Raw genomic sequence first — 60,661 nt, 5'->3', positions numbered from 1 at the left:
AAAGCTACATATCAAGATGTTTATGTAATTTCGATACATTCAAGAATTATTGCGACACTCCTTACACATTTAGTGTTCAAAATGATTATTTACTATTTTAAATTTTCTCCAATTCTTTCTTTTTGGAGATACTGGTTATCATGGAACCCCTTATGGCATTGTATATCATACTATTATGTATGCAGTTTTTTGAGTGAATTTGAAGAAGAAAGTCTCATTGTTTTGTCATCAAATATATCATGTGGTTGGTTTGTTCTTACTTGGAATTTTGGCTGTACTCTTTGTAGTTTCCATCTTGTAATATTCAGTTTTTTAAGTACACTATGATATGATGTTCTATGGCAAAAAGAGGTGTAATTTAGTTTTAGTTTATGTAATTTAAAATCACTATTCACATGTATACACATGTTTTCAGCAATTTGATTAGGCATATAATGTGGTGAAAGATATATAGAATCAATCTAAGCCATGTTATGGCTATGCTAGGATTCAGAGTGTGTGCACTCGGACATTGTAGTCGGTCATATATAAATCGTTTAATTAAGATCATATTTAAAAACAATTAAAATTTGGTTTTAATATTTAAATTGTCTGATATTAATCAGAAGATCTAAATGTACACTTGACTATATGTAGTCACACTGCACCGAATCCAATTCTAGCTATGCTATCGTGCCATATGCAACTTAAATATTATAACCAACTTAGTATTTTAATTTCCTCTTAGGTGTGTCTTTTATCATATGGAACCTTTTGTGGCATTGTATGCTTTTGGAGAGAGTGGAAATTGGAGAAGAAAGTCTAAGTTGTAATCATATATCATGTGATTTGTTTTACTTGGAATTTTAGATGTATTCTTTGTAGCTTCTATCTTGTAATGTTCCATGGCAAAGAGATGTAATTTTATTATAATTTGTGTAATTTAAATCACTATTCACATGCATACACATGTTTTCAGCAATTTAGTCACACACAATGTGGTGGAAGATAATAGAATCAATCTAGCTAGGCCATGTTATAGCTATGCAATGTTACATTACTATGCAACTTAATTATAAGCAATTAAGAAGTAGTTGATTTTTTTCCCTTTATGTGGTTGATATTATTCTATTATATTCATGAATAATACTAGTAGTAATATTTTGAGGCAAGTTGTTAATTAATTAATTTATTTATAATAAATGGTTACTAGTACTTAATAGTCAAAGAGTCAAATAGAAGAACATGGTTGGAGAGTGAGTTAAAGTGGTCCCCTAGATTGCATTCACCAACAAGATCTTGCATTCATTCACTGTTCCCTTATTGTAACATTTTTTGTAGGCTTTAGCATGCAACTGTTGACAGGCCTATTAATATTATTTTAGACATTTTGTCTTGACTGTTCCACATGCACAATTCACAGCTGTATATTCAAACCAATAAAAGATCTAGTTTATTGTGTTCTTAATTGTGTTTGTTTACAGGTTCAGTGTTAATTGATACTTCTATGAAGAAAAGACATTTTTCGGATTAGACGTTTTTTAATGTCGAATATGTTCGGTATTTGATATCGAAATTTATAATTACTTTAAATTATGTTATTTTTATTTAATTATTATCGACATCGATGTATGTATCAGTGTTTGTGTTGTGTCTGGTGTCCATGTCTATTTTCATTGCTTTATAGGTTAATTATGTTAACACGCAGTTACGGTATCTGATTTCAATCAATGGTTAAGATTATTTTAATGTAAAATTGATGTCTGAGATCGATTAAAGTGTACAACCACGTGCTTTTTCTACCGCAGCAAATCCATCTCTCATATGAGTATTGTTATATGGGAATCCAATACACTCAACCTGCAAGTTTTTGCTGGCAAATTACTTGAAATGGTTTCTGTTTTAATTATTAATTTTTTTTTTTGTCTTGGTCAGTGGTATAAGTTGGATCCAAGGAGTGTCATTTTTTCCATTCCCAAACCCAAAGTATAGAACTAGAAACTTTATTGAAAATCTTCATATGTACTCTTCTTGTCCCTTTTTATAAGCTGAGCATCACTCGATTAGGGATTTTAAAATAAAAAGTATGATGCATATTTTTGTTCTTTTATGTGATTGTATGAATATGTATGTATGCCCATGATACATGCTGGCCTAATGGTGCGGAGTGTTAAGGAGTTACATCTCTTGTGCTTGCTTCAGTTATAGGCAAATGCTGCAACTTACAGGTTTAATAATAATAGAGAAAATCAAAGTCAAGCAACAATAAATTGATCGAAGTGGTAGAGATTTTAGGGATCAGGATTCCATGTATTCGATTTTTGGGTGTAGTCATTTCATTTATAGTCGTCTGATCAAGATCGAACGGTTATGATTTAAAACTATATTTGCTAACTGAATTTATTTAAACCGTGCGATTGTGATCGGACGGCTATAAATCAGCTGCATTAAAATTTTGACTGCATATGATCCATTTCCAGATTTTAGGCCTTTTAAATAGATAGTTAGATGTTCAATTTCTAACTGTGTATGAAAAGTTCTGGTAGGAAGAAGAAAATTCAACTTATGAAGCCATCGTTAATATTAATAGTAGTGAAAACTTCGTACTTATATTTTGGTTAAAAAAAATCAAAATATTAAAAAAGATAAAATGTTTTGACGAAGGTTTGTATTTTTGATAAATACTTTTTTATTTTCTTAATAATATTTAATTATAAAGAAAGTTAAGAAACTGATGAAGATTGAGTATAGTGAAATGGGTTTGAGCACTCGCAATATGGTGAATCAATATTCAAATTCTGACTAAAATAGGTGATCATATTTAGTAAACCGATATATAGTAGGGATCAACTTACTTTTGGAGGAATTTTTTTTAAGCAAGAAACAAAATAATAGTGTAAAAGTATCACATGATATAGATGACATCTCAACTGTGTTGTCATCTCCGCAACCACCGCATATCATTTGCAGCACCCAAAAAAAAAAAGGAAGACCATTTTTGTTGCAAGTAAAGTCCTTAGAGATGAACGTTGGCAAAAAATCCCACCACATCAAACTAATGACCTGAAAATCGTGAGCAGCCAATTAATCCACACAAAGAGAGATTGCTAAAAGCTTAAATAATCAAAGAGGAGTCACATTCGAGCCAACAATGTCTTCATCCTTTACTATAGACAAATTCTATAGCACGCATAACACCTTTAATTTCAACTTGAAAAACATTTGAAATTTCCAATGACTCATGAAAACTACAAATCTTTTTCGATCATCATGATCTCTAAAAATTCCTCCGCAAGCTGAAAGCCCAAGAGAACCTCTCGAAGCTCCATCAATGTTGCTTTTCATCCATGGTAAGTAAAGTGGGATAAAGCCAGTTAACTTGAATTATCTCTTGGATATCCAAAATTGATGCACAAATATTAAATACATCATGTACTACAATGTCCCAATAGGCCTGATAAAAACACCCCCAAGCATCAATTTTTATCTTGGTAAGAAGCTTTATCAAGCTCAATTTGAGCCTGCCTCTCTTATAAAGCTAAAGCATCCGAATAATTACTATCAAGCCTTTGTTAGATAAAGTCCATGACCTCAATGGCTCACTTAACATTTTGATGAATATCACCAATACAACTTTGTTCCAAACTTTTGATTTGGGTTTAAGGGATTTAAGTTTATTACATAACATTATGCTTCAAATGATTAGAGATAACTCTTCTGCAATCAGTATGATTAGTCCATATGCTTTGTCATAAGACTCATAATCATTATTAAATCCATATAAGAGGGTTAATTCTACGATGGACCTTAGTGATCCACAATATGTTAGTATTTGAATATTGTCGAAAATATTAACATTGAGTGGCGTTTTTATAAAGTAGAAGTTTTTAATCTTCTTCGTCTTGCCACTAAAACAATGACCAGATCAATGTCAATTTAATTAAACCAGAAAAATAAATACGCGTTGAGTTTTGATATACACATATAGGTTTCTTATTACTTTTACCATAATGTCTTCAACCATAAATAGTCTCAAGTGCTACAAAAAAAAAAAAAAAAACACACACTACATCAATTTTAAGTTTCAAGTAGTACAATAGAAAATAAGAAAAAACAGGAGGATATGGATTTATTTAATTATAATATTTTATAATATCCTCTAATTATAATGGATTAATTAATTAACCTAAGTTAAGGGAATGAAATGAAATCCTGAAGGTGCAATATTGGCAAGAGTTTGAGTCCCAATATGACTGATTCCAACATATTTGAGAGTTGAAATTAGGCCACCAGCAGAAGGAAGTTTAGTGTTGCAATTAGAGAGTGGTGTAGGAACCATTAGATTGCAACTAGTGAGTAGTGATGAAAGATCATAGAGTAGAGGATTATCCATCATCATTGAAAATTTTCCATTATTATCAGTTGTTGCATTAGAGAGCATGTTTCCTCCACATTGTAGTTGTACTTGAGCATCTGAAATATTGTATAGACATAACAATATAGTTACTCAGTTGCGGAATTAGAAAAATAATTTGGATGAACCATTAAAAAATTTATAATATACATATAAATTAAATACGAAAATTATATTGTATATAAAATTATATGTCAGTAAAAATTACAAAGACTTTATTGTCATTAATTTATGGAAAATTCTTTATGTTGATTGTAAATTTGTAATGAAGTTTTATATAGATGTCATATTTTTATATATATTTTTTAGAATGAGTGAATTCTCTTGCAATTTAAACCGGAGAATAGTTTAGAGTTTAGATCCGTCAAAAAAAAAAGTTTAGAGTTTAGAGAATATATACAAAAAAAAATTACATCTACCTCCCACTAAAGATACCAACTGAGGGCTTGAACACAACACACGTATATAATATTTTTTTTTTTTTATCATTAGACTAATCTCTTGGAGTTTATATCACTATTTAGATGTGTTATAATATTTTTTTTTATAATACTATGTTTTACAATACTAACATAAATATCTAAAATTTTGAAAATGTGATTGAATACATGTGTAAAATCATGTACGAATTATCTTTTAAAATCAATACATTAGATATAGAAGAATAAAAATACACTTTTCTAGGATTCGTGTGTCAATTTCAGAACGACAGTAAAATTACTTTAATTAATAGTAATTTAACTTTTCTCTAATGTTTTAAAACAAATATTATCTACATCTCAATTATTACTGTTTTTTATTGATGTGTCATTCTTAGTTAAATAAAAATTTATTAGAAGTCATAACATAGCAAGATGAATGTTTTTTTTTTTCTTTTTTTTTTTTTGAAATTTATAGCAAGATGAATGTTAAGTGAAGAAGTATGGTCTTACTTGAAAAACCAGGGGTTGCAGCACCAACATTATCCTTAGAAGTGCAAAGTACAGTTCCTTTAATATTAGCAGAACCCAATAGATCATTGAGAATACCAAGCTGAGCTTTGGTTTGTGGAATTGCCATTGCAACAATTAAGTAAAATGTAATGAAATATTTCATAGTCATGGCTCTAATAAAATCAAATGTATTGATTAAATGTAACAACTTAGCTATGCACCTTAATTATTTATACTACAATGAAGCACCATATTGAATTATTTCCAACATAATTACCATGACTAAATTGGAATTATTTAGTGCGTATGGTATGGTATGTGACATAGTACTAATTTGATAATATATTCTTTTTTACTCATTTTGAACATTAATTTTTAGAGTTATCATCTTTAATTATTTGCATATGTAGCATAGGTTGATACCTTATAAGTCCATTTTATAGGCACTATTTGCATATCAAAATAAGTAACTCGTTCTCTTGTGTTCATAAAAGATTGACACATCATCATGCATTTGAATCAACACCGTCCATCACTTTGGTTTGTTCATCATTATTTTTTAGTGGAGAGGTAAAGCAAAAGATTTACACTGCACGTTTAGTTTTGGTCCGTTCATTCTTAGTGTGTTTGATTTAGAAGAGAAGACCTTGCACTGTCTTTTCGGATTTAGGCGCACAGCGTGCCATTTGTAATGATTCTACTACGGTGCCACAAAGCTGGATTTTTTTTTATTTATAATTCTTATTATTCTAATGTGCTATTCGTTCCTGTTCCTAACTCTTTCCCATGTAGTTCCCAATGTTTGGTATTTTCTATATTTTGTGGGTGCAACATCAACAAATTCGTTCATGATCAAGTTATAACCTAAAATCTGTGAGATATCCATTCGAGGTGGTCCGGTACAAATCTCCACCATTCAAATTGCTTTTGATTACTTTGACCCTCAAGCAGTAAACATTATTAATGGTTGAGATCTCACTGCAGAGTAATATCACAAACAATTAACCATATAAAAATTAATCGTACGCACACAAAACTATCTAACGTCACTGCAGATACTTCTCTTTCATCATTTTTTCTTCATTTCTTTATTTCTATTTCTCTCTCCTAACGCACACAAAACTATCTAACGTCAGTGTTGCTGCAAGAAGTGATCGACTTCCGCAATCAATTTTAGCCCATTAAAAAAAAAACATACACTTTATCTTCAAACAAACTCAAGCTTAATATTACTCTCCACAAATTATGCAAATTGAGGTCAAACTTTTGTAGACCGAAAGTTATGCTAATTACAAATTTAAGGTGAGAGGATGATGTCATGATTTAAAGTAAGGAAAATGGTAGGACTTCAAAATATTTAATAAACTCAACCTTAACTACTTTCAAGGTATAGGGATAACCTTAGTTGAACTAAAATATACAAATAATAGAAATATAATTCAGTTTTCCCTCATGTTCTAACATATATTTATGCACTACAAGCCCGATTTAACGTTGTTAACTATGAATTTGGATTCTCTCAAACCCTTTCTTTTATAGTTCCTCCTGTATCTTAGCCATTCACTTATCTTTTTCTCTTTCTTCTACACTTTTTTTTTTCTTTGTGGATCAACAAGTGTTGAACTAGAAAAAAGAGAAAAGGCTAAACACAAAAAACAAGAGAGGATGAATTCCAATTGACCATGGTATGAATGTACATAGGAAAAAACAATTTCATCAGTTTAGTTTTTCAGAATAAGGATAAAACAAAAGGTAATTTTACACATGATGTATAATTAATATTAGGCTTAATTAGTTTTTTGGTCCCTTAGAGCATCCACAATGGAGATACTCATTTTTGAGTACTTAACTGGACCCCACATGTATACATCATTTATTTATAATTTTTTAATGATAATACCTAATAAGTACTCAATCCCTCCAACACAAATCTCTTAAAAAGTTCTAAACAAGACCCACCAATAACACATTCCACCAATAACTATACATCATTATAAATGGGACCCACAAAAACAAAATAGGTACCACTTCTTATTTTAGAACCAGTACCTATTAGGTACTCTTTGTGTTTTGCTCCAATGGGAGTACCTATTAGGTACTAGAACTTAAAAAAATAAGTACCCACCATTGGAGATGGTCTTAAAGATATTTTAAGTTTCACAATGGTCCCTTAAAGAAAAAAATGTCTGTATTGGTCCCTTAAAGACACATTTGTTTCTCAATTGGTCATTTCCGTCAATTTTTTACAAAAAACGTTAGTTTTAGTTGACTGAATTGTGGATGTCATTAAGTGTAAGTGGTCCACCAAAAACCTTATTAATTTTTAAAATTTTAACCATTGGAATTTTTTGTTATATTTGAAGTTAAAATTTAACGGAAATGACCAATATAACAAACATATATGTCTTTAAGGGACCAATCCGGACCTTTTTTTTTTCTTTAAGGGGCCAATCTGGATTTTTTTTTAAGGGGTCATTATGAAACCTAAAATATTTTTAAGGGGCCAATAGACTAATTAAGCCTTATTATTATTAGCTAGATATGAGATTTTTTATTGCATAGTTACAGAAATACAAACATATTGTAGTTCTATTGAAGTAGACTCTCAAACCATCGTGCAATATTTTCATATTTGTTTCTTGCCTACTAATACTCTCTAGCAAACTCTATTAGAGATTTTTCATCTCTTTACAGACTTCTTATTGTTTGAACTTGTGATGTCTATTATGAATCGAATAATTTTCTGACCAACCTATAAAAAATCTATGAAGTTTCACTTGAACTAATGTGAATGTCCCTTATTTCTTATTGATGGAGGAAGAACACGGTCTATTGAAATTGAAGCACTATACTAAAAACACATGAATGGATTTATGAATCCTAAGCATATTTTGGATTTGAATGAGGGAGTGGTTTATGGTGCATAAGTCATGTTTACGCACTATGCATAAATCCTAGTCCATTTAGTGGTAGACCAACATAATTGCTTCATACACCCTAGTCCATTTTGTCATACACCCCCTCCACTAACATAATTGCTTTATGCACTCCAGCCCATTTCGTCATACACCCCCCCAAACATAATTGTTACGAACACCCGAGCCCATTTCGTCATACACCACCCCCCAACATAATTGCTTCGTACACCCTATCCCATTTCGTCATACACCCCCCAAGCCCATCTCCAAACTAATTGCAACTAACGGTTATCATTTATAATTCACTTTTTTGTCCAAAACCAAACCAACGCCAACAACAACACGAAATCATCATTCATCACCATCATAGAAATCATCATCATCACCGTAACCGAAATCATCATTCATCGCCATCACAGAGCTCATCACCATCTCCGCCACACCACGACATCACAGGAATCATCATTCATCACCAAGTTTGAGATTAGTGATTGAAAATTGTTTCTTAATAGTATATCAATTCTTAATAATAATTTCATCGTTCTTTTATTTATTAGAAACCATTACACAATTATTTTGGTTTCACATACAAGACTATCAAAACCTTTCAACCACAATTATTTTGGTTTCAAAGTGATTTTGAAAAAGCTAGGCAAAAGCAGAAATTCGTTTTACAATGGAAGAAACAAAAGAGAGGTGATGAGCCTTTACAAAAAAAGTGGTCACTGATTGATTGATTTACATTTGTTAATTGTTTTTATGTTATAAGTGTGTACTATAGTTTGTGAATAATGATTTAAATATTTATCACATTTGGTCTTTTGTTTTATTACAAAATCACTATACAATTATTTTGGTTTCACATAGAAGACTATCAAAATCATTAAACCATACTTATGGTTTCAGTAATAATCATTATTTAAAACCATTTTACAATAATAATGATTTCAGTGTATAACATCTTAAAACCGTTTAACCAATATTAAGGATTTCAAAAATATATTTTACCCTCGTAGTCAATATTAATGATTTAACAATACTAATAATTTTAGTGTATAACATCTTGAAACTATTTAACAATATTAATGGTTTCAGTAACAGAACACACTTCATAATCATTCCAAATACACAATATAAATCTGAAGGTACAAACTCATAACAACATGAAAGCCATATATTATTGGTTACCATGGCAACATGCTATTATTGTTAAACTTTTGGGGAAGAAACTTGGATACATTACTATGAGAGATCGATTGAGAGCTATATGGAAGCTAACATGAGATATGGATATGATAGATATCGGAAATGGTTTTTTCATGGTTAAATTTGATTTGGAAGTGGATCGAGAGAAGGTCATCAGTGGTGGTCCATGGATGATATACGATCGCTGTGTTGCTATTAGGCCATGGACAACAGATTTCATTTCATCACAAGTGCAGATCAATAAAACACTAGTATGGATTCGTTTCCCAAGCCTGGGTATGGAGTATTACGATGAAAGTCTGCTGCTAGCATTGGCAACTGCTGTTGGAAGACCAATCAAGGTGGATTTGCACACACTGGATGCGTCACGGGGAAAGTTCGCACGAGTTTGTATTGAGATAGATCTTGATAAATGATCACTGTCGTTTCGTGATCAAAATAAGTTTTAATTAAGAAAAGTAGTAACAAGGTAATTTAACCTTGGTCGTCTCACAAGGACCTCTGATTTAATAATTAGGAAAAATAAGAATGATAATAACACAATGAAATTATGGGGTTTTAATTGTTGGTTTCTGGAAACAGTTGAGAGAGAAACGAAAATCAATTAATAGAAAAGTGATTAATTAAGGATGATTGATCCACTGGTTAGGCAACTACGTTTGTTATATCCATCACAGGTTACTAAATTATATTCATTCAAATGTTTCTTGCTTGACTGGTGCAAAACTGATTATACAAGCGATTACCAGGTTTACAAAATTCGTTCGATTAAGCAAAGAACGTGTTCAACCAATCGAGGGCAGTGAACAAGCGTCACTAACAATGCGACTGATATCCTAACAAAATCTGGCCAGCCCTATTGCTAAGCGCCATAGATTATATCAGTTTCTATTCCAATAAATTCAAACAAGCGTTGAATTGATTCGAATAATTATGAAAACATAAACTCGAGAAGATTAAGCATCAAACGAATTCATGCATAGAATAATCAAAGAAACATGAAACTGACATAAAGAAGCAATAAACATATGAATGAAATTATTATTAGAATCCGAACCTCAGGAATATGTAAACGAGTTTTCGTCACCAATGAACCAACCTAGGGTTTCTAGGCTTCCATTAGAGCAAAGCAGCCCCTGTTCTTATCTATTTCGTGAATTCAGAATTTTTGACCTAGGTTGTGTTTTTCTATTTATATTACATAGAAAAATTGGGCTCTTAAAGAATCGGGCCGAAAAACAATGTTTAACCCGATATTAATTATTATTATAAGTCTGGAATAAAAACGTAAATAAATGACTCCTTTGCGCTCCGAAATGGCTTCTGACCTCAACATAAAAGTTGTAGCTCTTTCTCTTATCTTTCTAACGCATATTCGCACACTTCAATCCGATACTCGTAGCTCAAGTTATGACCTGTAGAGTGAGCAAGATCAATATGCAATTAAATCCGAAAATTAATCAACGAAATACATTAGAGCTCAATTATGACCCAAAGTTTAGAAACATGGTAAAAAGTTAATATTAGGCTAGAAAAGCTTCCAATATGTCAAAGTACAAAGCCAAAAAATATGTGCCAAAATGCACTGATCAAATTCCCCCACACTTATTCTTTTGCTCTCCTGAGCAAAACTCAAGTTTAAAGACTCAAGTAAAACCTTTTTTTTTAAGAGATACCAAAGCATGATACAACGTCATAAGCAATCAACACATTCTAAGATTCAAGTTCAAACCATGGATTGTATTTCAAAGATTGGCATAACTCATGTATATCAACCGTCAATGATAATCAAGCGTGTGTGTGTACTGCCTATTACTGTCAACCAGAGTCATGACATGATCCTTCTCAAAAACTACACAGTCAAGATACTAAGCTACCCTTTCTTTCCTACAACTCAGAGTTTGAGTTTAGATTTCAGCTTGAGGGGGAGCTATTCTTTTCTTGTTCTCACAGGCTTTTTGATTTTTTGTACGTAGGGATACTACTTAAGTTCATTTTAGTTATGCTTTAGGTGCTACTCTACATTTTCACCTGACGGGATCTCACTTGTAATGAGTGCAACCTGTTACTCCGAATAGAGCACCCTACACAACATTTGTTCCTCTAGTTTTAGGCACAGGAACTCAACATATTCATTATTGTTCCTCCAGTTTCGGGCACAGGAACTTATTCTATTTTTATTTTATTTTTTAAAATTTTTTATTGTGTAGTATCCTATCATTTAATCTAGCCATGATCCTACAATCAAGTAATTCCAAGGTTGTCAGAACCGGACCGGTCATCAAACCGGCAAGCTCACCGGTTCAAGGTTCAATTGGTCGGACCGGGTTCAACCGGGGTCGAACCGTTTTTAATTAAATATATAATTTAATTAATATATAAATAAAAATATATGAATAATTGTTCAATATTTCATAATTTCACACATTAAAAAGATAAAATATCAAAGGTCAAAATAAAATAAAATTTATAATTCAAACCAAATTAGAAATTATATAATAAACTAAGTTCAATAACACAAAATAGCACCATAACATCAATTGACAACATACTGTTTTCAAAAAAAATCAATTGGCAACATACTACCAAAACCAATAATCAATTCACTAACATATGCTAGAACTTTATCAGTTTTGCACTCTATTAGCAGTTTTTAAACAATATTTTTTTAATCACTAACATATGCTTAGAACTTTTGCACTCTATTAGATAAGTAACAAAAAGTTATGGAAAAGATTTTGAAGAGTCCTATAATCAATTCATGATCACATCAGTTTGAATAGTCCTATAATGTTTAATTATTGGTTGATTGAGCAAGTTTTAGTAGCAAGTATGTCAATCAGTATCAACATTAACCCTAGAAAAAGCAAGTAAATTAAATCTAGAAAAAAAAAAAACTAATAATAATAACAACTAGATAGAAGCAAACAAGAACAACAACAAAGATCAAAACAAGAATAGAAAAAAGAAAAAAATAAAGCAAAAAGAAAAAAAGAACGCAAAAAGAAAAAAGAATTTAATAAATAAACACTCACTTGAGGAATAGAAGACATTGATGGACTTGGAAGAAGAAACTGGCTGCAAAAGAGGTAGTAGTAGTACCGCCGGCGCCGGAGCAAGAGGAGGAAGGGGAAGGGTTTGTGGCAAGGTTGAAGAGGGTGGAGGAGATGTTAAGTGTTTTTACGTGATGACTGATGAGAGAAGAGAAAAAAGATGAAAAACAACTTTTCCTATTCCTACGTTGTTTCAGATTTTTTTTTTTAAAAAAAAAAAGAAAAGATTTTGCCTTGTTTTTTTTTAAAAAAAAAAAAAATTGCAAAACCGTTTGGACCGGCCGGCCGGTTCGCCACGCTTTTTTTCCGGTTGGTTTCATGTCCGGTTTTTTATCATAACCGAGCCGGTTTCATGGCCGGTTCACGGTCCGACCGGCCGGTCCGGTCCGGTTCTGACAACCTTGAGTAATTCAGTTTTCCCCCAAACATAGTCTTAATCATACCTCTTTATCGTATTCTATACTCAGACAACTTAGCTGATGACTGTGTATTTTAATGATTTATCAAACCACTATTAAGTTTGCAAGTTTTTCAGCAATTGTGCATTAAGGTGCAAAGATCATCATATCAAGTATGAAAACGAGAATTTCCAAAAATTTCACCAATCCTACAGCTATATTGCTCTAGTCCTAAAACATGTAACAATTGCATGCATGCTAAATTTTTTTTATTATTATTATTATATTTGTTTTTAATTGACAGAAAAATAAAATAAATAATTGTTCCCCCCACACTTAAAACAGACATTGTCCGCAATGTATAACAATAAGCATAAAGTGAGAAAAGGAAGGGACACACCCGAGGAGCTAAGCTGTAGCAACTAGAAAGTCTATGTCCGGCGGTTTTGGTGGAGGCCTTTCTGCACTACGAACACATGAAACAAGAAAAAGCAAATAGCACGTGAACTTGTATAATAGTACAAAATCTGGTGGCTTAGGAGGAATATCCAGCACATATAGTGAACCTGCATTAACAAAAGCATGGAAATCACAAAATCCACAGTTAACTGGTGAGTCAGGTAAAATAGGTGGAAGAGATGCATAAATGATGAAGGATGACTGCTTTTTGTGCGGCTTAATCAGAGGTTCCATCAACAATTTTTCCTCTATGGGCAATGGTTGCTTGCGGCTAACATCCACACTTGTAGTGTCAAATTCAATTGTTATTGAATTCTTTTGAATTTCTACACAAGTGGTTGTCGGCATCAAAATTTCTTCACTTACAATGGCTGCATTGATCTCACAACAAACATTACAGACATCACATTTAGAAGCAAAAATTTCAAAAGACTTATCTACATCAAGCGAAGTATATAATTCATCTATATCAGATTCGAAGGAATTTTGTGGTGTGATCTCTTCCAGGCATTCACTTGAATTTATGTTGCTTATTTTGTGTTCATCAACAGAAACAAGTATTGTTTCAATGGGCTCACCTGGAGTTTCATCAACACTTGTATCACATTGCATTACCTCTAAGAGTGCAGCAGGTTGTACATCATAATGCAACATATTCTTCTCTTGAATTAGATGGGCATTGGAGACTATTTTCTCAACTTTGACTGCTAAACTTTGAAGAGAGGATTGCATCCATTCATCCATTTGCTTATTATGTTCAGCCATCTGCTTTATCAATTCTTCCAAACTAGGTTGTGGCTCAACCACCAATGAATCAATTTGCTGAAACTGTGGATGTGACCAAATAGGCTGCTCAGCAGGATATGAATTTTGTTCTTGATAGTATTGTCCTTGAAAATTACCTACAAATTGCGTCTCACCACAAAAAGTATCTAAAAATATAGGACAATCATCACTAATATGAAAACTCGAAGAACAAATATTACACATCACAGTTGGAATATAATTTTGATAGCAAGATTGTTGTTTTCTTGCATCCAAGCAATTTATGATATAAGCCAACTGGTCCGATGAATCTCCCATTTTTTATTGGTTTTTTTTTGTCTAAATAAAATGAAGAGAAAAATAAAAACCGAGTCAAATAAAATCTAAAAAAAATTAAAAATAACACCTAAAATCTCTAAAAATCAAACAAATCTAAATATAATTTTTTGGGAATTTTTTTTAAATGTATGGAAAATTCAAAAAAAATAAAAAGTGGTCTAAACGAAGGAATTTCGCAATTTCAGCCTCAATTTTCGTATCAAAGATAAGAAAGTGTTGTTCCTTGATTTTTTTTCGGATTTGTGGACCAAATTTCGGATCAATCTGAGATATCAACCGAAAATTAATTATTTTTTCAGCTTCACAGCAAAATTCAACGTCAGAACCTGAAACACAACAAAAATTCACAAAACAAAAAGTGTTAGTAACGTTAGTTTGTTCTAAATTTTACTAATCCTAATCAGAGATCCCCGGCAACGGTGCCAATTTGATCACTGTCGTTTCGTGATCAAAATAAGTTTTAATTAAGAAAAGTAGTAACAAGGTAATTTAACCTTGGTCGTCTCACAAGGACCTCTGATTTAATAATTAGGAAAAATAAGAATGATAAATAACACAATGAAATTATGGGGTTTTAATTGTTGGTTTCTGGAAACAGTTGAGAGAGAAACGAAAATCAATTAATAGAAAAGTGATTAATTAAGGATGATTGATCCACTGGTTAGGCAACTACGTTTGTTATATCCATCACAGGTTACTAAATTATATTCATTCAAATGTTTCTTGCTTGACTGGTGCAAAACTGATTATACAAGCGATTACCAGGTTTACAAAATTCGTTCGATTAAGCAAAGAACGTGTTCAACCAATCGAGGGCAGTGAACAAGCGTCACTAACAATGCGACTGATATCCTAACAAAATCTGGCCAGCCCTATTGCTAAGCGCCATAGATTATATCAGTTTCTATTCCAATAAATTCAAACAAGCGTTGAATTGATTCGAATAATTATGAAAACATAAACTCGAGAAGATTAAGCATCAAACGAATTCATGCATAGAATAATCAAAGAAACATGAAACTGACATAAAGAAGCAATAAACATATGAATGAAATTATTATTAGAATCCGAACCTCAGGAATATGCAAACGAGTTTTCGTCACCAATGAACCAACCTAGGGTTTCTAGGCTTCCATTAGAGCAAAGCAGCCCCTGTTCTTATCTATTTCGTGAATTCAGAATTTTTGACCTAGGTTGTGTTTTTCTATTTATATTACATAGAAAAATTGGGCTCTTAAAGAATCGGGCCGAAAAACAATGTTTAACCCGATATTAATTATTATTATAAGTCTGGAATAAAAACGTAAATAATTGACTCCTTTGCGCTCCGAACTGGCTTCTGACCTCAACATGAAAGTTGTAGCTCTTTCTCTTATCTTTCTAACGCATATTCGCACACTTCAATCCGATACTCGTAGCTCAAGTTATGACCTGTAGAGTGAGCAAGATCAATATGCAATTAAATCCGAAAATTAATCAACGAAATACATTAGAGCTCAATTATGACCCAAAGTTTAGAAACATGGTAAAAAGTTAATATTAGGCTAGAAAAGCTTCCAATATGTCAAAGTACAAAGCCATAAAATATGTGCCAAAATGCACTGATCAAATTCCCCCACACTTATTCTTTTGCTCTCCTGAGCAAAACTCAAGTTTAAAGACTCAAGTAAAACCGTTTTTTTTTTTTGAGATACCAAAACATGATACAACGTCATAAGCAATCATGTTGTGAATTCGGATTGAAAACCACACCAATAATACTTTTGATGTGTGGGACAAATGAATTGAAGCAACCAAAACAAAATGGATGAGCAATAATTAATAAATCAACAATAAACGATGAAAGCGATAAAGAACACGATGAAATTGTTTACACAGTTCGGTTCAATAATGACCTAGTCTGGGGGAGAGAGAGCTCTCCGTTCCACTATGAATGATTCAACTTGATTACAAAGATTCAACCACAAAGAGTTACAAGATTTAGAGTTTTCCTAAATCTACCCTTTTCCCGAATCTCTTCCCGTGACCAAGAGATTCAATCAATAAGTGTTTCTAAGGTGTTACAATCACTTCCCCAACCCTAGAGATTACCCAAGAGAAACCCTCTAATACTCTAGCCTTCATGTTGGAGAAAGAACCCTAAAAATCACATTTTTCCTCCCTCTTGCGGCTGAAAACATAAAACAGGGGATATATATAATCCCGCTCCAAGCCTGGCGCAGCCCAGGCCAAGCCTGGCTCAGATGGCAGAGAGCATCACCGAAACCTGCATTTTCATTGAGCCTGGCGCAGCAAGCATCAAGCCTGGCTTGATGTCCTGTAACAAGACCAATTTTCTGTTTTCCTTGCACAATTCAAAGGCAATAACCAACAAATCAACACATTCTAAGATTCAAGTTCAAACCATGGATTGTATTTCAAAGATTGGCATAACTCATGTATATCAACCGTCAATGATAATCAAGCGTGTGTGTGTACTGCCTATTACTGTCAACCAGAGTCATGACATGATCCTTCTCAAAAACTACACAGTCAAGATACTAAGCTACCCTTTCTTTCCTACAACTCAGAGTTTGAGTTTAGATTTCAGCTTGAGGGGGAGCTATTCTTTTCTTGTTCTCACAGGCTTTTTGATTTTTTATACGTAGGGATACTACTTAAGTTCATTTTAGTTATGCTTTAGGTGCTACTCTACCTTTTCACCTGACGAGATCTCACTTGTAATGAGTCCAACCTGTTACTCAGAATAGAGCACCCTACACAGCATTTATTCCTCCAGTTTTAGGCACAGGAACTCAACATATTCATTATTGTTCCTCCAGTTTCGGGCACAAGAACTTATTCTATTTTTATTTTATTTTTTTTATTTTTTATTGTGTAGTATCCCATCATTTAATCTAGCCATGATCCTACAATCAAGTAATTAAGTTTTCCCCCAAACTTAGTCCTAATCATACCTCTTTATCGTATTCTATACTCAGACAACTTAGCTGATGACTGTGTATTTTAAAGATTTATCAAGCCACTACTAAGTTTGCAAGTTTTTCAGCAATTGTGCATTAAGGTGCAAAGATCATCATATCAAGTATGAAAACGAGAATTTCCAAAAATTTCACCAATCCTACAACTATATTGCTCTAGTCCTAAAACATGTAACTACTCATAACAATTGTATGCATGCTAAATTTTTTTTAATTATTATTATATTTGTTTTTAATTGACAGAAAAATAAAATAAATAAATGTTCCCCCCACACTTAAAACAGACATTGTCCGCAATGTATAACAATAAGCATAAAGAAAACAAAATTTATCACAACTCTCTGAATATAAGTCGTATGCTAACGATTTTTAATTCAGTGTAAAGAAGACAAAATTTAATACAAGATTGACACCTGAATTGTTAAATTTCATTAATTATAGTATGAGAAAATCTACCTACAAGTTTGAGAAAAGTTTATGCCATGTTTCTGTACCAGTACCCATTATTTGGTCAAACTGAACCAATTGGATAGTTAACCCTCAAAACAAAAATTATATTTGTATTCTTCACTCCCTAAGCTTTCCAACGAGTGGTCGTTTACTCAAATCGGACATCGTTTAGTATTTCAAATAAATTGTGGACGTTGAGGGTCTCATGCAGAATTTATGCAGGAAAGCTGAAAAAAAATTTGGAACACAATATTTCGGTTTATATAAACCAAAATTTTTTAGCATGACAAAAAAATTCGGTTCGTATAAACCGAAGCACTCCCAAGGGCAAAAACGGAAATTCAGGGGGTAGAAAAGAAATGAGGGAGGTCGGGAGAGAAACCATCATGATATTTACATCTAAGCAATCCAACAATGCTTATGTGGGTTGGAGTGGGTCGGTTGACCCGAGATTGGTTTCGTCGGGAAATACATTTAAAGGGTGCCCAGAAAATGTGTTTCATGAAGCTACAGTAACAGAAGAGCAAATCATAGGTGAAGGGGTTACTCATCTCAAACCACCAGACCCAATTATAGCGGCGGACGAGAGGGTTAGTGATGAATTTGAAGATGCCAAAGAAGATGATGAAGATATGGTGGCTGAAACTCCTTTGCATCATCACTAAAATTGTGATGGTGGTGGCTCTTGCCTTACACTTGAATTTATCAATGAATGCCTTCGAGGATTTTTCTATTCTAGCTTGGAATGTTAGAGGTTTTGCTAACAGGAGAAGTTGGAACCATATGCATGATCTGATTAACAGGTACAAGCCTGATGTTATAATTCTTTTTGAAACTCATACTTTGTTTTCATCCTCTGAGCGTTTCTGGAATTGAGTGGGGTATGAAAAAATTGAATTTCAAGAGGTGCAAGGCCAATCAGGTGGAATTTGGGTTATTCAACGTAGAGGTATGTGAACACAATCTCGAAAGGTGGAGATAAGTGGTTGTGTTCTAGGGTGTATGCCAGTCCAACATATACGGTGAGAGCATATCTGTGGGAGTATCTAGAACAAATTGCAAAAGATGTTTCTTTACCTTGGTTGGTAATTGGAGATTTTGATGATATTATGCTGCCTAGAGAGCAAAGAGGAGGTGTGTTCTCTGTTTCAAAAGCTGAACTTTTTGCTCAAAATGTGGATAAATGTGGTCTTATTGATCTAGGGGCTTTTGGATCAAAATTCACTTGGCAAGGTCATTGTAGAGGGTCTCGTTTGATTTCCAGAAGATTGGATAGAGGTTTTGCGAATTATGATTGGCGCATAAAGTTTGCATAAGCCTCTGTTAAGCACTTAGTGCGTCGACACTCGGATCACAACCCTTTATTATTACGTTGCAGTAACAATATGAAAAAATAAAGAAGGTAGACCTTTCCGTTTCCAAGCATCTTGGTTTACTCATAAAGACTATCCCTTGCTTGTGAAAGATACGTGGGAAAGTGATCGTGGAAGTATTGTTCGCTGCCTCCAAAATGTTGCTAAACAAATCCATTAGTTTTAATAAAGATGTGTTCGGCAACATTTTTGCTCGCAAAAAAGAAGTGGAGGCCAGATTGAGAGGAATTCAACGGGCTTTAGAGGATATTGATTCAACGAATTTGATACGTTTGCAGAAGGAGCTTCTTGGTGAATATGAAAATATTTTGTTCCAAGAAGAGACATTGTGGTATCAAAAGTCACGAGAGCAATGCATCAAGTTTGGAAGTAAGAATACTGCTTTCTTTCATGCTCAAACTATTATACGCTGAAAAAGAAATAAAATACATGGAATCCAACTACAATCAGGGGAATGGTGTACGGATCCAGATGTGATGAGAACTGAAGCCCTCAATTTCTTTAAGGAACTCTTTTGTTCTAATCAACCAGTGGTTAATAATAACGTTGAAGAGGATGTGGCTACCTTAGATGAAAATGCTATTGCTGAGCTTGTCAAACCGGTGTCGAAGAAAGAAGTTCATGATGTTCTGATGAGCATGAAATCATATAAAGCGCCTGGACCAAATGGATTTCAACCCATATTTTTCAAGCTCTTTTGGAATGTTGTTGGGGATGACATTTGGAAGTTTGTCCAAGGTGCCTTTGAGCATGGTGAATATGACCCCAAAGTGTGTGAAACAGTTATAGTATTGCTGCCAAAGGGGGATAGTCAGAAGACCTTTAAAGACTTTAGACCGATAAGTCTTTGTAACGTCACCTATAAGCTGATTTCCAAGATTATTGTGTCTCGGCTGCGACCCTTCTTGGATGGAATTATAAGTCCTTTACAAAATAGTTTCATTCCCGGAAGGAGTACCAAGGATAATGCTATTGTACTCCAAGAAGTTCTACATTTCATGAGAAAATCCAAAAGAAAAAAGGGAGACATGGTTTTTAAGCTAGCTCTGGAGAAGGCATATGATAGAGTCAACTGGAATTTTCTTTGTGATACTCTAATCAAATTCAAATTTCCACCGGTGATTATCTCTCTAATTATGTTTGGTCTAACTTCTTCATCAAACACAATTCTTTGGAATGGTAGTAAGACTAAAGCGTTCACTCCTATGAGAGGACTTCGACAAGGTGACCCTCTTTCTCCATATTTGTTTGTGCTATGTATGGAATGTTTAGGAGCTATGATTAATAGGTTGGTTAATAGCTCGAGGTGGCAGCCAATGCAAATAAAAAAATGGCACAAAGTTGTCACACTTGTTCTTTGCGGATGATGTGCTCCTGGTTGCGAAAGCAAATACATCTCAAGCTCATGTTATTAGTGAAGTATTAGATAATTTTTGTGCAGTATCTGGTTTGAAGATCAGTCATGCCAAGTCCAAGTTCTGCACATCTTCGGGAGTTGCTAGACGAACTAAAGAGGAGATCGCTGAATGTACACAAATTCAAGCAACTGACAGGTTTAATAAATATTTGGGATTCAAAATGTTCCATGGTAAAGTTCGCAAGCAAGATTTTAGTGATGTGTATGATAGAATTTCTTCGAAATTGGCCTCTTGGAAAAGCAGATTACTAAATAAGCCAAGAAGAGTTGTGCTTGCCAATTCAGTGATTGCGGCTTTTCCTTCTTACCATATGCAAATTAATTGGCTGCCGCAAAGTGTTTGTGATGATTTGGATAAAACAGTGCGAAGGTTTATTTGGAAAGGCACGGGAGATAAAGGGATGCACCTAGTTGGTTGGAACAAAATCACACAACCTCGTAATTTTGGGGGGTTGGGTGTGCACCGCACTCGTCTCCAAAACGTAGCTCTTCTAGGTAAGCTTATCTGGGAGATATTGCAGGCACCAAATAAATTGTGGGTCATGTTGTTTAATGATAGATATTTGAAAGGATGGCTTCCTTTTAATGTTAGAATATCCGGCGATTCAGTCATCTGGAATTCGTTGGCTATAGCAATGCACACCTTGCGTGATGGATTTACGCTTAAAATCGGAGATGGTAACTCAAGCTTCTGGTATGATTCATGGTTCTTTAAAGAAATTTTGAGCTCTATAGTTCCGTTTGTTGATATTCATGATACGTCTTTGAAGATTAATGAGGTATGGAATAATGGAGAGTGGAATCTGTAACACCTCTATACTAATATCCCTCAATATGTGGTTGATGCTATTAAATCACTACAACCTTGTATTGTGAGCGATCTCCCGGATATTTGGACTTGGCATAATGCTAGCTCGGGCGTATAGTCTACTAAAGACGCCTACATTTGGCTTCTGGATCCTATGCATATCAACAATCTCACCGGTTGGAAGTGGATTTGGCAACTTTGTATTCCGGCGAATATACAATTTTTCCTCTGGCAGCTAGTTCATGAATCTATTCCAACTAGAGAAATTCTTCACCGTCGACATGTTTGCTCGAATGACCTCTGCCCTCGCTGTTTAGCGTTTGCAGAAACCATTGATCACTGCTTGTTCTTCTGTGATGAATCAATTAGTGTTTGGAACATGTGTGGTTTACATGGTATCCCTTCTTCTCTTCAAAGTGCTGATCGCATTTCCTGGTGTAAGAAAGTGGAAAAACAACATGGTAATATTATCTTTATTATAATATGGTTTATTTGGTGTGCAAGGAATGACTTGGTGTTTAACCATCATAGAGAACGTGTTGATACTATTGTGGCCAAAATTCATTCTCTGGTATTAGCTTGTGCAGCGACATTTAATTCTCCAACATCAATGGGGGAAAACGTTGTTTCTCAAAGACGTGTGAGCTGGTCCCGTCCACCAACGGATACCGTGTGTCTTAATGTAGATGGAAGCTTGCTAAGTTCGATAAATTCTGCAGGTTATGGCGGGTTGCTAAGAGACAACCATGGTGATTTTATTTGGGGTTATTATGGAGCGGCAACAGTAAAAAATATTTTAAGTGCTGAAATCATGGCTATATGGCAAGGATTAAAGTTGTGTTGGGAGAATGGTTACCGTAAAGTTCTCTGTTGCTCGGATTCGTTGCTCGCAGTTAATTTAATCAAGCAAGGGGTCACAGCGCATCACCGTTTTGCTAATGAGATTCATAGTATTCAGAGGATGCTAGAAAATGACTGGGAGGTGGTTATTACTCATACGCTGCGTGAGGGAAATGCTTGTGCGGATGTTTTGGCAAAAATGAGTGCTATCTCGAACTCGTCTTTGGTGAAGATCTCTACTCCGCCTAGTGATCTGTTGAGACCTCTTTTGGAAGATGCTTGGGGTGTAGAGTTTTTTAGGGAGTAATCCCATTGTTGTCTTCTTTTTTCTTTTTCTTTTTCTTTTTTTCTTCTCTTATGTAACCAAAAAAAACATGAAAGCTATATAGAGTAGAAAACAAAAATACCAATCTATGAAAATTAAGAAGAAAAACAAAGCATACATCATAAAATTAATAAGATGCTTATAAAAAATAAAAAAATAAAAAAGATTTTGGTTATTTAAACTATTACAATTAAGGTATTATGTAAACAACATTTAACCGCAATTATCCACAATTTTAGGATTATGATTTAAAACATTGAGAAGAAAATGAATAATGAACCTCAATGGGTCCAAGTTCAGGAAGACCAAGTTTTTTTCTTGGAGCATTATAAGCCATAAGAAGAAATTGATCATTTGAAACACCTTCAAACGCTCTTTCTTCATGTTCCAATTCAAGCAAATTTTCCCCTTTGAAAACAACACTACCACCACCTGTAACCAAGGTTTTAAATTGCGGACCGCATCACTTGATGCGGCCACAATATTGCGGATGCGGTAGGCACTGCAACCGCATCGGACCGCAATTGCGGTGTGAACTCAAATCACAAGTGATGCCGCATCGCAACCGCAACGCAACGGCGTTTTTCCTCAATGCAACGGCGTTTTGACCGCATTGACAGCAACAGTCATTTATGCCCCAAATCAAGGAAAAAAGGTAAAACTAAAATCAGAGAATCTTAGAATCAATTTCAGAAAACACAAGAAAACAAACGAAAAGCAAAAAAACAGAACAAAACAGAGGAAAAGCAAAAAAACAGAACAAAACAAACGGAAGGGAATCAGAATAAACTTACTTTTTTTCCTTTACGTCAATTCAATTCATTTTAGAATCTCTTTTTCCTCTAAATCATAGACTTGGTGCTGTGAAGAGTTGCAATTTTATCGTTCCTCTGATTCAATGTGTCCTCCCTTCCTTTCCTCTTTCCAATCGGTCTGATATGCTATGTGATATCTATCAAGGTATGTTATTGTTAACTACTTATTCAAGTTCTGTTCTTTCCTCTTTCTGGCTTTTTGGGTTTTATTTGGAAATTTGATTTCTAATTCTAGGTTTTGTGTTTCTTTGGGTGTTTGTGTGAGTGGGTGAGAATGAGATGATTCAGAGAAATAGCAGAGTTGGTTCTGAGAGAGTGAGGAAGGAGATAGAGAAGAGAAAATTTGGGATTTGTGGTTTTGAGAGAGTGAGGAAGAGATAGGTTCTGAGAGAGTGAGGAAGAGATAGGGAAGACGGAAGAGTTCTCGAGAACTCAAGAACAGAGAGAATGAGTTTTTTGTTTTTTTTTTTTAATAATAAATAGAAATGTTTAATTATAATAATTATAATTATAATTATTTTATTTTAGTGGGGGTGGGGGGAAGAATGAAAGTGAAGAAAAAATTGGGGGGAAACGAAAATGTAGCGGGGGAAAGAATGGAAGTGGAGTAAAAATTGGTAGTGAGCTATTTTTTTTTAGTAATTGGCTTAAATGCACTTTTGGTCCTCCTATTTTCAAAAAAATGAAGTTTTGGTCTCCCTATTTTAAAAACCAGTTTTTTAGTCCTCCTATTTTTATTTTTTTTTTGAGTTTTGATCCCCCATCCCATTTTGGGGTTAATTTTGTTGATGTGACCTTGTAACTAATGATGTGGCAACATTCATGTGGGAAAATTTAATATCGATGTCATTATTATATATTTTTAAATTCAATAAAATTTATTTATAAAATATTTTAATCATTAGAATTATATATTCAACTAAAATAATAATTGTTAAATCTTATAAAATATGAAATTTGAAACCTAATTATCAAACTTTCAACTACTAGAATTTTATTCACCATTAGAGAGAATCATTCCTTATGGATTTCACCAATCCTATGGTTTCCGTTCAAACTCAATAGTTTCTGGATTTTTAAAAACAAAAATAAATTAGAGATGATTTTGTGATTCAATAGAAATTACTCATATAATAATGACATGGATATTAAATTTGTTCACATGAATATTGCCACATCATTAGTTACAATGTCACATCAACAAAATTAACCCTAAAATATGTTGGAGGATCAAAACTCAAAAAAAGTTAAAATTGGGGACTAAAAAGTTGGTTTTTAAAATAGGGGGACTAAAACTTCATTTTTTTGAAAATAGGGGGATCAAAAGTGCATTTAAGCCTTAGTAATTTTATAATAGATTTTTTTTTTGTCAAAAAAAATTTATTTGTATCTACAATCCTTGTTTTTAGATTATGGTTAAACAACCTTTTCATTGGATCAATCCTTGTTTATCTGATATGGATATTTTTTTATTTCTTTTTAATTTTATAATAGATTTATTTTTTTTTTTGTAAAAAAAAAAGATTTGTTTTTTATATTTTTTTTGAGGCAATTTATTTTTTATATAGTAAGTGATATTTATCTTAATTTTTTTTAATTACTATTGTGTTAGTTGTAAACAAAAAAATTGTGTTAGTTTATATTTTTAATTCGTAGATAATTATTAGTTAGTTTATGTTATTGATTGACATTTATTTATTATTATATTTAATTTAATAGGTACGATTAAATATACACAATGCCACCAAGAGAAGCATTTCCTACAAAAAGATTAGAGGGTGCTCAAAGTGATGATATTGGATGGCACTTTGGAACACCGATACCTGGAAATAGAAACAATGTTCGTTGTGAACTTTGTAGAGAAATAATAAGAGGTGACATTACGAGATTGAAGCAACATATAGCACATATGCCAGAACAGGTCAAACCTTGTCCTAGAGTGAACAGTATAGTTAGGGAAAGTATGATGAAACTTCTAGTTGATGCAATAGCGAAGAGAAATGATTCTAAAAGAAGGAAAGAAGAATTTGAAGAACATTTAAGGGGAGATGTTGTTGAAGTAGATGATGTGGATCATTCTAGTGATGATCAATTAAGGATTGCTACACAAGAGAGTCTCAGATCACATCATGAATGGGAAAATAGGCAAAAATTCAGACATGAAACAGGAGGATATAAAAATGTTTATGACCAAGGTGGAAGTTCTCGTGCAAGTGTTAGCGGAGGTGAAAGACCAGAAGATCTAACTTTTTCTTTGAGGTCTACCAACGTTGATCTTGTTAGGACCAAAAGCATGAGGCAACCTAAAGTCAATAAGGGCATGCTAAACACATGGAGGAAGAGGCTTGGAGCGGCCGTAAGCAAATTTATAATTTATGAGCGTTTGCCTATGAATTTATCTAATTCTCCCTGGTTGCATAATTTGATTTATATAGCCTCTGAGGTGGGAAAAGCTAAATTCCCAACTCCTTATGAAATCTCAAATGTGTATTTAGAGGCTGAATATGAAGAAATGAAGAAATGGATAACTAGTATGAAAAAAACTTGGAAACAAAAAGGGGCAACAATAATGTGTGATGGTTGGACAGACGGTATCAACCATTCTCATATTATGAATTTTTTAGTGTATTGTGAAAAAGGAACAGTGTTTTGGAAATCAGTTGATGCTTCCGATGTTGATAGTAGAAACACAGAGTACTACTTTCAATTATTGGATAAAGTTGTGGATGAAATTGGCGAAGAATGTGTTGTTCAGGTGGTTACAGACAATGAAGCTGCACTAAAAGCAGCCGGTCACAAACTAATGGAAAAGAGGCCACATTTGTATTGGTCTTCTTGTGCGGCTCATTGTTTAGATCTTTGCTTAGAGGATATAGGGAAGAAAAAAAATATACAAAAGTTATTAAGTGAAGCAAAGTTGGTGACAACATTCATCTACAACCATACGTATATTGTGAGTCTCGTGAAAAAATATACTGGAGGTAGAGAGATTGTTCGTCCTGGTGTAACCCGATTTGCAACACAATTTCTACAACTTCAATCAATTGTGAATCAGAAGGAAGGTCTGGAAAACATGTTTCATTCGAAAGAGTTTAGAAAAACAAAATATGGCAAAGAGAAGAATGGACCAGGATATGAAGCAAGGAAAATTGTTTTGAGCAAGGAGTTTTGGAGTAAAGCCAAAGATATATTGAAGGTGTACGAGCCTATTGTTCAAGTTTTAAGACTAGTTGATGGTGACGAGAAACCAACAATGGGTTTCCTATATGAAGCCATTGATCGAGCAAAACAGGCAATTCAATAAAATTCTCGTTATCATTCCACCTATAATGATATAATTGACAAGCGTTGGAAATTCATGCATTCTGATCTTCATTCTGCTGGTATGTCTATATTTTAATTTTAATTTCTTCATATAATTTTAAAATATGTTTCTTCATGTCATGTAATTTTTTCATGCATTGTGATTATATTTTTTTAATTAGGTTATTTTCTTAATCCACAATTTCAATATGGAGTTGAACATGGAGATGATGTCTATAAGGAAACATTTGAAGGGACGGCTAGAGTGATAACGAAATTAGTAAGAAGTATAGATGATCAAATCAAAGCTCTGAATCAGGTTAGTAATAAATGAAATATTTTAATCTGATAAATTATTTGTTATAAAAAATATGTTTACATATTAATGTATTTTGTTATGTTATTTAGTTGACTCTTTACAGAGAAAAGAGTGATTCATTTGGAACACGTCTGGCTCAAGATTCTTGGTCAAAGATGAGGGCAGGTAAAATACTAATCCATTTTTTATAAGTTTCGCAAAATTAACTTTGTTTTTTAATATATAATTATAACCAATAATTTGCTTTTTTTATTGTTTATTTACATAGATTCTTGGTGGGGGTATTACGGTACATGTGCTCCTGAACTTCAACTTGTAGCTATAAAAGTTGTTAGTCAAACAACTTCTGCTACAAATTGCGAGAGAAATTGGAGTACATTTAGTTATATTCACACAAAGACGAGGAATAGATTGAAGTATAGAAAGTTACATAAACTTGTCTTCACACATTACAACATGAAGCTGAACTGAAAATGAGACAAGAAATAGAAACAAGTTTTGATCCTATAAATATTAACTATATATTTCAAGAAGATCCTTTATCTGAATGGATAGAAGAGAGAGAAAATCCATTATTGGATGAAGTTCAAAATGCAGAATGGTTGCATATAGAAGATACAGATGATGAGATTGTGGAGGTTGATGATGATAACAATGGATCAAATGATGGTGATGATGGTGGTTTAAGTCCACCAAGCGGTAACAGTGGTAATGGGGGTGGTAATGAAGAAGCTGGCGAAGGTGGTGGTGGTGATGATGAAGAAGATGCACAAGTAGACCATGATCCATACGGTGAAACATCACCTATTTATAGGCGTTATAGAAATTTGACTGATATGGATCGTTCTGATGGTTCACTACTTAACAGTGGAGGAGATGTGTCACATTCTAGATCAAGAAGAGGTAAAAGGAAACAAAATGTTCCACTTGAAGATTCTTCTTCTTCTAGTATTGCTCAAAGTTTTAGTGACTTTGGGATTGGTGATTCTTCTCAAAATAGTCAACAATCTTATCCGCCTATTTATCAATATCCTTATTTCAACTCATATAACCAATATGCAAGTGATCAAGCTCCTTCCAACTACCAACAAGCAATGAATTACCAAGATCCTTATTATGAACAATCAAGTGGTGGATTTTTTGGTTATGTCTTTAGGCAAGGAGCTACACAAGATGATAGCCAGAGTGAAAGTACTAGTAATGCTCCTCCACGTCATTCCACCATGTGGTAAAAAGTATCATGTAAGTTATATTTGTGATGTATTAATTGTATTAGTATTTGCATAAACAATTATGACTGTTATTTATGTTAATATTTCTTCCATTCGAGTCAAGGTTATATTATTCATAAATAAGACACAATGTCTTAAAAATGAATTAAAATTGATATAGAATTATAAGTAAAAGATATATAAGGAATTACAATAATTATAGTATTTTTTTGTGTTTGTGCGGATAAAAAATTATTTCATGCTACAACGGCCGCAATTGCATCGCAGTGTCTGCATTAGCCGCAATTGCAACACCTGCAACCGCATCCACGACCGCAACCGCAATTTAAAACCTTAACGACCGTAACTTCATAATCTGGATGACCAACCAGAACTTTTGCAAAAGTGCTTTTTCCAGAACCGTTTTTTCCCATAATCTGTTAACCAGAACTAATATTCTTTAAAATTCACACTTGAAGGGAACAAAAGAAAGAAAATTGCTTCTTCTATATTACAAAATCATTGATTCCATCGATTTATATTCATTCCAATGTCAGATTGTAGAATATTCCACTACATTCTCAAACGCTGTAAAACTTCTATGCATTCCAAAACCGTTGCTAAAACTCACGCAAGGATCATTATACTTGGTTATGCCACATACCCATCTATTGTAGCGTCTCTAATATCAACATATGCACACTGTCACCAACCCCACATAGCCCATAATGTTTTTTCTTATCTTATGAATTTGTTCAACATGAATTTGGTGATTGAAAATTTAGTGAAATCTGGTGAATGTGATATTGCCAAGAAGATGTTTGATAAAATGCCTGTTAGAGATGTGGTTACTTGGAACACAATCATTGGAGGGTATGTTAAAAATTCGCGCTTTCATGATGTGTTAAGTGTTTTCCGCGGTATGTTGAGTGCCAAGGTTGAGCCGGATGGGTTTACCTTTGCTTCTGTGGTCACTGGGTGTGCACGTCTTGGTTCGTTTTGTAATGCCAAGTGGGTTCATGGTTTAATGGTTGAGAAAAGGGTTGAATTGAATTATATACTCAGTGCTGCATTGGTTGACATGTATGCTAAGTGCGGTAGGATTGATGTTTCGAAGCGGGTTTTTGAGAGTGTGGTGCGTGATCATGTGTCTGTTTGGAATGCTATGATTAATGGGTTGGCTATTCACGGACTTGCTTTGGATGCAACTGCGGTTTTTTCAAGGATGGAGGTGGAAAATGTTTTGCCAGATTCTGTTAGTTTTATTGGGATTTTGAAAGCGTGTAGTCATTGTGGCTTAGTTGAGGTAGGTCGCAAGTACTTTGAAATGATGCAGAATCGGTTTTTGATTACGCCGCAGCTTGAGCATTATGGAACCATGATTGATCTCTTGGGACGAGCAGGGCATTTGGAAGAGGCATGTTCAGTGATTAAGGCGATGTCGGTGAAGCCTGATGTTGTTATTTGGAGAGCACTTCTGAGTGCTTGTAGAATCCACGGTAAGAAAGAACTCGGCGAATTTGCTATCGCAAATATTTCACGCCATGAGAGTGGAGATTTTGTCTTGCTGTCAAACATGTATTGTTCTTTCAAGAACTGGCATGGTGCTGAGAGGGTGAGACAGATGATGAAAATAAAAGGAGTTCGTAAAAAGCGTGGTAAGAGTTGGATTGAATTCGGGAATAGCATTCACCAATTCAATGCTGCTGATCAGTCACATGCAGAAACGAAAGCAATTTACAGGGTGCTGGAAGGTTTGATGCAGAGGGCTAAACTGGAGGGATTCACCCCCTTGACCGATCTTGTTTTGATGGATGTGTCTGAAGAGGAAAAGGAGGAAAACTTAACGTTTCATAGCGAGAAGTTGGCTTTGGCCTATGGCGTTCTGAAAAGTAGCCCGGGATCAAAAATCACGATTTCCAAGAACCTGCGTATATGTCAAGACTGTCATAATTGGATTAAAATTGTGTCAAGAATATTAAACAGAGAGATAGTTGTGAGGGATCGTATCCGTTTTCATCAATTTGAAGGTGGATTTTGCTCTTGTGGAGACTACTGGTAGATATGACTTATGATGAGAGCTAATGATTTGTTGCATTGTTGGTTGGTCTTTAGCAGTTACACATTCTGATTATATGTTTGAGAAGAAACTGCCAAAATATCTCAAGGGATAGCGAGGGACGCCAAAAGAATGGGAAGCTCTCTTTACAAACATCAACTTATCCACTTAGGTCTTTGGCATGCCTGTAAGTAAGCTTAATAATCATTATATGGCGGCATCTATTGATGAAGTGAACTCAAAGACAGCGTAACAATCACTTGCAGTGAACTCAGGGAAAAAATGTAGCTATTGTATTGAATCTAGAAGGACAAGAAGTTCCTGCAGCTGCATCCATACCAAAGAGGAATGACTCGGTCGAATGTTTAGGCCATGTAGCTGCTTCTAAACGTGCATCTGGGTTAACTATAAACTGTAGTAGCTGTGCTTCTGGGTTCACTTCATGCTGACCACCAAGTAAATTATTGCCACTGCCAATTATTACAAAAGGAATGATGTTTATTACATGCAATAATTTTTTTTAGTGTACCCCTTATATTTAATAATAATATCAAGTTGGTATCTTTTGAGTTTAGCTTATTCAAATTAGCAATTGTTTGTGATGGACTATATCAAGAAAATAGCAGTTATTATTGTGAAAATAGCAATTGTTGTTAGAGATAGAATCTGTACATATCTAGGAAATATTATTCATTAAGGTACACAAAGTATCAAAATGCTCCTATTCTTGCTGCGCTGCAAACCATCATCTCTCCCTCCTAGTTGCGCCGCACACCTTCATCTCTCCCTCCACGTCCGCTAACCTCCATCGATGATTGAATCACCAAACAACAATGTCGTGATTGGCAATTTCTCACCCCAACCTTCGAAATTTCACTCGGGCTTTGAAATAAGCAACATGAAATCCATTATTCGAGTAACTTTGGACAATGATTCAAGCCACCACCTCTCTTCGGCAGCCCTATTCAAAGTTCAAGCACATGTCCATAACATTCTTGATTACATTGTTCCTCCTACCGATGAGACGGCTAGACAAACAACGGCTGCAATCAAAGCCAATTATCTTAACCTTTGGAATCGCCTGCAGTCGTCCTTCAATGGATGTACGCAACAATTACACAAGATAATCTTAATTCAATTCTTGTGATTGATGACACCGCTAAAGCTTGTAAAAAAAAAAAAAAAAAAGATGTACTTCTATCAAAGTTCTAATGTTTTATCAAATTACTCGGGGAGGATGCTAGGTCTAATGTTCTAAACTTCTAATGTTAATACAAAATTATATCAAAGTACTCAGAGAATATCAGTTCTAATTTTCTTAATCCTTCTATTTTATCAAAGTTCTGTTTTCATAATCAATCTTGTATGTTGTTTTAACATGTACAAAGTATAATGTATCATAAATAACAACTTGAACTAAATTATTATTTCTTAATGATCAAAAACATTGCAACAAACATGTCATCGTGGTTTAAGATGAAAAGTAAAACCTCATCCATGTTTGGCACTAAGAATCGAATTCGAGTTCTCCCGAAAGATTCGTCTTAGGGGGAGTTCATTAACCACTTGGGCTCAATGTCTTGGTTAAAAAAAAAAGTCAAATGTTTATAACTTCAAGATTAAGGTCCGTTTGTTACAGATTAAAAAAAATAGTGATTTTGATGTAAAATAATTTAGATATTAGTTTTTAGAAATTTTTAGAAAAGTTGAATTTACTTTGTGTTTGTTTATTATAATAAAAATCACTTTTTTTAAATAAAATAATCTTTAATTTGTTTGGATACAACTTATAAAAGTGATTTTTTTAATTACAAATAACTTTCTTATTTTAACATTTCTTTTCTCTCTCCTCTAAAAAAAATCTATTATTTTATAAGCTACTCTTAGTAGCTTCTCATTTTTAGCTGTTTTCTAATTATTTTTAGCTTCTGATTATTTTAAAAATCTATAACAAACAGATGCAAAACAATTAAAAGTGATTATTTTTATAAAAAAGTGATTTTTTTTTCTAAAATAAGCTATAACAAACAGAAATAAAACAAAAAGTACTTAAAAATTAAATTATCTAAGGTTTATAATTTTAAAAAAATTAAGGGACGATGATTGTGAGTGAAAATTCAAAGATGAAGTTGGTTAATTATTCAAAACTTAAAAGTAACATAAAAGACAAAAAAAAAAATCTTTTAACCAAAAAATGAATATTTTATAAGGACTAAATATATTTATAGGAACTTGCTATAGCTGACCGGGGTCGATATTGGAAGGGAGGAGGGTGATGAATATGGGAGGGTGAGTTTAATTATTTCTGTAAGAAGTGAGAGGGTGATATGATTGTTTTAGTATTTTTCTTACTTTTGTTTTGAAGCAGAGTTTGAAAGTTGGTGGTGAGAGAGACACAGCTTAATGTTAAGAAGTCTCACATCGGTTGTGAGATGACATGAATATGTGTTTATATAGTAGAAGTAATCTTCATCTTACAAGCCGATTTTATAAGGATGAGTTAGGTCCAATACTTAATTTAAGAGTTATGTTAGGGTTTTAAATGGAGTATATCTCCAAGCTCTCTCCTTCTTTATGGAGCATATCGTTGTAGCGGAGGAGGTGATAAACATGTTCAAGTTAGTAAGAGAATGAGGGATTTGGATTTCCTATTGTAGCTACTACTTCTTCCACGTAGTTATACACAGTTTTCAATCTCATCAATTCATTTTCCATCGGTGATCTATAAGAGCATCCACAATGGAGCACTCCATTTTTGAGTACTTAAATGGTCCCACATAGACACATCATCAATTTATTATTTTTTTAATAATAGTACCTAATAGGTACTCAACCTCTCTAATGGAGCATTTCTTAAAAAGTTCTAAAATTGGTCCCATCAATAACTCCACATCATTAAAATTTGAAATTTAATTTAAAATAATATTGCCAAATTAAATTTTTTTGAATATATTAAATAAAGTGGGTCCCATAAAAAGAAGAGAGAGAGTTCTTATATTAGAAGTGGTACCTATTAGGTACTAAAATGTGTTGTGCTCCAATGGTAGTACCTAATAAGTACCATGAGTACCTAATAGGTACTACACCATTGAAGATGGTCTAACAGTTACTACATTAGCACAATAACTATGTGAAATCTAAACTACTGATGAGGTGTAAGAGTAGAAAATTGTGTATCTTTTATTGGGTGTTGAGTAATGAGTACCCTCGAGGACTTGATTCACATATCATAATGAGATTTACCTCGGTAAACTTGAGAACTTAATTTACACTGAGTATTTTTTATTCTACCTACCAAAGCATTGTGAGTGTTCATACTTTGCCTCTTTAGACCTTCTTCAACTAGAAGCATTGTTGAGGATCAAGTTGTTTACCGATTTTTCCAAACCTTTTTATTACCAAATGTGTTGCCACATCTAGTTTGGTACAAAGTCAAACTAGAAGTTTTACCCTCATGAGGTGCAAATTACAAATATATCCTATCATTCTAATTAATTGTTTAAACCACCTTGATTCATCTACATAAATGGTCTACTAACTCTCAACTAAGAGTAAGTCAAAAAAAAAAAAAACTCTCAACTAAGAGGATTTCTCTCCTTCAAGTAACATTGTAGAAAGTCACATTAGAAAAACAACTAGAAAGATAAGAAAATGTAATTCACAAGTTAATTTTAAGATGGACAAAAAAGTTAGCCTAAAAAAAAAAAGAACTCTTTGCGTGAGAGGATATACATGTCAAGCTAGGAAAGATAATGCCACAATTTAGGAAAGCACTAAAAGAATGCTCATTTCCTTCCACATTTTTCTCTTTTCTTTTCCCATTGGACTCTCTCATGCCAAGACATTCATCCATCATGATCATCACCTCAATTTCTAAGTCCATATAATCATGACATAAAATATCAACCTCACATACCTAAAAAAAATGCTAGCCAAAACAAATTAACTTCCACAACTTGTACAATAATGGAACCTTACACTTTGTATTCCTTATTGGAAGTTCTTATACAGCTTATGAACACTAATGTATCATCAAAGCATCTTTTTGTGGTACTTTTGTTAGTAGGTTTAGCAACCTTTTACTTTGCACGTAGAAGAAAAGTACACATTTATTTGATAGATTTTAACTGTTTTTGTCCTCCAAGTTCTTATAGAATACCTAAAGCCATGTTTGAAGAGAATAATTTTTTTGATGAAATGGAACAAGAAGCTGTTGATTTCCATAGCAAAATCAATGCAAAATCAGGATTCAGTGATGAAACAGCCATTCCTCAATCACTAGCTCAAATACCAAAAGTTAAAGCTCTTACCTTTGCACTTGAAGAAGCTGAATTAATAATGTTTTCAGCAGTAAAAGATCTTTTGCAAAAAACAAAAATCAACCCAAAAGCCATCGACATTTTAATAACTAACAGTAGCATTTTCTGTCCTACACCTTGTCTTAGTACCATGGTGGTTAACAAGTTCAAGATGAGAAGCAACATTAAGAGCTTCCATTTATCAGGTATGGGATGCAGTGCTGGAATTATAGCTGTTAGTCTTGCAAAAGACTTGTTGAGAGTTCATAGAAACTCATTGGCTTTAATAGTAAGCACAGAGACACTTAGTTTAAATTGGTACACAGGTAAAGTTCCATCTATGCTACTAACAAATTGTCTATTCAGAATGGGAGGATCAGCTATATTGATGTCTAGTAGGGTTCATGATAAGCATAAAGCAAAGTATGAGCTAAAACATATTGTTAGAACAATCAATGCATATGATGATCAATCTTATGCATGTGTATACCAAGATGTGGATTCAGATAACAAAGAAGGTATATCGATATCGAAGAACATAGTCAATATTTGTGGAGATGTGTTGAAGAAAAATATTGTTTCATTAGGACCATTGGTTTTGCCATGGAGAGAGCAATTCCTATATGTAATTTCAATTATTTATTATAAACTATGGAGTAGAAGAAGCACAAGCATATATACTCCGAAATTTAACAAGGCTTTCGAGCATTTCTGCATACATTCAGGAGGAAGAGCTGTTATACAAGCTATTGAGAAAAACTTGAAGCTAAGGAAACAAGATGTTGAGCCATCACAAATGGCTCTTTACAGATTTGGAAACACTTCATCTTCTTCAATTTGGTATGAGTTGTCTTACATAGAAGCAAAAGGGAGGATGAAATGTGGTGATAGAGTGTGGCAAATTGCCTTTGGAAGTGGATTCAAGTGTAACAGTGCAGTGTGGAAATGTCTAGGTGATGTTAAGCCTGATATTTACACTGCATGGAGGGACACAATTCACTCATACCCGGTAGATATTTTGGAAACAAACTGATGAAATTATGAACACATTTTGTTGTTCTTTCTTGGACTTAGTTTGATTTGCATAGAAGTGTAACAAAAAAGATTGTAACCCTGCAAAAATGATTCAGAATGTATTATAATTAATTATAGAAGTATTGATTTTGTTTAAAAAAATGCATATTTACAACTGAATTTTTCCTTAAGTTATTTGCTTGAAAGATAATATTTTAGACTATAAAACTTTGCTTGAAAAAATGAACTCAGGACACTGCAGAAAATTAGACAAGCAATATCACAAACCATACATGTCTTACTTTTTTTTTTGTGTTTTGAGGGTTTTGTAGTGTATTCACTAAACTGAATTGCAAAACTATTGAAATACATATGAATCTAAGAAGTAATAATCTTTATGCAAGTACAATGGTACAAATATGATGAGAAGTGTGTTAAAAAGGTTAAGTACAATGGTACAATGGTACAATGGTATAAATTAGTTGTACATCAAGACCTTCAAGTAACAGCACATCTAATCAAAATGAGGACCGCATAACTAGAATCGGCGGATGTCTTTAGGAGGCCTGAAGTTAAGGGGATGTGTTTCTTGAGTGGCATTTTCATCTTCTTTCCACATTTTTATTGTTTTGTCGGCTTCACATGATATAAGCCTCGTACCCGTGATATCATAGGTTAAAGCATAAATACCAGCTTCACTATCCAGTGAACCTGTAAAAGGGAAAGACGGAAACAGATAAGAACAATTAATATGCTTGTCAATCTTGTGTAATAGCATCAATCTGAACATGTAAAAGCACAGTCTAATATGCATACCAGGTTGTACAATTGTTTGGGATTGCTGGAAATTATGACCGCTCTTCCAATCCCAGAACCACATACTGCCATTGTCACCTGAACAGGAAAATATAAATTAGCATATAGTTGAATTCCGTATGACAAGTCAATATTAGGGAACTTTAATCCCTTATTACATGATCATGAAAAACTAGGACAAGGATTAATTTAATTTATTCCATCAAACATAATCAGCAACAGAATTTTATTAAGTTATAGGCATATACCTCCGGTAACCATAACACCCTCCTCATTGACAGCCATTGCATTGATAATAGTTTTCTGTTGAGAGCTGCACATACAACAAATAATGAAAATGCATTAATTACTATAAAACCATATTTCTATAACTGATTTCTTTGAAGCAGTATCACTTGAACATGAATATTAATTGGGTTTTTCTATCATGTGCAACTTTGCACATGTTAAGAAATTCAAAATAGTAAGTTTGCATTGAAAATTGTGAATTTTATATTAAATATATAACTTTTAATAAATAATTGTTGTTTTTCAATAAATACTTACTACTTTTGGTTACTTTAACATGTGCAATATTGCACATGTTAGACAAACCCATATTAATTATAGACAACTAACAGACAAATACAAATTGTTCGTGTTTTTGTGATTTATCTCACTGAAAACTATCTAATTCTTTATTAATATTGGAGTGTAGAGATGCTCAGCTAATAATATCCTTCTTTGTTTCCTGGCATTTGTATTAGTTGCAGCTTGTATGGTTTCAATTCTATGTTTACTAGTTAGTAACATTTCATTAATTCTGTTGTGTGGTCTCCAAACTCTATTTTTGTCTCAACTCTCCAATTCTTAGGGAAAGGGGGCCCTCGTAACCTGAAGTTTGGCCAGGAGGGAAGTTTGCCTTAACTCTCCAAACTCTATTTTTGTCTGAAAAAAGCTGTTCAGCAAGCTTATTCAAGTTATGTCTTAGCACATCATCTCACTAAGGGCCAAGGCTTTCTCCACCTCCAGATTCACTGTTTGTGATCCAAGCTAAAAATGTGCGGCCCTCAAATTCTCAACGGATCACACCCTCTTTTAGCTTGAAGGGGGGAGAGTATTGGAGTATAGAGATGCCCGGTTAAAATTCCCCTTTCTACACATTCACTTTTGTTTATTATCTAGCCTTATCTGTTTTCTAGCATTCGCACTAGTTGCAGCTTGTATATTTTCAGTTTTATGTTTAATTACTAGTTTCATTAGAAACTTAGCTTATCCTAAAATATTGATCTGTAACTAACAGAAAGCAACTCAGTTGGTTTGGTTACAGCTCTTTATTTAGTAGCATAGTCTCTACAATCTATATATACCCGAGTCTGAGAATCTACATAATCTTTTCTTTTAGATTCATTTCAATAACAGGTTACGATTACGGTCCATTTTCACTTTTCTCTCTTCTACCATAAACAGTAAAGCTAAAAGTTAATGATCCCCCTAATCACACTAGTTTGATAAGAATAAGTTTATGAACTCACAGCATATTGTGGCAAAATTCTCCTCTTGGAAGGGTGAACTTTTTAATATTATCAGCCGATGCAGATGCAAAAGCTTGCCTGCAGACAACAAAGAAAAAGGGGTGAGACTGAGAAGACAATAAAATAACAAAGGAATTTTTTTAAAAAAAATCAACCATAGTTAAACAGTTTATCGTTCTCAAACAATCAACTGATATTGAACACATACTCTTTCGGATGTGGAGCCATTGCTCGAACAGACTTTTTATGGTTCGTAAGAGTTAGCATTGTTTTGCCTGCATGAACGCGTTGTATGTAAGATAGGTACAAAAAACATACAGGAATCAATTCAAGTGCATATAATCACAGCACAAACAGAGGAAAACAAACAATAAATTACCATATCTAAGGTCCCACATCTTGATTGTAGAATCATGAGAACCTGTGACAACTTGAGGGTCCTATTAACAACAATGAGCAGAATAAGTCCCCGAAAGTAAGGAAAAAGGGTTTCAAAGTATAAGACTATATTAAGACATGTTTCAAAGCTGCATTTGAATGCTGAAATGTGTATGCATTTATCATATCAAAGAACCTGTAGTGCAACTAAACCACACAGAAAACTGACATGCCAGTTTGAAAAATAAAAAATATAGACAACAGAGGGAAAATGTGCATACCGTTGGCCGTGTAAAGACAGAGCAGACAGTATTCTCATGACCTGCAAAAGCATGAGCCTGCACTTTACTACGTATGTCCCAGACCTGAAAGTTTAGCACCAAGCAGAGTGATCACATTTCTATTTCCTTAAAAAAATTAGAAATAGACAAGCAGAAGGTATTGCTTCCACCTAAATCTAAATATACCAGCAAGTAACTAAATCAACAAAGTCCATACCCGGCAGACAGAATCACGTCCTCCGGTAAGTAAAATGTCAATTGTGGGATGAATAGCCAAGCAGTAAACACCACTCAGATGACCATGATAAGACCTAATAACCTATATAAAATAACATAACATGCTTTAGTGGCTAGACATTTGATGAGTTCAGTAATTTCTGAAATATTCACCAACAAAACAAATACTGAAATAGGGATTTGACCTTGTTCTGTTCAAGATCCCAACATTTAACTTGTTTATCGTCACCAGCAGAAAACATGTAAGTATGTCTGTTGCTAATAGCAAGGCCTGTAGAGAAAGCACGCTGTTAGTATTAACCCAGTTCACAATAAATGCCACTACTATTAAATATTTATACCTTGGCTTCTCACCTCTTACTTGTTCGATGTGACCTGTTAATGTGAGTTTTAGAACACCACTTGCCAAGTCCCATATCTGCCCAAATGAACAACTTATAAAAAAAAAATCCAAAGATTTGAATAGATAGATAGATAGGACAGAAAACAATTATAAACAACTCCACATGAATAAGTTAATAAACTATTTCAAAGTTCACAGCTTCAGTTTATAGCAAATATATGATAATAATGAGTCAATATTTAAAATTAATTAATATTTAAAAAAAAAAAGTAGAATAACTCTAGAACAAAGAAGACAAAGAAACTTCATTTATAATATTCAACAAAATAAGTAGAAACTTGAATATGAAAGTAATTTAACAAAAGGAATAGGCATATGAAGCAGTTAACAAGCCAAACATACACCGCACATGGCACAGGTTACTGCACTAGATACTTAAAAAAGACAGTTCTTTCAGATTAAATTGCAAAGAAAGAAAGCAACCCACAGAATCAACAATTCAACATGGATAGTCAAGTTTTCCATCTTATCTACATGCCTTCTCAAAACAAGCAACTATGAAGTGCATTTTGTAATCAAATACCTTGATAGTTCGATCTGCAGAACCAGTAGCAAACCATGTATTACTGGGATCAACTGCAACAGATCTCACCCATCCTAAGTGACCACTGATGACCTACAGAAAATAAATCATGGTTAAAATTCTCAGCTAAAATTATATCAGAAGTATTATAGTTTAAAAGGATTTCAGAAAAATTATGTAAGCCGGAGCTGATTAGAATGAAAGAATTACGACATTAGCAAACACAAACTAATTATTTTGGATATAATGGCATTATTTTGGATATAATGGCAGCGTGTGAATAGCCAAGTTTTAAAATTGAAATTTGCGATGTAGGGTAGAACTACAAATGCTTGGAAATAGCACTCCTATTTGCTGTAAAGCATTACCAGTTCTATGCATTAAATGGATTTTAAAAATAGTTCACTTTTACTACGGAGTGGTATACTAGTGGATGCCAACACAGACTTCTCTCTCGTTATTATCCAGAACAAAATTTTGCTAAGCACTTAAAAACAAGATATTGATCCAAATCCAGTAGACAAATTGAAATTCTGAATGTAACTAATCCAAGGTAACCTTGCACGGGTGGTAAGAAAATGACTGCAATAGGATGATGGAACTAAACAGGTTCCTTGACTAAACTACTAGCTAGTTCACCAGGCATCCCTAACTACATTTGTTTTGGTTTACATAATCTGAGAATGAAAAAGAGCAAACCCTAAGTGGCTAAAGCCATTTATTTAACATTAAATAGTTAAAATAGTGGTCAAGTAGTTCTCACCCTGTAGTTTTTCCATGGTGCATGCCAATCAGGTCGTGGCCATTTACTTGGCATTCTTTCCATCAAAGCAGATGTTGAGAAATTCCTGTAATATAGAAACTACAACAGTTTAGTCAAAAAGGTCAAAGGTATTGAGCAAAAACAGAAGATGGTGTGCTGAACCAACAAAAAGTGTATTGAGATAAAATTTTAAAATATAAAGGCATCGAGAGAAAGCCAGAACCTTTCAGATGAGCCAGAGGTAGAAACAACTACTGTACTCTTGCCCTGGAAACCATGACCATTCCTGTAAAGAAACAAAAACATAAGAGCCAGTAGTAAATAACAGCTGTTTGAAAAATTTGCATGTTCTGCATGTGACATAATATATGTTTCATTTGGAACATATGGTGTTCCTTTCTGCTGAAGCACGGAATAGTAATGAAAAATGATTTCAAGATTTTGTATAAAAATCTATGGATGTACAAAAAATATCAAAACACAAGAAAGGATAAAATGGAACAGAATATTTTCCAAGGCAAGGAATCCATTTATTTTCTTTTGTTGAAAATAAAATGCTACACCGTAGCAAACTTCTAACAATTTCTGCAATCTTCTATCACGTTTACATAGTAAATGGTTTCATAAAATATTGAAAGCCAAATACGCTCTTCAAACAATATTTTGGAATACTGAACACCACATGATTCATTAATAAGCTTTTGCAAGACGAACATAGGATGCAAATCCCAACTGTATCTAATAGGTCAGAATATAATCATAAAAACTGACAAGTTAAGAATCAAAAATCTGATAACCACGACCCAAACTGATTATTTGCGAGTAAAAGATTGTACCTAGCCAACATGTGTACAAAATTAAAGATAAAAATACTTACGCAGCAGTGGATGGCATAGATGGACCAACAACCAAAGCATTTTGGACCCCTCCTTTCTGGAGATCTTTGGAATCTCCTGGACCTGTCAATATAATACATAATGAACAATAGCAACAGTTTAGACATACACCAAGGTTTTCTTAAATTCTAAATAATAATTACATGGAAAATGCTGAAATAAGATACCATATCAAAACTCCAAATAAAGGGCAGAAAACATTTTGGGATAGGGCAGAATTTTAAAGAGAGCTAACCAACCTAAAATAAACATTACAAGGAATGACATAATACACTAGGCGACATATCAAACTGATATTATTGAAGGCCAAAATCTAAATGTGTTTGTCATAACATCATAATAAAAGAAAAGAAAAATCTAGGTTCATCTGGTTTGAGCTAAGGGTTAAAGATGTTAAGGTGTAAAAGGACCTGGGTTCAAGTCCTGGTGAAGGAGAAATACTAACATTAACAACTAATTACTGACTTTGGCCATTTCAAAAAAAGATTGGAGAATTGTGTAAAAAGGAACATAGAAGAGTTGGCATTCTAAAAAAACTATTGTTAAAATTATTAGCAGTTATGAACAATTTTAACAGTGAAGTCACATAAAAACGACGTAAATTTGAAGTTTGTGATCTTGTCTTCTGCAGCCCTTCCCACATAAGAAGTAGTCATCCTGAGCAAGGTTTTAACAAAAGGTCCGCGACTGCGATATGGGCATTAAAAATAAGATTTTTTGTCTCTAGAACCATAATTGATACCGCATACCGCATTAGTCGCAATTCGCCACTACATATGTCACCATGACTGTTATTTAAAACCTTGGTCGTGGGACTTAAGGTCTACATAAGCCGATACATTTTACCCTCAAAAGCATGTAACAAAAGTTTCCATAAACAGATATACGAAACACTTACTCTGCCTAATAAAAACTTACACTACTACAAATTCAAACCCAGAGAAAAACTCAACAATATTACACTTGCACTGATGTAATACATAACGGCAATGTAACAAGAAGCCTAATGTTAACCACATAAGCAAAAAGATGCTGAGAAACCATAACGACCCAGAAGCCAATTCATCAATATTCCACCAACTACATAATCATATCCATATACCAAGACAATAACTATTACTAGTAGCATATTCATACCCGGAAGAGCAAGCATATTAGAAGACCCTGCTTGTTGAGACTGATTCTTTGTAGCAGAATTCGTCTGTTGCGGAGGTTGAGCAGTGCTTTTAATTCCACCATACTCAGCATTTACCTAATTTTCATTACAAACCACATTAGCATAACTTCATAAGTTCACAAAAATCACACAAAACAAGGAACTTTATAACCCTAGACAACTTATGTAATGTATATTCTGCCAATTCTATGACATGAAAAAAATGCCTTTTTCTGATGGATGTCAGTGTAAAATTAATTTACACCGACAGAGCATACCCATTAAACTATTCAAAATTCAAAATTTATACAATTCACATCGCTTCTTAATCAATTCAAGGGAATTAAGATAACAAAATTATAATTAACAAAACTCAAATCAAGTAAAACCTTAATTAAGATAAAAACTAACCTTGTAATTAACACGAATTTTCTTGCTGCAAGATAATGAAAAAAAGGCGTAAGTAAACTAGAATAAGCATTGAGAATGTAAAAAAAAAGTGAAATTTATAAAAAGATGAGGGGGAAAATTGAACCTTTCGGGATCGGGAGGAGCGAGTTGTTGATGAAGTGGAGAGAACAGATCGAGGGCACGTTTAAGGGACTTGAAACTAAGCTTCTTGAGTGATTGTGGTTCAACTGGTTCAACAGCCTCCATTACGACGACGTATTGAAGGTGATGAAGTTTTAGGGTTTGTTTCCCAGTGAAGGATTTGAACACAGTGAGAGAGGGTAGTGATAATGGGAACGAAACCAAAACAACTACGCTCTCTGCTTCGGATGAATTTATGGAAAAATAAATCAATCAAATAAAATTGATTTGGTGGGGAATCAAAAATCATAAAATATACGAGTATATATTTGGATTAGATTATTTTATGGCTTAAATGCAGTTTTACCCCCCTATTTTGAAAAATGCGGAATTTTACCCCCCTATTTTAAAATGCGGAATTTTACCCCCCCTATTTTATAATTTGTTGGATTTTGCCCCCACCAAAATTTTGCACAAAATCTGCTTCTGAGCCTCAAGTTCAAAGCTTCGCACATAACTCAATTTAGATCAATAATTCACCAAACTGGTACCGAAACGACCGCAATCGAGTTAGTTTTCCACATAATGAAACTCCACTAAATTTGGAGTTACAGAGAGAGATTAATTACTGTTTTAGTGAAGGTCTGTTCAAATTAATTATCGTATGAAACTACTACTGATATTTTCGTCATTCCTCTCACCCTGTAGCTCATTTTTTAATACTATTTACATGTATGGAAATCTAACGAAATTACCCTTGTTGGCATTTCAATTTCGTCGAATTTGGAGTTACGATGTGTTCGGTAGACGATGTTGAATTTGAAGATCACAAGTAGATTTCTGCAGAATTAGTAATTGGACAGACCTTCACTAAAACGGTAATTAATCTCTCTCTGTAACTCCAAATTTAGTGGGGTTTGATTCTGTGGAAAGCTAACTCGATTACGGTCATTTTGGTAGCCGTTTGGTGAATTATGGATCCAAATTGAGTTGTATGCGAAGCTTTGAAGTTGTGACTCGAAAGCAGATTTTTTGCAGAATTTTGGGGGACATACCTTCACTAAAACGGTAATTAATCTCTCTTTGTAACTCCAAATTCAGCGGGGTTTGATTATGTGGAAAGATAACTCGATTACGGTCATTTCGGTAGCCGTTTGGTGAATTATGGATCCAAATTGAGTTGTATGCGAAGCTTTGAAGTTATGACTCGAAAGCAGATTTTTTGCAAAATTTTGGGGGACATACCTTCACTAAAACGGTAATTAATCTCTCTTTGTAACTCCAAATTCAGCGGGGTTTGATTATGTGGAAAGATAACTCGATTACGGTCATTTCGGTAGCCGTTTGGTGAATTATGGATCCAAATTGAGTTGTATGCGAAGCTTTGAAGTTATGACTCGAAAGCAGATTTTTTGCAAAGTTTTGGGGGACATACCTTCACTAAAACGGTAATTAATCTCTCTTTGTAACTCCAAATTCAGTGGGGTTTGATTATGTGGAAAGATAACTCGATTACGGTCATTTCGGTATCCTTTTGGTAAATTATTGATCAAAATTGAGTTGTGTGCGAAGCTTTAAAGTTGTGACTCGAAAGCAGAATTTTAGGGGGGGCAAAATCCAACAAATTATAAAACAGGGGGGGTAAAAGTCCGCGTTTTAAAACAGGGGGGGTAAAATTCCGATTTAATCAAAACAGGGGGGGCAAAACTGCATTTAAGCCTTATTTTTTTTACGCAATTTGGATTAGATTATTTGAACATTTAAAAAATAATCAAATCAAATAAATAAAATTTTCATACAAATTTATTAAATAAAGCGCTGCATGGTAGGCAACCCATTATTTTTCTTTTCTTTTTTTATATATCTTGTTTCATTTTTCATATTTTATTTTATCTTTATTTTATTTTCTTTTTTATTCTGTAATAAAAACGATAACTGAAATTTGTTTGATCGACACTAACCTATATGACTACTTCTTTCTGAAACAACAGATTTAGATTTAATTTTAAAAATAAGAAGAAAATGGTCGACAACATGGTTGTTTCGTTCAGAAGTAACACCTAGAGAAGACGCTTCAAAGCCCTCGTCAACGCGAAATGACGCTTCACATCGTCCCAGATAGCCACGCCATGGTAGCTTTAGGTATCTCCGAAAGTGTTAGGTTCTTGATCCACCAAATAGGCTGGGAGAGTTTTGCTTTTTCGAACCTTCCAATTTACCGTAACTTGACTTTAGAGTTCCTAAGCTCATTCAAGTACGACCCCAGCTATGGACAACACCTTCGTCGCGGCCTGGTTAGTTTTCGACTATTTGATAATACCTACACCTATAACAACCGTGACATAGCTGAGTTTCTAGGAGTCCCTAATGGCCTTGATGCCTTTACCAGAGTCCAGGATGATAGCTTTATGGAAGGGGAACTTGAACGTTATTGGGGAATTATAACATGAAACCCTAATGCTGCTCGGAATGAAAGATTTAGTTCTGAAATCCACAACCTAGCGTTTCAGTATTTTCACGTGATCATAGCCCATACTTTCTTTGGGAAAGCAATGAACAACACAACAGTATCTCAAGCTGAACTCTTTATGATGTTTTGCGTTTATCAAAACCGTCCGATCAATGTTGTCACGTTCCTCCTCACCAACTTTGTCCGAATTATAGAGGAACCTACTCACCCAATCAGTGTTGGCAGCTTTGTCACTTTCCTAGCTAGGGCTATAGGACTTCATACCCCCTGTCCCAAATTGTTCCTTTAGGAGGAATGCAACCCATGGATCTAAACCTCTACTTCAACTACCACATGATAGGGAATCTAGGACCTAATGAGTTTCTGTTGCTTATCAACCTTGTGCCAGTTCACCATTTCACCCTACCTAATAGTGTCAGGACTAGTATTCATGACAAAGATAACTGGCTTTATGATTTAGAAGGGCAAGACGAGTCTGACCCTGAAACGCCTCCACTCTATCATTACACCCTTGGGCCTCCATCCTCTCCTCATCCAGCGGCCTCTTCAAATGTTCCACCGACTTCAGCTGACCATGGTGCTACCATCGCTACTCTACAAACCGAGATCGCTACTCTTCGCACAGATTTCCATAGCTTTATGGATCTCGTCATTGCACAACTCGACTGTTTGACGTAGGACATCCTCAGCTTACGACGACGTTTTCCTCCTGCGGAAGCACCTCCAAGTGGCTGATCAAGCTTATTTAAAAAAAATATATATTTTATTTTCGCTAGAATTTTGCATCACATGAACATCCGACTTTGCATCACTTTCTAATTACAAATAATTATTTTCGTTCTGCATGAAAATTTTTCGTTATATTTACACCAGTTCTAATATTTTCTCGTTATAAATATATTTTCTCTATTTTTAGTATCCAAATATTTATCGATTTAAACACAATATTAGTGCATCCTTTCTCAGATTTTTATCATTGCTGCAATGATAAAAATATGAGAAAGGATGCGCTAATATTGCAATGATAAAAATCTGAGAAAGGATGCGCTAATATTGTGTTTAAATCGATAAATATTTGGATACTAAATAACGAGAAAATATTAGAACTGGTGTAAATATAACGATAAATTTTCATGCAGAACGAAAATAATTATTTGTAATTAGAAAGTGATGCAAAGTTGGATGTTCATGTGATGCAAAGTTCTAGCGAAAATAAAATATTTTTTTTTGTAAAATAAGCTTTATCAGCCACTTGGAGGTGCATCCACAGGAGGAAAACGTTGTCGTAAGCTGAGGATGTCTTGCGTCAAACGGTCGAGTTGTGCAATGACGAGATCCATAAAGCTATGGAAATCTGTGTGAAGAGTAACGATATCGGTTTGCAGAGTAGTGATGGTAGCACCATGGTCAGCCGGAGTCGGTGGGACATTTGAAGAGGCCGCTAGATGAGGAGGGGATGGAGGCCCAAGGGTGTAATGATAGAGTGGAGGCGTTTCAGGGTCAGACTCGTCTTGCCCTTCTAAATCATAAAGCCAGTTATATTTATCATGAATACTAGTCCTGACACTATTAGGTAGGGTGAAATGGTGAACTGGCACGAGGTTATTAAGCAACTGAAACTCATTAGGTCCTAGATTCCCTATCAGGTGGTAGTTGTAACACCCTAACCCATACTACCCTTAAAAGACGTAATTTTAAAAACTTTTCAACAAGTGTAAAGGCAGAGTGCCACGCGGTAATTAAAACACAAGCATACACACAGAGCATCATGAAATTCAACATGAAAAGCAACAGCGGATTCCAATCAAACCAAGCATGCATATATATACATATATATATACATAAGCCAAATTCATCCCTAAGGATGTCACTTATACAAGAACTAGCATAACAAAAGGTAACACCGGTATACGATGAAAGCCAAGCGAAAACCCCGACTCGATGTTACATTACCAGAGCATTTACTATTTACAAACTCTAGTCAAAAGCTAGTACTAAGAGGAGTAATCTATTCTAAGTCTCCTCACCAAAAGGTACTTCAACACCACGCTAGAACCGCAGTCTAAACGTCGGCACAATCCTCAGCCTGAATATCTGAACCCCCAAAGGTCCAGCAAATAACACAAAGCAGAGAGTTAGAAAAACATAATCGCATATCATACGAGCATAAGAAAAGCCTTACACTTTCGAGCTATCATACATATTCTAACTCACGCCAAAACATTGTACTAAACAATTATCAATTAATAAAGTTCAACACAATTCGACCAGATAATGTCACATACCACTTATCAAATATATGCGCATTTACCCTAAGGTATCTAATGCCAATTAATTCACTGTCATGCCATCCCTAGACATAACTAAATGCATGTGGTACCAAGATGTCACACCAACGGTGGACCAAGAACAGTTTTATATCATGCTGGATATGTCGGAACTTACCGAACCATCTTATCTCCCTTGGATAAGCCAAAACAGTTTTATATCCTGTTGGATAGCAGCTCTGGACTCATGGATTCATCTAATCCGATCCTCGGCTTCATTATGGACACATAATCCATTTTCGTTATTGGAACCCAAGTTTCCAATGTTCACATACAATCATGAATGCATGATTACTTTTAAACACATCAAATACATGACGCTATCTAGCTCGAAGCTATTCATTCACTGATGCGGAAACACAATTCCGACATCTAACACATTAGAATAACACAATATCCTATCACTCAATTCATAATTATTCACATGATAATTATCTGCATACTCATTTTTATACACACAAGGTTTCATTTACACTTATGTCATAAAACATACATCATTCTCTTAACATTGCAAATTAATGTTAAAACATAAACATAGTCACTTGAACTACAAGTCATTGCATACGCGTGCGAATCATATAACGATTAACAATAAGCATTAACAACATCAACATGTATCAACAAACATGTAAGGATACCCTTAAACCATGTTACAAGTGCCTAATTGCACTTAAAACAATTATCAAAAAGTTGCTGTCACAGTGCTGTTCGCTGAGCGAATCCGTAGCGAACCCGTAGCGAACACGTAGCGAACACGTTCGCTGTAGCGAACAGGTAGCGAACTACATCAGAGGGTTACAGGTACATGGCGAACACGTAGCGAACCCGTAGCGAACTTATTCGCTAAGCGAATCCGTAGCGAATCCGTAGCGAACTTATTCGCTAAGCGAATCCGTAGCGAATCCGTAGCGAACTACACCAGAAATATCTGTTCTTGAGTTTTCTAAGGCGGTTTAACATTGATTCCACACAAAAATTCATCTAAACATGTTATAAATTCATATAAACAGCTATTCTAAACATATATGGTATCAAGGAACATTAATCATCCCTTCCAAACATCCAAATACCTCTAATAATCAAAATCATGGCAATTTCTTGAGTTTTAAGCAACTTTTATAAACTTTTTCAACATGATCCAAACACATACATATTTATCATGAAATCAAGCTAGTGATTAACACATACAAAGTAATGATGAAGAACATCACACTCACATACAAAAGCTTATCAAAAGTCTAAAAGAAATTGAGTGGGAGAGTTCGGGAACGGAGACATAGACAATCTCCCCCCTCCTTGTCACTCAAGAATCATGAATTCTAATCTCTTACCTTAAGCAAAGATGATGATCCAAGCCTTTCCTCTCCTCTCTTGCTCGTGAATCTCTTAGCCAAACCCTAGCTCTTGCTCTATCTTGCTTCTACTCACTCAAACTCAAAGAAATGAATTTATGAAACTATTCATGTGTTTGACTTGTTACTTATACTACTTTCCAAATGTCATGAACCAAGCCCAAATGGCTTAGGCCCATGCCTCTCACGCCCATAAGCCCAAAACAATGGTTCTCGCGTCTAATAACTTACGTTCGGCTAAACAATTATTCGTCGCTCACTAAAATAATAAAAACCAATTAATAAATAAAATAACATTTAATAAAATATACGAATACGAAAAATGGGTCGTTACAATCCTACCCCCCTTAAAAGAATTTCGCCCTCGAAATTACCTAGAAACAGATCGGGATAAGAATCTCTCATCTTGCTTTCCAACTCCCACGTTGCATTCTCACCAGCCGGTCCTCCCCACACGACTTTCACGGATGCAATCTCTTTGTTTCTCAACCTCTTCACTTCTCTCCCTTCGATTCTCAAAGGCACAGTCTCGATGGTCAAGTCATCCCTCACTTGAACATCGTCCGATTCAATCACGTGTGTCGGATCAGACACATACTTGCGCAACTGTGATACATGAAAAACATCGTGCAAATTCGCCAATGATGGCGGCAATGCAATCCTATACGCAACTTTCCCAACTCGCTTCAAAATCTCAAACGGCCCAATAAACCTCGATGTCAACTTCCTTGACTTCAACGCACGTCCTACTCCAGTAGTCGATGTAACTCGTAGGAATACATGATCCCCCTCTTGGAATTCAATGTCCTTCCTCCTCTTATCATGATAACTCTTCTGTCGACTCTGAGACACTTTCATCTTCTCACGAATCATCCGAATCTTCTCTGTTGTTTCTTGTACAATCTCTGGTCCAAGAATTGCACCTTCTCCAGTTTCATACCAACACAGAGGTGTCCTACACCTTCTCCCATACAAAGCCTCAAACGGTGCCATTCCGATACTAGAATGGTAACTGTTGTTGTATGTAAACTCTACCAATGGCAAACAAGAATCCCAATTCACGTTTTGCTCCAAAACACAAGCCCTCAACAAATCCTCTAAGGATTGTATCGTCCTCTCCGACTGACCATCTGTCTGAGGGTGATACGCTGAACTCAACCTCAACTTCGTTCCTAAAGCTTCTTGCAAGCTTTCCCAAAATCTAGAAGTAAATCTCGGATCTCTATCCGAAATAATACTTGTTGGAATACCATGTAGCTTCACAATCTGCTCCACATAAATCTCGGCCAACTTAGGCACCAAGGTACCTTTCCTGATAGCAATGAAGTGAGCACACTTCGTCAGACGATCTACCACTACCCAAATCACCTCGTTACTTTTCTTGGTCTTCGGTAAACCTCCCACAAAATCCATTGCAATGCTATCCCATTTCCATTCGGGTATAAACATTGGTTGCAACAAACCAAACGGCTTCTGATGCTCAATCTTCGATTTCTGACAAGTTAAGCATGAATAAACAAATTCAGAAATTTGTCTCTTCATTCCCGGCCACCAAAACAACTTCCTCAAATCCTGATACATCTTGGTTACTCCAGGATGAATACTCAAACCACTTCTGTGACCTTCTTCCATGATCATTCTCTTCAATTCGGGTACATCCGGTACACAAACTCTTCCGTGAAATCTCATGACTCCACTTTCGTCAATCTTGATATTGGTCTCCTTGCCTTCATTGATGAGTACCATCTTCTCCATCAATCTCTTATCCGATTTCTGACGTTCTTTAATATCTTCAAGAAAAGGATTCGTCAACTTCAACATCCCAAGCTTCACACTTGTAGAAGTAACCTCACACACAAGACTCAAGTCTCGGAATTCTTCAATCAACTCTAACTCTTTCACCATCAATGATGACATATGCAAAGTCTTCCTACTTAATGCATCGGCCACCACATTGGCTTTTCCGGGATGATAACTCAATTCAAAATCGTAGTCCTTTAAGAATTCGAGCCATCTTCGTTGCCTCATATTCAACTCCTTCTGGTCGAATAAGTATCTCAGACTCTTGTGATCACTAAACACTTCAAACCTCGATCCATACAAGTAGTGTCTCCACACTTTCAAAGCAAACACCACTGCGGCTAACTCCAAATCATGCGTTGGATAGTTCCTCTCGTGAACCTTCAGTTGCCTTGAAGCATATGCTACCACATTACCCCCTTGCATAAGCACTCCGCCAAGTCCTAACTTCGAAGCATCGCAATACACGACGAACGACTCTTTGGCATCAGGTAAAATCAACACGGGTGCAGTAGTCAATCTTCTCTTGAGCTCTTGGAAACTCTTCTCACAAATACCATCCCAAACAAACGCTTGATCTTTCCTCGTCAACTTGGTTAACGGCAAAGCCAACTTCGAAAAACCTTCGATGAATCTTCTATAGTAACCGGCCAAACCAAGAAAACTTCTAATCTCTGAAACAGATTCCAGCGTTCCCCATTGTGACACAGCGTCAACCTTCGCAGGATCTACCGCGATTCCTCCACTTGAAATTATATGCCCTAGGAAACTCACCTCTTTCATCCAAAATTCACACTTTGACAACTTGGCATACAACTTCTTCTCCTTCAAGACTTGCAAAACAATCCTCAAGTGCTCTTCGTGCTCTTCCTCGGATTTTGAGTAAATCAAAATGTCGTCGATGAACACCACCACGAATCTATCCAAAAATGAATGGAAAATTCGGTTCATATACTCCATGAAAACTCCAGGTGCATTGGTCACACCAAACGGCATAACTGAATACTCGTAGTGCCCATACCTCGTCCTAAATGCAGTCTTAGGTATGTCTTCCGTCTTCACTCTAATCTGATGGTATCCAGATCTCAAATCGATCTTACTAAACACGCAAGCTCCAACTAGTTGATCCATCAAATCATCTATCCTCGGAAGTGGATATTTATTCTTGATCGTCACTTTGTTCAACTGACGATAGTCTATACATAATCTCATGCTTCCATCTTTCTTCTTCACAAGCAACACCGGCGCTCCCCATGGCGAAACACTCGGTCGAACAAACCTCTTCTCAAGCAGCTCTTCAAGTTGCTTCTTCAACTCATTCAACTCTGACGCTGACATTCGATACGGCGCCATCGATATCGGACTAGTTCCAGGTACTAGGTCGATAGAAAACTCTACCTCTCGCTTTGGAGGCACGTCAGATATGTCATCCGGAAACACATCTGGGAATTCACAAACGATCGGTAACTCTTCTATCTTAACTCCTCCTTCGAGTTTCAATGATGCAAACATCATGAACATCTCGGCATGTTCTTTCAACGCTTCCGATACTTCCTTCCCGCTCATCAAATGCAAGTTCTCCTCCGGCTTCGGAAAAACAACGGCCTTCTCACGACAGTTGATATGAATTCGATTAAAGATTAACCAATTCATACCAAAAATCACATCCATACCACTAAGTGGAATACACACTAAATCCATACCAAAGTGCCTATCAAAAATGGTTACGGGGCAATTACGACATACTTGTCGGGTAATCACTGAACCATTAGCAGGAGTTTCTATTTCCATCCTACCCATCATATCCGTTAAAGGAATACTAAGACGCTTCGCACAATCCAAAGAAATAAAAGAATGCGTCGCTCCCGTATCTATAATCGCAATTAAAGGAGTGTCATAGATGAAACACGTACCTCTAATGAGATTGTCCTCAAGGCTAGCATCCTCTCCACTTAAAGCAAACACCTTGCCCATCACCTTCTTGGGCTTCTTACAAGTCGGACTCTTGTGGCCTTCTTCACCACAGTTGAAACACACCACTTTTGTCCTACACACTTCGGTCTTGTGGCCCAGCTTTCCACAATTCTTACACCTATCTCCTTTCTTAGGGCAATCATAAGACATATGACCCCTTTCTCCACAGTTGTAACAACTTCCATTCACCGGCTTCTTACCACCACTGGTATTCCCTTTACCGCGGTTGTCATAAGGTTTTCCGCGCTCTTGTCCTTTCCCTTTTCGGTCATTCGCAGCCTTGTAGTAGTTCACCTTTGCCCTACCATCTTCATCACAAATCCTACTTTTGTTCACAAGGGTCGCAAAATCCCTTATCTGCGAAAATCCAATCATATGCTTGATGTCTGGACGTAGACCACTTTCAAACTTCACACACTTGTCGTTCTCCGCTTCCAAAGTGTTGTAATGCGGGCTAAACGCACACAAAGTCTCAAACTTGACGGCATAGTCAGCTACCGTCATATTCCCCTGTTTCAGTTCCATGAATTCCACCACTTTCTTGTTCTTCACATCCACAGGAAAATACTTAACCAAAAATTCTCTCTTAAACATTGCCCATGGTATAGCCATACCACCGGGTCCTAGCCTCAACTTGGCATTCTTCCACCACACATTCGCTTCCTCACGCAACACATATGTTCCAAGGGTTGTCTTCCCTTCCTCGGAACAATCCATTGCTTCAAAAATTATTTCAAGCTCCTCCAGCCACTTGTGAGCTCCATCCGGGTTGTAACCTCCGGTAAATGTTGGCGGTTTCTGCTTCATGAACCTTTCCAACCTCATCTCTACCTCTCTTCCAGGTTGATGATCTCTAACCACAATGTTGGTGAGTGCGGCCAAAGCCTCCGCAATCTGAGCATTCGTCCTCGCAGCAGCCATGATTCCTGAACGAATCACAACTAGACGTTAGAAAGTACTAACAGTGTTCCCTACACATGCTCATACGGGGAAAAGAAAAGTCCTAATTGGTTCACACGAACCAACCAGGCTCTGATACCACTATTGTAACACCCTAACCCATACTACCCTTAAAAGACGTAATTTTAAAAACTTTTCAACAAGTGTAAAGGCAGAGTGCCACGCGGTAATTAAAACACAAGCATACACACAGAGCATCATGAAATTCAACATGAAAAGCAACAGCGGATTCCAATCAAACCAAGCATGCATATATATACATATATATATACATAAGCCAAATTCATCCCTAAGGATGTCACTTATACAAGAACTAGCATAACAAAAGGTAACACCGGTATACGATGAAAGCCAAGCGAAAACCCCGACTCGATGTTACATTACCAGAGCATTTACTATTTACAAACTCTAGTCAAAAGCTAGTACTAAGAGGAGTAATCTATTCTAAGTCTCCTCACCAAAAGGTACTTCAACACCACGCTAGAACCGCAGTCTAAACGTCGGCACAATCCTCAGCCTGAATATCTGAACCCCCAAAGGTCCAGCAAATAACACAAAGCAGAGAGTTAGAAAAACATAATCGCATATCATACGAGCATAAGAAAAGCCTTACACTTTCGAGCTATCATACATATTCTAACTCACGCCAAAACATTGTACTAAACAATTATCAATTAATAAAGTTCAACACAATTCGACCAGATAATGTCACATACCACTTATCAAATATATGCGCATTTACCCTAAGGTATCTAATGCCAATTAATTCACTGTCATGCCATCCCTAGACATAACTAAATGCATGTGGTACCAAGATGTCACACCAACGGTGGACCAAGAACAGTTTTATATCATGCTGGATATGTCGGAACTTACCGAACCATCTTATCTCCCTTGGATAAGCCAAAACAGTTTTATATCCTGTTGGATAGCAGCTCTGGACTCATGGATTCATCTAATCCGATCCTCGGCTTCATTATGGACACATAATCCATTTTCGTTATTGGAACCCAAGTTTCCAATGTTCACATACAATCATGAATGCATGATTACTTTTAAACACATCAAATACATGACGCTATCTAGCTCGAAGCTATTCATTCACTGATGCGGAAACACAATTCCGACATCTAACACATTAGAATAACACAATATCCTATCACTCAATTCATAATTATTCACATGATAATTATCTGCATACTCATTTTTATACACACAAGGTTTCATTTACACTTATGTCATAAAACATACATCATTCTCTTAACATTGCAAATTAATGTTAAAACATAAACATAGTCACTTGAACTACAAGTCATTGCATACGCGTGCGAATCATATAACGATTAACAATAAGCATTAACAACATCAACATGTATCAACAAACATGTAAGGATACCCTTAAACCATGTTACAAGTGCCTAATTGCACTTAAAACAATTATCAAAAAGTTGCTGTCACAGTGCTGTTCGCTGAGCGAATCCGTAGCGAACCCGTAGCGAACACGTAGCGAACACGTTCGCTGTAGCGAACAGGTAGCGAACTACATCAGAGGGTTACAGGTACATGGCGAACACGTAGCGAACCCGTAGCGAACTTATTCGCTAAGCGAATCCGTAGCGAATCCGTAGCGAACTTATTCGCTAAGCGAATCCGTAGCGAATCCGTAGCGAACTACACCAGAAATATCTGTTCTTGAGTTTTCTAAGGCGGTTTAACATTGATTCCACACAAAAATTCATCTAAACATGTTATAAATTCATATAAACAGCTATTCTAAACATATATGGTATCAAGGAACATTAATCATCCCTTCCAAACATCCAAATACCTCTAATAATCAAAATCATGGCAATTTCTTGAGTTTTAAGCAACTTTTATAAACTTTTTCAACATGATCCAAACACATACATATTTATCATGAAATCAAGCTAGTGATTAACACATACAAAGTAATGATGAAGAACATCACACTCACATACAAAAGCTTATCAAAAGTCTAAAAGAAATTGAGTGGGAGAGTTCGGGAACGGAGACATAGACAATCTCCCCCCTCCTTGTCACTCAAGAATCATGAATTCTAATCTCTTACCTTAAGCAAAGATGATGATCCAAGCCTTTCCTCTCCTCTCTTGCTCGTGAATCTCTTAGCCAAACCCTAGCTCTTGCTCTATCTTGCTTCTACTCACTCAAACTCAAAGAAATGAATTTATGAAACTATTCATGTGTTTGACTTGTTACTTATACTACTTTCCAAATGTCATGAACCAAGCCCAAATGGCTTAGGCCCATGCCTCTCACGCCCATAAGCCCAAAACAATGGTTCTCGCGTCTAATAACTTACGTTCGGCTAAACAATTATTCGTCGCTCACTAAAATAATAAAAACCAATTAATAAATAAAATAACATTTAATAAAATATACGAATACGAAAAATGGGTCGTTACAGTAGTTGAAGCAGAGGTTTAGATCCATGGGTTGCATTCCTCCTAAAGGAACAATTTGGGACAGAGGGTATGAAGTCTTATAGCCCTAGCTAGGAAAGTGTCAAAGCCGCCAACACTGATTGGGTGAGTAGGTTCCTCTATAATTTAGACAAAGTTGGTGAGGAGGAACGTGGCAGCATTGATCAGACGGTTTTGATAAATGTAAAACATCATAAAGAGTTCAGCTTGAGATACTGTTGTGTTGTTCATTGCTTTCCCAAAGAAAGTATGGGCTATAATCATGTGAAAATACTGAAACGCTGGGTTGTGGATTTCGGAACTGAATCTTTCATTCCGAGCAGCATTAGGGTTTCCTATTATAATTCCCCAATAACGTTCAAGTTCCCCTTCCATAAAGCTATCATCCTAGACTCTGGTAAAGGCATCAAGGCCACTAGGGATTACCAAATAGGTGTAGGTATTACCAAATAGTCAAAAACTAACCAGGCCGCGACGGAGGTGTTGTCCACAGCCGGGGTCGTACTTGAATGAGCTTAGGAACTCTAAAGTCAGGTTACGGTAAATTGGAAGGTTCGAAAAAGCAAAACTCTCCCAGCCTATTTGGTGGATCAAGAACCTGACACTTTCGGAGTTACCTAAAGCTACCATGGCATGGCTATCTGGGACGATGTGAAGCGTCATTTCACGTTGACGAAGGGCTTCGAAGCGTGTGTCTTCTCTAGGTGTTACTTTTGAACGAAACAACCATGTTGTCGGCCATTTTCTTCTTATTGTTAAAATTAAATCTAAATCTGTTGTTTCAGAAAGAAGTAGTCATATAGGTTAGTGCCGATCAAACAAATTTCAGTTATAGAAAAAAAAAAGAAAAATAAAAGAAAAGAAAATAAAGATAAAATAAAATATGAAAAATGAAATAAGATATATAAAAAAAAATATAAAAAAAATCATGGGTTGTCTCCCATGCAGCGCTTTATTTAATGTTGGTAGCTTGACAAAGTTAGGGCTAACTTTTTAATTTTCGGGAGGGAGATCATCTAGGTTTAAACTAGAATAATAATCTCCGTCGTTTGGGTAATAATGTTTTAGACGTTGCCCATTGACTGTGTAGGTTTCATTAGATTGACTCTTTATTTCTATTGCGCCACTTTGGAAAACTCTAGTGACTTCGAATGGTCCTGACCATCGGGAACAGAGTTTTCGGGGAAATAATTTTAATCTAGAGTTTAAGAGGAGCACGAGTTCTTCTTCTTTGAATTCTCTCCTAAGTATGCGCCTATCATGCCATTTCTTAGTCATATCTTTATAAATTTGAGCATTTTCATAAGCATTCAACCTAAGTTCTTCGAGTTCATGTAATTCGAGAAGACATTTATCTCTGGCTGCTTTATAGTCCATATTTAATGCTTTGATTGCCCAAAAGGCCTTGTGTTCAAGTTCTACAAGTAAATGACACGATTTTCCGTAAATTAGTTTAAACGATGTGGTTCCTATAGGGGTTTTATAAGCTGGCCTATAGGCCCACAAAGCCTCTGGGAGTTTGTAAGACCAATCTTTCCTAGATGTAGCAACTGTCTTTTCTAGAATTTGTTTTATTTGTCTATTTGATATTTCTACTTGCCCACTAGTTTGCGGGTGGTAAGCGGTTGCTACTCGGTGTTTAACTCCATATTTTCTTAATAATTTTTCAAAGATTCTTGATATGAAGTGGGATCTGTTGGGTTTTTGTATATTGGCTACATTTTGCAAAAACATATTTTAGCCAAGTGTTGAGACAAGTGTGCTGACTCCAAGTGTTGTGACAAATGTTGTTACACTTTGGAACAACACCTGACTCTGTTCTGCGCGCGCCAGCTGGATGTTATTATTTTCTACTCAATCTTTTAAAGATCTGTTTGAAGAATTGTTTCAAGGTTTCTTACAGAGGAAGGCGCACGTGTTTAATGTGTTTCATGAGGCAGCCAAACCCTAGTTTTATTTTCCAAAGGAATTATATTTTTGGAAAATATATTTTTGCGTTTCAAAAATATAACTATTGTTTTCAAAAATATATCACAGCTGCCACAATTCTAGAAGCCCTAATTTTGTCTTGAAGCCCAAGTCATTCTACTACTATAAATACGAAGGTAAGCATATGGTTTCAAGCATCTAAAACCGTGTTCTTACAAAGCGTGTGTTATTAGGGTTTTAGAGTGTTAATTGTGAGCCTTTCTTGTATCTCATTGATGCAAGGTTAGGACCTGTGTTTTACTGAGTTGTAATTGTGAACTTCTCCCAAGCTTTGAAGTACGGAGATTGTTCTAGTGTGTTGTGTGGTTTGCTCGCAAGCTTTTAAGCAAGAGTGAATCCTAGTTTCTTAGGAGTGTGTCTCCACCGTTTGTAATCGTTGAATTGAATAACAACGCTGTCTGTGTTGTTAAGGTGGGAATTGGGACGGGGTCTCATATCTAGGAGTTCCTAGGTAGAAGTGTCATTGGGTAGTGATTAAGTGAGAAGTTGTAAACGAGTGAGTTTAGCTTCGAAGTAATACTGCTGATAGTGGACTTCATTCCTGGATTGGTATCCCCCATAGTAGGCTTTAGGCTGAACTGGGTTAACAACTCTTGTGTGTTATTTACTTTACTGTTTTTATTGTTTTATGTTAAGTGCTCTGTTTATAGACAAGTGTTGGCGCACCGGTAACAACATCTGTCTACAACAGACACGTGTTGATACACCTTGATCAACACCTGTCCACTGTGTGCCAGGAATCTCAATTGGCATCAGAGCAGGCACCCTGTTCTGAATTTTAGGGTGAGCTCCAGGGAAACTTTTTCTGGCAGGTATGGACAAAGAAGGAGGGCTTGTCACCAGACCACCTCTTCTGGTTGGTTCTTCAAATTATGACTATTGGAAGTCTCGTATGATGGCTTTCCTAAAACAAATTGATAGCAAGACATGGAAAGCAGTTCTGAGAGGGTGGACACCACCTGTGAAAATGGACAAAGATGGTAAACCAACTCTTGAGTTGAAACCTGATGAAGAATGGTCCAAAGAAGAGGATGCGCTTGCTCTTGCAAACTCAAAAGCATTATACGCATTGTATAATGGTGTTGACAAGCACATATTCAGACTCATCAAAAAGTGTGTCTCTGCTAAGGAAGCTTGGAACATCCTTGAAACTGTTCATGAAGGTACCTCTAAAGTGAAGATGTCAAGGCTACAACTTCTAACCACTAAGTTTGAGAATCTAAGAATGAATGATGATGAAACCATTCAGGAATTTCACATGACCATACTTGACTATGATAATCAGTTTGATGCCTTGGGTGAAAAGATACCTGAAGAAAAGCTGGTAAGGAAGATGCTTAGGTCTTTACCTAAGAAGTTTGATATGAAGGTCACAGCTATAGAAGAAGCCAAAGATATCACAGAAATGAAGCTGGATGAACTGGTTGGTTCATTACAAACTTACGAGGTGGCTACAAATGAAAGGATGGATAAGAAAACCAAGAGCATTGCCTTTGTCTCGAATGCTGAGGAAGAAGATCAACAGAGTGACACGGAGTCTGAGAATAGCATCTATGATGCAATGGTTCTTCTAGGAAAACAATTTAATAAGGTGCTAAAAATAATGGACAAACGTCCAAAGACAAGTGCAACTGACACTGGTCGCAACACTTACAGAAATTTTAGAAAACCTATGTCAGATGAGAAGACAGCTCTTAATAAAAGTGTTCAATGTCTTGAATGTGAAGGGTATGGACACATTAGAACTGAATGTGCAACCTTCTTGAAGAAACAGAAAAAGGGGTTAACTATTTCATGGTCAGATGAGTATTCTGAAGGAGAAGCTGATACTGCAAAGTCTATTCATGCACTGACAGGTGTATGCACATCTGACACTGAATCATGTGATGAAGAGCTGACCTTTGATGAACTTGCTGAATCATACAAGGAGATGTGTCTAAGGAGTGAAGAAGTCTGCAGAATCTCAGAAAAACAAAAGGAGACAATCTCAAAGTTGCAAACTGAAAGAATTGTCAATCTAACAAAAATCTCTGAGATTGGTGTTAAGTGTGAAGAAGGGTTGAAAACAATTGAGGAGCAGAAGGCAATCATCGCCAATCTGGAAACAGATAAGCTTGAGCAACTAGCAGAAATATCTAAGCTGAATGAAGAGG

The 60,661-nt window shown here is 35.2% G+C and overlaps 5 protein-coding genes and 1 long non-coding RNA gene across 6 annotated transcripts; 4 read left to right on the top strand and 2 right to left on the bottom strand.

Moving 5' to 3' along the window:
- Positions 1 to 4,144: 4,144 nt before the first annotated feature.
- LOC123885761 (phylloplanin-like) lies at positions 4,145 to 5,507 on the bottom strand. Its single transcript, XM_045935082.1, has 2 exons — positions 5,326 to 5,507; positions 4,145 to 4,452 (listed from the first exon to the last, which is right to left on the bottom strand). The coding sequence occupies exons 1-2, from the start codon at positions 5,492 to 5,494 to the stop codon at positions 4,166 to 4,168; spliced, it is 456 nt and encodes a 151-aa protein (XP_045791038.1). The 5' UTR covers positions 5,495 to 5,507; the 3' UTR covers positions 4,145 to 4,165.
- A 19,703-nt stretch (positions 5,508 to 25,210) lies between these two features.
- LOC123886568 lies at positions 25,211 to 26,776 on the top strand. The gene has a single exon (XM_045935872.1). It carries the CDS (start codon positions 25,211 to 25,213, stop codon positions 26,774 to 26,776), a length of 1,566 nt encoding a protein of 521 aa, XP_045791828.1.
- LOC123885221 lies at positions 26,775 to 27,217 on the top strand. Its single transcript, XR_006801106.1, has 3 exons — positions 26,775 to 26,855; positions 26,958 to 27,094; positions 27,184 to 27,217. It is a non-coding gene; the product is annotated as an uncharacterized LOC123885221 (long non-coding RNA).
- A 1,470-nt stretch (positions 27,218 to 28,687) lies between these two features.
- On the top strand, positions 28,688 to 30,499 carry LOC123884792 (pentatricopeptide repeat-containing protein At5g50990-like). The gene has a single exon (XM_045934008.1). It carries the CDS (start codon positions 28,856 to 28,858, stop codon positions 30,365 to 30,367), a length of 1,512 nt encoding a protein of 503 aa, XP_045789964.1. The 5' UTR covers positions 28,688 to 28,855; the 3' UTR covers positions 30,368 to 30,499.
- A 3,798-nt stretch (positions 30,500 to 34,297) lies between these two features.
- LOC123885300 (probable 3-ketoacyl-CoA synthase 21) lies at positions 34,298 to 35,771 on the top strand. Its single transcript, XM_045934579.1, has one exon. The coding sequence runs from the start codon at positions 34,331 to 34,333 to the stop codon at positions 35,693 to 35,695; it is 1,365 nt and encodes a 454-aa protein (XP_045790535.1). The 5' UTR covers positions 34,298 to 34,330; the 3' UTR covers positions 35,696 to 35,771.
- Positions 35,772 to 35,933: 162 nt separating this feature from the next.
- Positions 35,934 to 43,466, bottom strand: LOC123884808 (protein pleiotropic regulatory locus 1-like). The gene is made up of 17 exons (XM_045934025.1): positions 43,179 to 43,466; positions 43,055 to 43,079; positions 42,625 to 42,739; positions 41,469 to 41,550; positions 40,815 to 40,877; positions 40,592 to 40,676; positions 39,829 to 39,921; positions 39,257 to 39,320; positions 39,088 to 39,173; positions 38,883 to 38,984; positions 38,666 to 38,749; positions 38,386 to 38,446; positions 38,215 to 38,281; positions 38,007 to 38,084; positions 36,741 to 36,805; positions 36,493 to 36,570; positions 35,934 to 36,387 (listed from the first exon to the last, which is right to left on the bottom strand). The coding sequence occupies exons 1-17, from the start codon at positions 43,298 to 43,300 to the stop codon at positions 36,215 to 36,217; spliced, it is 1,443 nt and encodes a 480-aa protein (XP_045789981.1). The 5' UTR covers positions 43,301 to 43,466; the 3' UTR covers positions 35,934 to 36,214.
- Positions 43,467 to 60,661: the final 17,195 nt, after the last annotated feature.

Source organism: Trifolium pratense, linkage group LG5 (assembly GCF_020283565.1).
Source record: "Trifolium pratense cultivar HEN17-A07 linkage group LG5, ARS_RC_1.1, whole genome shotgun sequence".
In the NCBI taxonomy this organism is placed as follows: Eukaryota; Viridiplantae; Streptophyta; class Magnoliopsida; order Fabales; family Fabaceae; genus Trifolium; species Trifolium pratense.
This window is presented reverse-complemented; position numbering and strand designations above follow the sequence as displayed.

Bases quoted from the DNA above. Each gene is read 5' to 3' on its own strand.
- LOC123885761 (XM_045935082.1), bottom strand. From the start codon at position 5,494: ATGACTATGAAATATTTCATTACATTTTACTTAATTGTTGCAATGGCA. The intron at 4,453-5,325 runs GTAAGACCATAC...ACAATATTTCAG, and splicing joins TGCAACCCCTGGTTTTTCAA to ATGCTCAAGTACAACTACAA.
- LOC123886568 (XM_045935872.1), top strand. From the start codon at position 25,211: ATGCCACCAAGAGAAGCATTTCCTACAAAAAGATTAGAGGGTGCTCAA.
- LOC123884792 (XM_045934008.1), top strand. From the start codon at position 28,856: ATGTCAGATTGTAGAATATTCCACTACATTCTCAAACGCTGTAAAACT.
- LOC123885300 (XM_045934579.1), top strand. From the start codon at position 34,331: ATGGAACCTTACACTTTGTATTCCTTATTGGAAGTTCTTATACAGCTT.
- LOC123884808 (XM_045934025.1), bottom strand. From the start codon at position 43,300: ATGGAGGCTGTTGAACCAGTTGAACCACAATCACTCAAGAAGCTTAGT. The intron at 39,922-40,591 runs GTGAGAACTACT...TATTTTCTGTAG, and splicing joins CACCATGGAAAAACTACAGG to GTCATCAGTGGTCACTTAGG. The intron at 36,806-38,006 runs GTGAGTTCATAA...TTGTATGTGCAG, and splicing joins GAATTTTGCCACAATATGCT to CTCTCAACAGAAAACTATTA.